General features: G+C 39.1%; 1 pseudogene; it reads left to right on the plus strand.

Annotated features, from left to right (window-relative positions):
- The first annotated feature begins 39,362 nt into the window (after positions 1–39,362).
- Positions 39,363–54,846, plus strand: LOC101551403 (amine sulfotransferase-like; annotated as a pseudogene).
- The last annotated feature ends 6,102 nt before the right edge of the window (positions 54,847–60,948 follow it).

Below are 60,948 nucleotides of genomic sequence, written 5' to 3' on the forward strand. Positions count from 1 at the left end.
AATATCCCTAGTATACCCCCACCTTTCCCACTCTCCCACTGCCTCCATGGAAGGTAATATTCCCCATATTCTCTCTCTACTTTTGGGTATTATGGTTTGCAATGCAGATACTGAGAGGTTATCATGTTTGGTCCTTTATCTACTTTCGGCACACATCTCCCATCCCGACCGATTCTTCCAACCATCATTTTCTTAGTGATACCTTCTCTATTCCAGCTGTTCTCTTCCTTCCCACTAGAGAGGCAGGTCTCCACTATGGAGCAATCTTTGGGACCCTTCTATCTACTGTCCTTGTGTGTTGGTCTTGTGTTATGTTATTTTATACCCCACAAATGAGTGCAGTCCTTCTATATCTGTCCCTCTCTTTTTGACTCATTTCACATAGCATGGTACTCTCCATGTTATCCATTTATAAGCAAATTTCATGACTTCATCTCTCCTAACAGTTGCATAGTATTTCACTGCTAGATGTACCAAAGTTTCTTTAACCAACCGTCTGTTCTCGGGCATTTGAGTTGTTTCCAGATTTTGGCTATTCTGAACAGTGCTGCAATGAATATACAGGTACAGATGTCATTTCGACTGTGCTTTTTTTTGCATCCCAGAAGTGGTATTGCAGGGTCATATGGAAGCTCAATTTCTAGATTTTGAAGGACTGTCCATATTGTTTTCCAAAATGGCTGGACCAGTCGGCATTCCCACCAAAAGTGAAAGAGCGTTCCTTTTCCCCCACATGCATGCCAGCACTGGTTGCTTTCGTTCTTTTGAATGTGTGCCAGTCTCTGTGGTGTGAGATGTTATCTCATTGTTGTCTTGATTTGCATCTTCCTGATAATCAGTGATGTGCAGTATTTTTTTATGTAACTTTTGGCCATTTGTATTTCTTTTTTGAGGAAGCTACAGTTCATTTCTTCTCTCCATTTTTTGATGGGGTGGAGGTGGAGGTTTTGTTTCTTGTATAATTCTACTAGTGTCTTATATATCCTGGATATTAATCTCTTATCAGATGGGTATTGGGCAAATATTCTTTCCCATTCTGTGGGCACTCTCTGTATTTTGGTCACTGTTTCTTTTGAAGTGCAGAAGCTTCTTAGTTTGATGTAGTCCATTTGTTTATGTTTGCTTCCACTTGCTTGGTAGTGATATTTCATGCTTAAAGATGCTTTTAGCTTCAATGTCATGGAGGGTTCTGCCTACATTTTCCTCTATGTATCTTATGGATCCATGTATGTTATTGAGGTCTTTAATCCACTTTGATCTGACTTTTGTGCCTGGCACTAGACAGAGGTCAGAGTTTATTTTTTTGCAAGTAGCTATCCAGTTTTCCCAGCACCATTTGTTGAAGAGGCTTTCCTTGTTCCACTTCACTTTTCTTGCTCCTTTGTCAAAAATTAAGTGGTCAAATCTCCACCCTGCAGGTAAATAGGCAATCCCTTGGAGAGCCTGCCTCAGCGCAGAGAAGCCCCCTCCCCGCCCCCTGCCCTCCTCGGCTTGGGGCCTGTCCTGAAGCTCCCCCTTGGCACCTTTCTGCCGCCGCCCTCGGATCCTGACCAATCCCCACTCCGCTGGTTAGGGGGCGTATCCTCATATTAGGGGGCATGGCCTAAAAGGTGGGCGTGGCCTCTTTCCTGAGCAGCGCCCACTAACGTGGCTGCAGTTATTTTTTTTACCATTCCATGCATTGTCCTTTGGCCACAATTGATAGAATTCATTCCTCCGAAGAACTCTCTGATCATCTTTGTTACTATATGTTAATACTCAACTAACCCAGCCTATCCTAACTTCACGAAAACTGTCAATGAACACATCAACTTGCACACAAAAGTCCTTTGTCAAAGGAGCATAGCCCCAAATCTTCAGTTGAGGTTCCTCCCAAGCTAACGAGAGCTCCAGATAGTAAAGCCCATAACAACATGAAGAAACAGAGAAAATCCCCACCACCAGGAGAGAGCCAAGAAAATATCTCACTAACCACAGCAGCGACTTCCCAGAAATACATCCTCCTCTCAGATAAAGAATTCAGAGAGGAAATTGTGAGGATGGTTCACAAACTCAAAGAAACTATGGAACGAACATCCAATAAATTAAGGGAGGTTATGGATGCAGCATTGGAACGCTCCACCAAGATAACCCAGGAAGAAATGAGAGCAGAAATTTCAAAGCTAAGAACAGAAGTCACACAACTAAAAGAATCAGTAGATGAAATTAAAAACTCCATAGGAGCCCTCAATAGTAGAATGACTACAGCCGAAGACAGAATCAGTGAGCTTGAAGATGAGCTGCACAAAGCATATAGGCAACAACAAATAATGGCAAAAGACCTCAAAATGGCTCTAGAGCAAGTTAGAGTCCTAGGGGATGACCTCAGGAGAAACAATATAAGAATCATGGGAGTGCTGGAACCACACGGAACCAATCCCAATGAAAAAAGCACCATCAAAGACATCATTGCTAAAAAATTCCCAGAGCTAGAGAATGCGGACATCCAGATACAAGGAGTCCGAAGGGTGCCAGCTAAAAGGGACCCAAATAGAAAATCCCCAAGGCATATCATAGTCAGAATGATGGATGCCGTGGATAGAGACACAATACTGCAAGCAGCAAGATCAAAGAAGGAGATCATATACAAAGGCGCACCCCTTAGATTCACAGCAGACCTATCAGAAGAAACCCTCCAAGCCCGAAGACGATGGTGGGATATAGTGAAAAAACTTCATGAAATGAATGCCTCACCAAGAATACTCTACCCGGCTAAACTCTCAGTTAAACTTGAAGGAACCATACACTATTTCATGGACAAGCAACAGCTCAGGAACTTCATAGACTCAAGACCAAATTTAAAAGAAGGACTCAAAGGGCTACTGTAAGACAAGGAAAAAGACCTATAAGAACAACAACCCCTACAGAAAAATGGCACAAAATCCCATGACAATAATTTCTCTTAATGTTAACGGGCTAAATGCACCAATCAAGAGGCACAGAGTGGCAAAATGGATTCAGAAACTAAACTCAACTTTCTGCTGCCTACAAGAAACACATCTGAATAGTCAGAACAAACACAGACTCAAAATCAAAAAATGGAAAACAATCCTGCAAGCAAACAGCACCCTCAAAAAAAAGCGGGGGTGGCCATACTAGTATCAGATAGCATAGATTTCAGGCTGAAGAAGATCAGAAGGGACAGCAAAGGTCATTTTATATTCACCAACGGATATATACAACAGGAAGAAATCACACTCCTAAATGTATACGCACCTAATGAACGACCAGCTAAATACTTAAAAGAACTCCTAACAGAATTTAAGGAGGACATAACTAGCACCACGATAGAAGTTGGAGATTTCAACACTGCCTTATCACCTCTGGATAGATCGACAAGAACAACACTCAGCAAGGAAACGATGGCCCTGAAGGAAGAAATGGAGGAGACAGGGCTAATAGACCTATACAGGGCTATACACCCCAAAAAGAAAGAATACACGTTCTTTTCCAGCGCACATGGAACGTTTTCCAAAATAGACCATGTTATGGGCCACAAATTATACCTTAATAGAATTGGGAAGATAGAAATTGTATCAACTATCTTTTCAGATCATGATGCACTGAAGATGGAAGTTAATCACGCACAGACGCGGAGAACCAAATCAAACACTTGGAAATTAAACAACTCACTATTGAACAATGAGTGGGTCACGGAGGAAATCAAGGAAGAAATTAAGAGATACCTCGAAACAAATGAGAATGAAGACACAAGCTACCAGAACCTATGGGACGCAGCTAAAGCTGTGTTAAGGGAAAAATTTATAGCTCTGCAAGCCTTCCTCAGAAAGGAAGAAAGGGCCTGTATAGATAGCTTGACTTTGCAGCTCAAGATCTTAGAAGAGGACCAGCAAAAGGAACCCAAACCAGATCGAAGGAAAGAAATAATAAAACTTAGAGCAGAAATTAACGATATGGAAACCCGAAAAACAATCCGTAAGATCAATGAAACAAAGAGCTGGTTCTTCGAGAAAATAAATAAGATTGATAAACTGCTAGCAAGACTCACAAAGAAAGAAAGAGAGAAAACCCTAATAAACTGAATCAGAAATGAAAAGGGGGACATCACAACAGAAACCAAGGAGATTCAAAGGATCATCAGAGACTACTTTGAAAGTCTGTATGCCACGAAACAAGAGAACCTAAAAGAAATGGACGAATTCCTTGACTCCTACAATCTCCCAAGACTGAGCCAAGAAGACGTGAAATACCTCAATAGGCCCATAAATATCAAGGAAATCGAAACTGTAATCAAAAGTCTCCCCAAAAACAAAAGCCCATGTCCAGACGGATTCACTGGCAAATTCTTCCAAACATTTAAAGAAGACTTGTTGCCAGTTCTCCTCAAGCTTTTCCAGGAAATTGAAAAGACAGGAACCCTTCTGAACAGTTTCTACGAGTCACATATCTCCCTAATACCAAAAGCAAACAAAGACACCACTAACAAAGAAAACTATAGACCAATATCCTTGATGAACACCGATGCAAAGATCCTCAACAAAATACTAGCAAATAGAATCCAACAACTCATCAAAAAGATCATACACCATGACCAAGTGGGATTCATCCCGGGGATGCAAGGATGGTTTAACATTCGGAAATCAATCAACATAATCCATCACATCAACAAAAGTAAAGATAAAAACCATATGATCATATCAATAGATGCAGAGAAAGCATTTGACAAGATCCAACACCCATTCATGATAAAAAAACTCTCACCAAAATGGGTTTTGGAGGAACTTTTCTGAAGATAGTCAAAGCCATCTACCACGAACCTAGGGCAAGCATTATCATCAATGGAGAAAAACTAAGGGCTTTTCCTCTAAGATCGGGGACAAGACAAGGATGCCCACTCTCACCACTTCTCTTTAATATAGTATTGGAAGTATTAGCAATAGCCATCAGGCAAGAAAAAGATATTAAGGGGATTCAGATCGGAAAGGAAGAAATCAAGCTCTCACTATTCTCAGACGATATGATGCTATACCTAGAGAAACCTAAAAGCTCTAGTAAGAAACTCTTAGAAACAATTGCCCTATACAGTAAAGTTGCAGGCTATAAAATCAATACCCAAAAATCCATGGCCTTCCTATATGCAAACAATGATACAGAGGAAAGGGACATGAAAAAAGCAATCCCGTTCACAATTGTGCCCCAGAAAATCAAATACCTTGGAATCAGCTTAACTAAAGAAGTAAAGGACCTCTACAAAGAAAACTATAAAATGCTACTCCATGAAATAAAAGAGGACATGAGGAAATGGAAACATATCCCCTGCTCATGGATAGGGAGAATAAACATTGTCAAAATGGCAATCCTCCCAAAAGCATTATACAGATTTAATGCGATCTCTATAGGAATATCCATGGTATTATTCAAAGAAACGGAGCAAGCAATCCTGAAATTTATATGGAACAATAAACGCCCACGGATAGCTAAAACAATTCTTGGGGAAAAGATGATGGGAGGCATCACTCTCCCCAACCTTAAACTGTACTACAAAGCGGTAACAATTAAAACAGCATGGTACTGGAACAAAGGCAGAGCTGCAGACCAATGGAACAGGGTGGAATATCCCCACACACAACCTCAAATGTATGATCATCTAATCTTTGATAAAGGAGCAAGAGATGTGAAGTGGAGCAAGGAAAGCCTCTTTAACAAATGGTGCTGGCACAACTGGACAACCACATGCAAAAAAATGGGCTTAGAACTCGACCTGACACCATGCACAAAAGTCAGATCAAAATGGATTAAAGACCTCAACATCAGACCACAAACCATAAGGTACATTGAAGACAAGGTCGGCAAAACCCTCCACGATATTGAAGATAAAGGTATCTTCAAAGATGACACGGAACTAAGCAATCTAGTAAAAACAGAGATCAACAAATGGGACTACATTAAACTAAAAAGCTTCTGCACCACAAAAGATACAGTGACCAGAATACAAAGACTATCTACAGATTGGGAAAGGATATTTACACAATACCCATCAGATAAGGGGTTAATATCAATGGTATATAAAGCACTGGTTGAACTCTACAAGAAGAAAACATCCAACCCCATCAAAAAATGGGGCGAAGAAATGAACAGAAACTTTACCAAGGAAGAGATACGAATGGCCAAAAGGCACATGAAAAAATGCTCTACATCACTAATCGTCAGAGAGATGCAGATCAAAACAACCATGAGATACCACCTCACACCACAGAGACTAGCACACATCCAAAAGAACAAAAGCAACCGCTGTTGGAGAGGATGTGGGGAGAAAGGGACCCTTCTACACTGCTGGTGGGAATGCCGGCTAGTTCAGCCCTTTTGGAAAACAATATGGATGATTCTCAAAAATCTAGAGGTTGAGCTCCCATTTGACCCAGCAATACCACTGCTGGGAATATATCCCAGAAAAGCCAAAAAGTATAGTCGAAGTGACATATGCACTTATATGTTCACCGTAGCACTGTTTACAATAGCCAGAATCTGGAAAAAACCTGAGTGCCCTAGAACAGATGACTGGTTAAAGAAACTCTGGTACATCTATACAATGGAATACTATGCAGCTGTTAGAAAAAATGAGGTCATGACGTTTGCATATAAGTGGATCAACATGGAAAGTATCATGCTAAGTGAAATGAGTCAGAAAGAGAGAGACAGACATAGAAAGATTGCACTCATCTGTGGAATATAGAATAATAGACTATAAGACTAACGCCCAAGAATAGTAGAAATATGTACCAGGAGGTTGTCTCCATGGCTTGGAGGCTGGTCTCTCATTCTGGGTAACTCAGGGAAGGGACCACCAAGTAAAATGTGGTTGGAGGTCATGTGGGGTAAGGGTGATGCGGGCCGAATACAGACTAGAGACTGAACACAATGGCCACTCAACACTTTTATTGCAAACCACAACACCTAATCAGAGAGAGAGAACAAAAGGGAATACCCTGCCATAGTGGCAGGGTGGGGTGGGGGGAGACGGGACTGGGGAGGGGGGGAGAGATGGTAGGTTTACTGGTGGTGGAGAATGGGCATTGGTGAAGGAATGGGTTATCGAACTTTGTATGGGGGAAACATGAGCACAAAGATGTATGGATGTGTAACTGTACCCTCACGATGACTCTCTAATTAAAAATAAACTAATTAAAAAAAATAAAATTAAAAAAATTAAAAAATAAAAAAAGGATGTTAGAAAAAAAAATTAAGTGGTCATATATTTGGGAGTCTAATGACAGAATATTCAACTGCTCCATTGGTCACAGTTTTGTTTCTAGCCCAATAGGATGCTGTTTAATTACTTTGTAGTAGAGTTTGAAGTTGGGGAAGGTGATGCCACCCATCTTCTTTTCCCCAAGGATTACTTTAGCTATTCATGGGGGTTTATTGTTCCATATGAATTTCAGGAGTAGACACTATTTTACTATATTTCTGTTTCTTTGATGTCTATTTCTTCGATGTCTTATTTCTTTGAAAAATGTCATGGGTATCCTGATCGAGACATTAAATTTGTATAGTGCTTTGGGCAGTATTGCCATTTTGATAATGTTAATTCTCCCTACCCATGAACAGGGGATGTGTCTCTATTTCTTAGTGTCCTCTTTTATTCTTTGAAGTAGTGTTTTGTAATTTTCCTTGTATAGGTCCTTCACCTCTTTGGTTATTCCAAGGTACTTGATTTTCTGAGGAACTATTGTGAACGGGATTTTTTTAATGTCTCTTTCTTCTCTTTCTTTGTTTGTATATAAAAAAAAGTCATGGACTTTTGGGTGTTGATTTTGTAGCCTGTCATTTTACTGTACAGAGCTATTGTTTCTAGGAGCTTTTTTGTAGAGTCTTTAGGGTTTTCTAAATATAGTATCATAGTGTCTACATATAGTGATAGCTTAACCTCTTCCATTCCTGTCTGTATATCCTTGATATCTTTTTCTTGCCTAACTGCTATGGTCAGGACTTCCAGTATGATATTGAATAAGAGTGGCTAAAGTGGACGATCTTGTCTTGTGCCCGATCTTAGAGGGAAAGCTTTTAGTTTTTCTCCATTGAGAATGATATTTGCAGTGGGCTTTTGGTAGATGGCTTTGACTATATTGAGGAAAGTTCTTTCGATGCCCATTTTGATGAGATTTTTCATCATAAACAGGTGCTAAAGATCTTGTGAAATGCTTTCTCTATGTCTATTGATATGATCATATGGTTTTTATCTTTTCTTTTGTTGATATGGTGGATTATGTTGATCAATTTCCGAATGTTAAACTATCCTTGCATCCCTGGAATGAATCCCACCTGGTCATGGTATATGATCTTTTTGATGAGTCGTTGAATTCCATTTGCTAATTTTTTGTTGAGGGCCTTTATGTCTGTATTTATTAGAGATATTGGTCTGTAATTCTCTTTCTATGTGGCACCTCTGTCTGTTTTTTGGTATCAGAGTGATATTTGTTTCATAGAAATTGTTTGGAAGTGTTTTTAATACTGCAATTTCCTGGAAAAGCTTAAAGAGGATTGGGAATAAGTCCTCTTTAAAGATTTGGAAGAATTCAGTAGTGAATCCATCTGGGCCAGGACTTTTGTGCTTGGGGAGACTTTTTATTACCGTTTTAATTTCCTTGATGGTGATAGGTCTGTTTAGGTATCCCAGGTCCTCTTGATTCATCCATTTGGGATGCTATAGGAATCCAGGAATTCATCCATTTCCACAAGGTGTTCTTGTTTTGTGGCATAAAGCTTCTCAAAGTAATCTCTGAGGATCCTTTGAATTTCTGTAGTTTCTGTTGTGATGTCTCCCTTCTTATTTCTTATTCGGTTTATTAGGGTTTCTCTCTCTCTCTCTCTCTCTCTCTCTCTCTCTCTCTCTCTCTCTCTCTCTCTCTTACTTTGTGAGTCTTGCTAGAGGTTTATCGATCTTGTTTATTTTCTTGAAGAACCAGCTCTTGGTTTCATTGATCTTTTGTACTGCTATTTGGGTTTCTATCTTGTTAATTTCTGCTCTAAGTTTTACTTTTCCTTCTTCCTGTTCAGATTGGGATCATTTTGTTGCTCATTCTCCAAGCTCTGAAGCTGTGAGGTTAGGTTGCTTATGTTGGCTTGCTCTTCAGTTCAAAAGAATGTGTGCAGAGGTATAAACTTTCCTCTTAACATAGTTTTTGCCATTTCCCATAAATTTTGGTAACTTGTGTCCTCATTTTCATTCGTTTCCAGGAATCTTTTGATTTCCTCTTTGATTTCTTTTCTAAGCCACTCGTTGTTCAATAGTTAGGTGCTTAATTTCCAGGTGTTTTATTTAGTTTTATGTTTGTGTGTGATTTACCTCTAATTTCAGCACATCCATGGTCTGAGAATATTGTTGATACAATCTCTATATTCTTAATTTTATGGAGGTATGTTTTTTGGCTCAGCATGTGTTCTATCTTGGAGAATATTCCATGCACATCTGAGAAAAATGTGTATTCAGCTTTTTGAGGATGAAGTGTCCTGTCTATATCTACTAATCCCCTTTCTTCTATTTCTTCCCTCAGATGAAGTATGTCCTGGCTAAGTTTGAGTCTGATTGATCCATCGAGAGGTGATAAAGCAGTGAAGTCTCCCCTGGTATTGTGTTGTTATTAATGTCTTTCTTCAAGTCTATGAGTAGTTGTTTTAAGTACTTTGCTGATCCCTCATTAGGTGCATATACATTTAGTGTTGCAAGTTCTTCCTGTTGTACAGATCCCTTGATAATAAGAAATGACCTTCACTCTCTCTTGTGACCTTCTTCAGTCTGTAATCAATGTGCTCCGATACTAGGATGGCTACCCCAGCTTTTTTTATGGGAGTTGTTTGACTGTAGGATTATTTTCCAGCCTTTGACTTTTAGTCTGTTTGCTCAGACTGTTGAGATGTGTTTCTTTCAGGCAGCAGAATGATGGGTTCAATTTTTTGATCCATCCTGCCATTCTATGTCTTTTATTTGGTGCATTTAGCCCACTGATGTTGAGAGCGATTATTGTTATGGGGTTTTGTTCCAGCATTCTGCTGAAATTTGGTGTATTTGAGGGGCCTGTCTTGTCTTAAAATAGCCCATTCAGTTGTTCTTATAACCATGGTTTTGTTATAAGACACAAACCATGTTTGTGTCTATAAAGTTCCTGAGCCATTGTTAGTTGAGAAACTGTGATGTTCCTTCTATTATGAATGAGAGTCTAGCTGAGTAAAGTGTTTTTAGTGAGGCATTTATTTCATTGCATTTTTTCACTGTATCCCACCACTGTTTGGGGGCCTTGAGGGTTTTATCTGATAAGTCAGCTGTGAATCGTAAGGATGCTTCTTTACAGCAATTTCTTTCTTTGACCTTGCTGCTTTCAGAATTTTGTCTCTAACTAAGGTTTCAGTTATTTTGATCAGGATGTGTTTTGTAGTATTTTTATTTGGATTTCTTCTAGCTGGTACTCTTCAGGCCATTAGAATGTAGTCACATGTTTTCTTCAGCTCTAGGAATGTCATAGCAATGATCTCTTTGACAGTTTCTTCTTCACCAGGGTTTTCTTCCTGTCCCTCCAATAATTCTTATGTTACCCCTCTTGGCTTGATCCTGATCTTGTCTTGACATCTGTTCCAGGATTGTGAGTCTCTTTTCTATTTTCTTCTGTTGTCTGGAGAGTCCCTGCACTTCATCTTTGAGCTCATTGATTCTGTCCTCAGCAGCTGGTACTCTGCTGCTGAGAGTTTCTACTGAGTTTTTCAATTAGCCAATCAGGTTTTTCAGATCTGACACATCTATTTGTAATTTTGTTTGTATTTTCCACATTTCTACTTTCAAATCCTCTTGTATTTTATTGGCAGTGCTTTCTATTGCTTCTTTTAGCTCCCTATACATCCTCAGTAGCTCCCTTCTAAATTCCTTGTCAGAGAAGTTGTCTAGAACTTCATTACTGTTGGGGTCTTCTGGGATAGCCTCTTCAATAAGTAAGGTTGGTGGACTCCTGGTTGACTTACCATTATGACCTCTGTGGTTTAGCCCTTCATGCTGTTACTATCCTGCTTTTGGTGCAGTATTAATTGAGGTGGGCTGAATGAACTATTGGCTAATGTGTTTCTGATGGTTAAGCTAACCTAGTGAAAGTTCCGCCTAAGAGGATGACTTATGGTTTGTATGGGATATGGAGGAAGAGAATAACTCAAGACCGTGTTAGCAGCCATGGATCTGAGAAAGAGTCCTGGATACGGCATGGGTACCTGGTGGGGATGAGGAGAGAGGGAGTCCGGAACATTGCATTTATTGCATTTTTATATGCAAACAATGGACCAAAAGATATAAAGATCAGAAAATCTATACCTTTTAAAGTCGTAGTAAAACATTAAATATCTATTTATCAATTTAACAATATATATGAAATATCTATACTATGAAAGATATGAAATGAATAGAAAGGACCATTCCTTTAAAAAGGGATAGGAGACACAGGAAGATGGAAAAAAACAATATCTCCAATCAAAAACTGAGGAGGACTGTGGCAATAGTACCAAAAGTAAAGGCTTTGACTTGCACACAGAATATGTATGCATATGAATGTGCCATGAAGAGTTTTCAAGGCGCTCCCATGTGGGCAGGAAACTCTCATTAGCTTGCCAGGCTCTCACAGAGGGAGAACTAGTCCATAATATATGGGAAGCTTGGTTTTAAAGTGTCTAGATATTGGCCATTGGTGAAATTTCACGGCACTGGGGGCACTCCCTGGGTGTGACCTCCTAACTACTGGAGGATGGAAAATATGGGCAGAAGAGGCCCAGTCCCTAACCGAGCAGGCTTGGAGATTCAGCCCCGGTTCCCACACACCTGGGTTCTCTGCCGGTTCCTTCATGAGTAAGGCTCATCCGAACGTGTGGAGAGGGGCCTTGAGCATGGCTTGACAAGGTCTTTGGCCACAGAAGCTCTACTCAGGGTGGGGAGGGAAACAGAAGCCCATCCCCTCCAAGGGGTCCCAGGAAACATAGCTAGGCATGGGAGCAAGAGACTCTCTGAGAATACTCTGCCACCCCAAAACAAGATAATAACAGAAATCCATTATTACAGTTGCTGTTTTCGACTAATATCTCTGAATGAATAGATCCAGTAAGCAGAGCATTGATACGAGGAAAGGTAACTCAAACCACCATGACTCAATTGACCTAAATTTCAAGAATAAACAACATTTTATAATAATAGTTAGATATACATTTCATAAAACTTCCTATGGAACACACACCAAGATCAAACACATTTTGGGCTATTAAAAACGCCTTATTAAAATGAAGTAACTAGAAATCATGCAATACTTTCAAATCACAATTAAAATTCAATTAGAAATCAATACAGAAACAAGACGAAAAATCTCAAAATACTTTGAACAAAACAGAAATCAAAATAAAAGCCTCATTTTTTGTAATACAACTAATTGTAGGAAATTTGTAGTACTGAACAAATTAGAAGAGAAGCAAATTGTAATAGCTTTCTTCCAAAATTCCGACTTAGAAAACTAGAAAAAGAACAAAATAAATTAAACACAAAGAAAGAGAAAGTGAATACTGACAACGTGAGCATAAATCAGTAAAATTCAAAAGAAACCAAACCAACAGAGAAGTTCATAATAGAAAAAGCTATATATGATTTGGGGAGCCATACCTAGTTATACTCATTTACTAATTTGGCACAGTGCTCAAGACTCACTCTCACAGTGCTTCAGGTGCAAGTGGTGTTGAGTATCCAAACCTGAACCTATGATACAGAACATGCATTCTAGCCCTTTGAGCTATATATCCCTGGCCCTTGCCATTATTTTACTATACTTTTCACATTCTTAATTTGCAACATAATCTATAATTATTTTATTTTCAAGTCTGTGTAAAAATTATACTATTTTTAACCATAATCCAGGGATTTAAATTCATTTATTATTTTGTAGAATCTTAAACAAAAGATATTATTTATCCTCCTAAGTCAAAATAAGAACTCTCTAATCCAGGGCATTTGCAATTAGTTCAATAATGTACTGTACTAAATATTAAATCATCATCTCCCTAAGTTATTGGAACCTCAGAGCATGATGTTCCTTGGAAATTAGATTACTGCAGATGCAGTTAACTAATGAGGTTATACTAGAATAGAGTAGACCCTGAATCCACATGCAAGGGTGTTCACTGGGGTGGAGGCTAGTGGTGGCGCACCCTGCAGTGCAGAGGGGCTCGTCCTAGCTCTGTGATTAGAGATAACTCTAGGAAGTTTTCAGGGGACTATATACAGTACCAGAGATCAAACAGCATATAACCCCTAGAGTATCTCTCCAGCACCTAAATGGTGTCCATGTGAAAAGAAACCACACACACATACACACACACATATATACATATACACACACATGAGGGTGTTTGAAGACAAAAAGAATATTATGTAGCAACAGATACATGGATTGGAGTGCTGACTGGCACTCCATGGACTTCTTAGGGAATATCAAAACATGGATTGCACAAGGCAAGGAAGATTTTGAGGAAAGTTTCTAACCCTGCCTATCTACACCCAGATTCTAGAGTGTTGTCTAAAGACATTTACTTCACAGTACTTTGTTATGTCTTTAGAAGAGGTATACACTTAACTGTGAATTTTAACATTCTGTTCTTTTTTTAGTACCTATAATTTTTATCCAGCCTTACTCTAATATCATTCTTATTTGCTCAGAAAATGTCAATGACATAAATATATTGTAGTGTGCTGTATCACTGTATCACTGTCATCCCGTTGCTCATCGATTTGTTTGAGCAGGCACCAGTAACGTCTCCATTGTGAGACTTGTTGTTACTGTTTTTGGCATATTGAATATTCCACGAGTAGCTTGGCAGGCTCAGCCGTGTGGGTGAGATACTCTCGGTAGCTTGCCAGGCTCTCCAATAGGGGCGGAGGAATCGAACCAGGGTCGGCTGTGTGCAAGGCAGACACCCCACCTGCTGTGCTATCAGTGTGTTGTATGTGGTGTAAAAAATTAGTCACTTTTGATCAGCTCCAAATGTGTCCTTTTAATTTATCCTTTCATGTTTGTATTTTACCTCATAGACTGCCAGCTTCAAGCAAGAGATCTAATCTTTCAAGGAACCTGTCGTCCACCTTGTTCTAAACTCATAATCCTACCCTTCTAGATGTCTTGGTATTACATCCTTTGTCCTGCCTTTCAAGTTTATAGTTAATTATCAACCATCTTCTATTATTTCTACCTGTTTGAGGCAGTTTGTTCTTCATATTCTTGCAAACTGAAACTTCTTTATGTGTGAAGATACTGCTTTCTTTATCTCTCAAGTAGTGGCTCTTTTCTTATTTGTAAATGGAGTTTCACCTGATTTTTGTTGTTGCTGTTGTTGTTATTATTTTCATACTTTAGCCCACAATTCTTCCTGAATAAGTCCAGCTTTCAGTCTCATACCATTTACCCATTTCAGGATCTCAAAAGTGCTGTGCAAAAACTCTGCCCCTTTCTTGGGAAAGAACTCAATGAAGATGACTTGGATGCAGTAGTGAGACAAGCTACATTTAAGAACATGAAATCTGATTCACTAACAAATATTAATGATATAATCAAAAATGTAATTGGCGCATACCCAGGACAACCCTCCACCCACCCTCCCCGCCTGCCCGCCCCTACCCCACCCCACAGGTCTCTCTCCTACTATCCCCTCCACGTGAGGCCCACTGTTGGGTGGAGGGGGGGTGTCCCTTCGAATGGGGGGGTAGAGGGTCGGTGGCGTCTGTGACTCTGGAGCAAGACAGGCCCAGTTGTGGCGGGTATCTCGACTGTCCCTGGGGAAACTGACCAGTGCCCAGGCATCCTGGCAGGCCAGGAAAATGGATATGCACACCTACGTTCATTGTATCTTTAATAAAATACCCATATATGGAAGTAAATTAAATGCTCAAAGATATATGAATAAAAATATTAATTGTGATATATATACGATAGAATATTGTGCAACCACAAAAAAGTCATGTAGTTTATGATAAAATGAATGGAGTTAGAGGATATCAAGCTTAGTGAAAGAATCAAAAAAGCAGAACAACTACAAGATGATCTCACTAATGAGTGGTATAGAGAAATGAATCGAGAATGTGAATAATATCACTAGAAAATAACCCTTGGACACTACATTTAAGAACTGAGAGTGTCGTGTTGGAGGGGAGAGGGTAAGGGAACAATAGTAGGTTGATTGAAGTTACATAGGAACATATGTTGAAGATCTGAGGTAGTGGCCAAGGGAGTTAAAAGTATACAAAAGGGTATATTCCCAGAAGTGGTATTGCTGGGTCCAATGGGACATCAATTTCTACTGTTTTTGAGGAATGCCCATATTGTTTTCCAAAAAAGGCTGAACCAGTAGGCATTCCCACCAACAATGAAGGAGAGTCCCGTTCTCCCCACATTCATGCCAGCACTGGTTGTTCTTGTTCTTTTGGATGTGTGCCATCTCTGTGGTGTTCAATGGTATCTCAGTGTTGTTTTATTTGTATCTCCCTCTTAATTAGTGATGAACATCATTCTTTATTGTGCCCTTTGGCAATTCAAATTTCTAATATGAGAAACTTTCTGTTCATTTCATTGCCCCATTTTCTGATGGGGTTGGATGATTTTTTATACAGAGTTCAACCAGTGCACTGTATATCTTTGATATTAACCCCTTATCAGAAGGGTATTGGGCAAATAACCTTTCTTCTTCAGTAGGCTGTCTTTGTATCTTGGTCATTGTTTCTTTTGAGGTGCAAAAGCTTCTTAGTTTAAAATGGTCCCATTTGTTTATCTTTGTTTCCACTTGCTTGATCAGTGGTGTTTTATCTTTGAAGATACCTTTAGCTTCAATAAACCTGGGGAGGAAACCTAGGGACACTGGTGCTAGGAAATGTACACTGGTGGAAGGATGGGTGTTGGCACACAGTATGACTGAAATCTAATCATGAACAGATTTATAAAGGTCTGTCTCTCAGTGATTCTTTTGAAAAAAAAAAGGTATACACCAAAATCATGACTGTCAATCAACAAATAATGGAGAATTGGTTGGAGCGAAGCAAGGTCAAATCAGAGATGACATAGCAACAGGGGTGAAAATCATGGGCACATTGATGGCAGTGGTGTGCAGTAACATTCTATATCAATTTCATAAAATTAAATACAGCTGTAATTCTATTACCTGAACTACAATAAAAATTTTTAAAGGGGAAAATGCAATTAGAAAGAAATATAATAGGAAACATTTATAAAATTGGCTAACATAAGAGTTCAAAGGACCTTGTTCCAAAAAATATCACTGTCATCCCGTTGCTCATTGATTTGCTTGAGCGGGCACCACTAACATCTCCATTGTAAAACTTGTTGCGATTTGTGTTTTGAATATTGAATATGCCACGGGTAGCATTCCAGGATCCGCCATGTGGGCGGGATACTCTTGGTAGCTTGTTGGGTTCTCCTGGAGGGGCGGGGGAATCAAACCCTGCTCTGCCGCATGCAAGGTGAACTCCCTACCAGGGAAAATATCTTAATTTTTAAAAACATTTTTATTGTAGTATAGATAGCAGGGTATAATTGTAAAAAATTACAAAGGCACGCACATGCGTAGGAGGGGTGATGTGATGTGTCCTGTTCTGTTGTTCTCGGGCTCTCGGGGCGGTTATCTCTTGTGTGCGCGCCACTCACATTCGGTGCTCTCTAGGTGCTGTGTATGGACCGGGTTGGGATGGCTCCTCCTCATGCTCTGCTTCTGTGTGTGCCACTGTGATCTCTTCTGTCTTTCTCTGTCTCTGTCTCTGTCTCTGTAGTCTCTCCTCTGGTCTCTTCTGACCTCTCTCTGTCTCTGCTTCTGTGCCTTCTCCTTGCTTCTGTCTTGCCTCTGTCCTCTCCTTGCTGTGTCTTCTTCTATCTGTGTTGTCTCTTCTTCTGGCTCTGCTGTCTCCTTCCTGTCTCTGCTGTCTCTTCTTCTCTTTCTACTGTCTCATTCGCTTCTGTGTCTTCCCTCCAAAAAACATAAATATAAAAATTGGCAATGTTCAGTAACAGAGCACATGCTTTGCATGTGCAAGGTCTTGAGTTTGGTTCCTATCACTTACACAGGGCTGTATGGCCCCTTGAGCATTGCATGACCATTGAGGATCTGATACTTCCAACTTAGTGTTTGGAAGCTGCTTTCTTCCAAATACTAAGGAAGCAACTCTGACAATAATTTAAAATACAAACAAAAAGGCCTTTCTGCCGCCACACGAGCTCAACCCCAGAGGGAACTGAACTACTTTGGACACGAGCAGCTCCCCAAAAATGCCTCCAGACTGTGTGATCGGAGCTACTGGCCCACACACCACCAGCGGGGCAGGGTCTCTTCTCTCTCAACTCTCTCATTGAACGCAGCGAGGTGACTGCTGGTTTTTAGAGAATGCAGGTACCCGCGGGAAGCCCAGGAGAGCCCAGGAGGCGGGGTTTCCGGATCCGCCCTGTGCCAATATTTAAGCATAGGGCCATGTGTGTACGTTCCTTTCTGCAGCCGCACGAGCTCAACCCCGGAAGCAACTGAACTACTTTGGACACGAGCAGCTCCCCAAAAATGTCTCCAGACTGTGTGATCGGAGCTACTGGCCCACAAGCCGCCAGTGGGGCAGGGTTTTTCTCTCCAGGCTTTTCCATCATATGAGCACCACAAAAGGGAAGTAAAAGATCTCAGTGATGCAATTGCCAGCAGAATTTTCCCTGGACTTCATATAGAAATCCAAAACTGCACTGCTGCAGTAAAATCTCTTGATTGTCAGCAACGTGAAAAGGTTCCTTTTTAGCAGGTCTTTCTGTGGGGGGAAACTCCAAACAATAGTACTGAGTTTTTTGTTGAAATGTTGAAGGTAATCAAAGTAGCAGCTATTTCTTTAGACTGTGAACTAAGCCAAAGCACCATGCCGACCGAGGTGAGGAAATATCCTTCTTTCTTGGTTCTTTTCCCTTTTCTGGGAAAAACACGGTGTGGTGTCCACCATATTATGAGGTCTATTAAGCAGGCACAAACTTAGAGGCACAGGAATGGGAGGGGGAAAAAGACATATGTACTTGTAACAGCGGGACGCTTGGGAAGTCTCGGGCCGATACCAGCGCATGCTCCGCCGAGACTTGACCCTGGTTGCCACACTTTTTTGTGGCCGCGATGCTGCTGATCAACCAGAATCCGGAGCCTAACTAGACTACTTCCGGCTCCAGAAACTACTTGCAACCATGTCCCTAGACTGAACTAAGCCATAGCCCCATGCTGGCCAAGGATGGGAAATATCCTTTTTTCTGGTCGGGCGGCGTGGTGTCAGCCATAATATGAGGACTATTCATTAATCAGGCATGAACTTGGTGGTGGGGGAAGGAGGGGGGAAAAATTCTATGTACTTGAAACAATGGGACTTCATATCTCTCCAGTTTCAGCAATGGAAAACTAATTATCAAATGCTGCATTGGCAGTAGAGCTGTCTTTCTTGGGGGAAAACTCCAATAATAGTGAATGTTGTGTTGAAATATGGAATGTAATCAAGGTAAAGTGAAAATGAAGTGAAATTTATCAACTAAGCAGGCGGGGATGGGGGGTGGGGGGCAGGGGGTGGGAGGTATACTGGGGTCTTTGGTGGTGGAATGTGGGCACAGGTGAAGGGATGGGTGTTTGAGTATTGTATAACTGAGACATAAACCTAATAACTTTGTAACTTTCCACATGGTGATTCAATAAAATAAAATTTTTTAAAAAATACAAACAAAAAGAAAGACATTAAATGGGAATTGAACTATGTCCATCCACAAAGAAATAAACAAATGCCAGAAAATATCAGTAATGATGCATGAATTAACAGTTCTGATTATATATGTATATACATAGACATATACATATATAATGAAAGGGTAGATTTTTTACATGATTTATTATATAAGCAATTGACATTCGTCTTAAATTTTAGTTGGGGACTGGTAATTTTGAGGGGGTAGTATCATAAATAAGTAAAAAGTAAATTCATTTGATATCTTCACTGGGTAGTAACACAGAAACAAAGGAATTGAATATTAAAAGAATTTCTGATCAGCAAACTAGGACTGGAAGCTAGGACAAACAAAGATCCTCATGAATGTGGTCAGTTAAGTCTTCAACAATGAGCTAGAATGTGAAATGGAGCAATGTCAGTCTCTTCAACAAATGGTATTAGAAAACTGCTTAGCCACGTATAAAGAATTGACTATTTTATATTTACACAAATGTCATTTTAAAATATAACAATGACCTTAATATCAGATCTCAAAACATAAATTATAAAAGAAATACATACGTAGAAATTTAATTGAATCTAGTATTATCATAAATCAATACCATTTGTCCAATAAAATTGAAGCAAGTCTTTTTTTTTTTACAGGCTACATCAATTTAAGCATCTGCACCAAAAGAGACAAATCAAAATGTTGATTTGTCTAGAATAAAACAATGCCCACAGAATGGAAGAAATATTTATGCCTATCACTCATATGACAAAATGTTAATATCCAAGATATTAAAAAGCACATATAAAACTTAGCAATACACACACACAAACACACACTCACACACACATAACCACATTGCATCAAAATCTGAGGGAAAGAAGAGATGAATAGATACATTTCAAAAGAAGACATACGGATGGGCACTAGGTATATGAAAAAATCCCCCCATTTATGATCAAGAAAATGCAAATAAAACAATACAATAGTATCTCACAACAGTGAGTTTGGGACATATCAAAAAAGAAAGAATTCAAAGCTTGCTGGATGTCACCTCATCAACTGTTGATGGGAATGTTGAATTGTCCAACCTCTTTGAAAAGCATGCATCAAAAAAATTAAGAATTAATATTTTATATTACCCAGCAATCCTAGTATAATGGTGGAGGAAAAAGAAACTATGGATAAAAGTGTGCTACTAATATGTTGTAAGCATGAAACCCTATCACTTATATTACTTGTCAACCTGTTGCTCATCAATTTGTTTGAGTGGGTGCCAGTAATATCTCCATTCGTCCCTGTCTCGTGCTAGTGTAGCCCAATGGCATCTGCTCACTCATGGAATACAAAGAGGCCTCAAAGCATTCTTTCAGGGTCTTGATGAAAAAGTCTGAGCATTTCATAGGTGGGCGGACAGGCATTCTTTTGACATCCCGTGGAATACAGTCGGTAACATTTCTATTCTAGGGGGCGTCTCCAAAAAGCACTATGTGTCCGGCCCTTCTGATTTTCGGCGCCTTGGCAAAGGAGACAGCATCCCTGATTCTTGATCGTCAACGAAGGTAGGAACTCGGATTTCTTCTCTCACTTGAGTGACATGTGATACTCCAAGCATAGCTCTTTAGATTCCTCTTTGGGAAACCCATATAGCATTCTTATCCTGTTTTTGTAGGGCCAAGGTCTCTGAAGCGTATGTTAGTGCAGGAAGAATGGTGGAGTTGAAAAGATGTGCCCGGAGCGCGAGTTTCTTCATCCTCTTAACCACTTCTTAGATTAGATTTTTTTCAAAAACAATTCTAACAGTTGATTCAACTTCTTTTATAAACATGGCCATCACATACGGTGTTGATTTGAGGCCCTCATCAACAAAACTCAACAATTTTGGTAAACTCAAGAGCTTGCCTGGACTTCTGTCCTGTCTGCTGAAACTGTTGGTCCCTGATTTTTGGGGTGCTAGGAAGTAAGGGCAGATAAGGCTTAGGTCCAGAAAACAGATGCCCAGGAGGAAAATATCATATAGATTCAAATGACTCCCAATTTACAAAAGCATAGCATTTGCTACAGTCTTCCTGTGCCCATACAAAAGGACATGGCTCTGAATAAACTATGCAAAGGACTCAAGGAGAAGAAAAAAACAATATTTACAAGTCAACAGAACACAAAAAAAGAAGTTAAAAATAAATACAGAGGAATGGAGCACTTTGATGGAAATAACCCAAAAACCTAAACTACCTAAGGCTATGTTTTCCTACACACACACACACACACATAACCATGTTACATCAAAATATGGGAAAAGAAGATATCAATAGATACATTTCAAAAGAAGACATACAGATGGGCACTAGGTATATGAAAAAGATTGAATTGTCCAACTTCTTTGGAAAACACTCATCACAAAAAGTAAGAATTAAAATTCCATATGAACCAGCAATTCCACCTCTAAGCATATATTACAAGGGTCCCAAAACACTCTCTTAAAGAGACATTTGTGTTCTTATATTCATGACAGCACTATTCCCAATAGCCTTAATCTGGAAATCACCCAAGTGTCTAAGAACAGGTGACTAGGTTAAGAAACTGGTATATATACACAGATTAGAATACTATTTGGCTAGAAGAAGAGATGAAATCATACAACTTTCTGTTACATGGATGGAACCAGATAGTAATTCATTCTAAGTAAAGTTAGCAGAGAGAGGCAGATACAGAATGATAAATATATAACCTCTCTGATATGGGAGACAAATAAACATAGTAAGGTAGTAAAAAATTCAATAGTATTCTGAAATCTCATCCCTAGAACTAAGTTTACAGTGGGAATTGATGCAATGGAATCCTGGTACAGTGATGGAGGAACAGACACTACGTTGAAAGGTGTGCTGCTAGTATGTTGTATGCATGAAACCCTATCATGAGCAGTACATCAAATCCTGATGCCTCAGATAAAAACAAGATAATAACAATAATCTATTATTACAGTTGCTGTTTTCAACTAATATCTCTGAATGAGTAGATCCAGTAAGCAGAGCATTGATATGGACAAAGTTGAATCAAACCAACATGAATCAATTAACCTAAAGTTCATGTACAAACAACTTTTTACAATAACAGTTAGATATACTTTTCATAAAACCTCATATAGAACATATAATAAAATTGAACACATTTTGAGCTATTAAACACACCTTATTAAAGTTAAGTTACTAGAAATCATGCAACACTTGCATATCACAATGGAAATTCTATTAGAAATCAATACAGAAACAAGATGAAAAATATCAAAGCACTTTGAACAAAACTGAAATGAAAATAAAAGTCTCATTTTTTTGGAATGTAGCTAATTGTAGGAAATTTGTACTACTGAGCAAATTAGAAGAGAAGCAAATTTTAATATCTTTCTTCCAAGATTCCAACTTAGAAACCTAGAAAAAGATGAGCAGAACAAATTAAACACAAAGCAAGCAGAAGTAAATAGTGACAAATTGAGCATAAATTAGTAAAATTAAGAAACCAACAGAGAACTTTAAAATAGGAATAGGTATATATAATTTTGGGAAGCCACACCTAGTTATACTCATTTTTTAGTCTTAGCACAGTGTTCAAGGCTCACTCCCTACAGTGCTTGGGGTGCAAGTGGTGTTGAGTATCCAAACCTGGACCTCCTGATAGAAAACATGTGTTCTAGCCCTTTGAGCTATATCCTTGGCCCTTGCCATTATTTGACTTCACTTTTCATTTTTTCTATATTTGCAACATAATCTATAATTATATTATTTTCAAGTTTGTAGAACAATTACACTAATTTTTTTATTTAATTCAGGGACTTAGATTTATTTATTATTCTGTAGAAACTTAAACATAAGATACTGTTTATCCTCCTAAAGTCCAAACAAGAACTCTCTGGTCCAGGGCATTTGTAAATTGTTCAATGATACACTGTGTACTATGTTGGATCGTTAATCTTCCAAAGTTCTTGGAACCTCAGAGCATGATCTTCCTTGGAAATAAGGTTACTGCAGATGCAGTTAGCTAATGAGGTTATACTAGAATAGAGTGGGCCCATAATCGACATGAATGGGTGTCTACGGGTGGAGGCTAGTGGTGGTACACTGTGCAGTGGACAGGGACTAACCCTAGTTCTGTGATTAGAGATAACTCTTGGAAGTTTTCAGGGGGGCATATACAATGCCAGAGATCAAACCAGCATCTTAACCCCTGTAGTACCTCTCGAGCCCCTAAGTGGTGTCCATGTGAAAAGAAACCACACGCACAAACACACACACAAATACACACTCACACACAGACAACGGTATATGAATACATAAAGAATGTTATGTAGCAACAGAGGCGTAGATTGAAGTGATAACATGGCAATCCATGGACTTCCTAAGGTTATCAAAACATGGATTTCACAAGGCAAGGAAGATTTCGAAGGAAGTTTATGACTCTGGATATCTACACCCAGATTCTTGACTCTGTTGTCTAAAGACATCCACTTTGTAATACTTTCTTATGTCTTTAGAAGATGTATATACCTAATTGTGTATTTTAACATTCTGTTCTTTTTAATACCTGTAATTTAATGATGTTAAATACTTACTTTAACATCATTCTTATTTACTCAGAAAATGTCAATGACATAAATTTATTGTAGTGTGTTGTATGTGGTGTAAAACAAGTCACTTTTGAGAAACACACAAATGATCTCGGAACTGAGTTACTCTCGGCAGACAAGCCTCTGAATTTTGCATTAGGCCACCTTCGCCAGCGCCCCAGTTGGAAACAAGTGCTGTTCCTCCACCTGATCTCCGAGAAGCCTGGCGGCCGCCATCTTCCAAAACACATTAGGAATGCCAGGTACAGGACAAAAGTGACGACACACTCAGGCCTCTCAGAAAAGAGGAAGAGCAGGTCCCTCTACTTCCCCCCTAACAAGACCCCAAGACACCACCTGCAGACGGCCTTTCTGGCTACTTATTAAGCTCCTTAATGGCTATGATCTTAGAGACACACAAACGAATCTTGGAACCGAGTGGATCTTGACAGAAATTTTTCCAGACCTCATTATTATCACTTGCATCACTTGTCATCCTATTGCTCATCAGTTTGTTTTAGGGGACGCCAGTAACATCTCCATTCATCCCTGTCAAGTACTAGTATAGTTTAATGGCTTCTGCTCACTCCAGGAACACAAAGAGCCTCAAACCGTTCATTCAGGGTCTTGACGAACAAGTCTGACGTTCTAGTAAGTGGATGGCCAGGCATTCTTTTGACGTCCCATGGAATCCAGTCGGTAACAGCTCTAGTCTAGAAAAATGGACTAGTTCCTAATGTTCCATTTACTCTCAATGAAACAAACATTTCCAAATGCAGCAGTTATGTGTACCTAGGTCGAGAACTCAATATGATGAATGACCTGGCCCCTAGGCTGTGCAGGAGGAAGAAAGCAGCATGTAACGACTTCAAGATCATTTAGGAAGTTGTTAAGAGGACAAACAACCTCCAGCTCCAGCACCTTTTCAGCTCCACCGTTCTTCCTGCACTAAAATATGCCTCAGAGACCTAGGCCCTACGAAAACAGGATAAGAACGCTATTCGGGTCTCCCAAAAAAGAATTGAAAGAGCTATGCTCGTAATATTACATTTCATTCAAGTGAGAGAAGGAATCCAGAGTTCCAACCTCCGTCGACTATCAACTTTATGATGTCAAGACTTTATAATGTCAAGTCAAGACTAGAATTAAAAAAGTACATCGAAGAAAACAGACCTCTCCAGGTCATGAATCTCAATAGGTGTTTCCAGTGATTCGACTCCACAGGCAAAGTAAAGATCAATTTAAAAAATACAATCTGCATCAAATTAAAATTTTTCCCATAGCAAAAGAAGTTTGGGCTAAAATGAAAAAACCTGCCTGTATCTTGTGTCCCCACGCGGTCCCCCTCCTACCACCTCCCTCCGCCGCAAGTATCCAGTGACCACTCTCCAAACGCTCGAGCTGATCCTCACCCACAAGTGAACCTATTCCTGGATCAAGCGGCCACAAATACAACCCTTCATAATACACACCCTACCCTTACTCCAAGAGTACTGCAACAGTTTTGATGGGATTCAAAGTAGGAGGCAACCAACCTTAGAGGTAAATATATTATTTTGGTTCTGCTTTGGGGCAGGGATTAAGGTATTGTTGGAAACACTCAAAATCTGGTGGTGGGAATGTTGTAGGATTGGTGTTTGAATATTAAATGTAATCAAGGATTGTGAACTACTTTATAAAATAAAAAATTTAAAATGAATACATTAAATCAAGTTAAAACACCCTCTAAACAATGCGAGAAAATATTTGTACACAATACATCAGCTAAGGAGTTAATATTAAAGATATAGAAAGTGCTCATAGAGTATAATGAAAAAACCAAAACACACCAGAAAAATGGAGAGAGAGATGAACACTCTTTCCCAAAGAGAAGAAACAAGTGGCCAGCACATTATGAAAAGGTGTTCATAGTCACTATTAAGTAATCATGATTCAAAATGAAAAAATGTCTAATACCAGTGAAATGGCATGTACCAAAAAGACTGGTAACCGGGACTAAAAGGGATGTGGAGATTTTGGCAGAATTTTGCCTGGTTCAGCCTTTATGAAAAACTATCAATTTCTCAAAAAATGGAAGAATAGGGGTTTCATATGACCCAGACACTCCATTTATTGGCACCTGACTCCTCAAAACTAAAACATATGTTTAAAAAACATATGCATACTGTGTTCATTGCAGTCCTTAGTAAAACAGCCATTATATGAAACAAATCCAAATGTTCAATGACAAGTGACTGCATAAAGAAGTTGTAGCATATATTCACAATAGAATATGATACAACCTTAAGAAAAGAACAAATCCTGCACTTTACTGCAACTGGAGTATCATATTAAGGAAATTAATGAGGACAAATACTAGATGATCTTACCCACCTGCAGTGAACAAAGAAATAAAAAGGGAAATAGCCTCAAATGATAACAAATCCTTGGCTTGGATTACTGAACTATGAATGTTAAGCAAGCAGTAAGTGGGGTTAATGTGGTGGACTTGAAGGAACATAAGCCTATTGTTTGATGATTTGGGGCACTTCGGTGGAGATGAGACAAATTAACTACATCAAACCATAAACATGGAAGACGTAGATGGGGTTAGCTGTGTTGGCGGCATCCAAGATACCAACCAAGAATTTCTGAGTCAGTGATGGCAACTGGATTTTTGCTCAGCAAAAACTGTGGTGAATTTTGTCAGAAGAATCAGCTATAATAGATGTGGTCGGGAACAAGCAACTGAAACTAAAATGTTGTAAGCTCAGTGCACTGAAATAGAAAAGACATTTACAGAAAAGAGCCAAGTTCTGTTTATTTTTTAATTTTTAAAAATTTTTTAGAAAGTTGTTCACAGTATTTGAAAACATTTAATAGTTGAACACCAATCCCACAACCATTACACCTTCCCACCACCATATTTCTACCCTGACCCCCAAACTCTGCCTCCAAAGAAGACCGTAGTATAATCAAGTAGTAAAACAAAGTAAAACGAGCCTATCCCAATAGCAGGCCCAGAATAATTTATTTGGTAATGCTTGTTATGACTATCCTCAAAAAAATGACACAAAAATGGTTTCTTTGAGGAAAGCATGTGAGGAGTTTTGTATTTCAGAAGCCATTAAGCCCTTCTGTAAGAGATTAGTAACATGTTGTTAAAGGTTGAGCCTTGTGTGCATATATGTATGTGTGTGTGAGTGTATCTGTATATATATTTCCCCCTAAGATTGGTTGCCTTCCACTTTAAACCCCATCAAATGTGATGTGCTATTCTTGGCTTATCAGTGGTGTAAAGTATGAGGTGTCCAGAAACAGGTTCACTCATGGGTGAGGCTCCTCTGAGTGTGTGGAGAGCAACCGTGATCATGGTGGGGGTTGAGTTCTGGAGGGTTTCAACTGCTGAGGCTGGCTCAGATGGGGTAGGAAAGGGCCTCCTCCATCCCCCCACCTGGGTTGCCCGAAATGAAACAGCATGGTGCAGTGTCTGGTGGCATGGCTATGGCATATCCCCAAGGCCTGTTTACTGCTAATGACTGGTAGTGTAAAACTTGCACGAATGTGAATTGGAGCTGAAGATAAATCACAGAGTAATATGTAAAACTCCAAAGTATGCTAAGTTAGAGGGAATAACAGGATATGGGGTTGGTTTTAATGAAAGAGAAAATGTTGAATATACAGAAAGAGAGGAATCTGGTGGTGAATATGAATTTGCATGGAAGAAGGAAAAATACAGAGAAAAGGATATTCAATCCTACTCCAACCCTCCTGGAAGACAGCGACACAGAGTCTCTTGCCCCCAAACATGGCTGTCTTCTCTGGGGCCCCTCAGAGCAGGGCAGGTTGAGTTTCCCTTCCCGCCCGGAGCAAAGCCCTGGTAGCCAAAGACCTCCGTAACCCAGACACAGCCATGCTCAAGGCCCCTCTCCACACATTCGGACGAGCCTCACCCATGAAGGAACCGGCAGAGGAACCCAAGTGTGTGGGACCCGGGAGTGAGATCTCCAAGCCTGCTCAGATAGGGACTGGGCCACTCCACCAAAACCCCCCATTTTCCAGTAGCTTGGCAGCCACACCCACAAACTGCCCCTGGGCCTTGTAATCCCATCAATGGCCAACATCCAGAGACTATAAAACAAATCCTTTGGCTAGACTTTCAAGGCAACAAAGAGACAACAACAAAAATGGATCAGGATGTAAGGGAAGAAACTGTAACAAATATTTCACAAACTCAAAATGTCATAAATCCTCATGAACTACTGTATGCTAAGCTGAAGTACTTAGAAAAAATGGACAAATTCCCGAAATATAAATAACTTAAGATTGAATCAAGAAGAAGAGGAAAACCTCAAATGATGAATTTAAATAAGGAAGTTGGAATTAAAAATTCTCCCCCAAAAGAGTGAAAATAAACCGTTTAGTTACCACAAAAAAAGTAACTTAAAGTCAATTAAATACTGAATGTAAAATATAAAGCTCTAAAGCTCCTGGGAGAAAACAGAGGCAGCATATACCTTGATATATATCTGGTCCATATGGGTATTCTAATGAACTCTACCTAATCTTTAAAGAAGTACTACCTGTACTTCTCAAGATCTTTCAAAATACTTAAGAAACAGCAGTCATTGAAAAAAATTTCAGGAAGCTAAAATACCTAATGCCAAAATCAAAGATGTTACTTTGAAAAAGGAAATTATACGTGATGTTCCTACGTCCCTGATTATCATTGATGCCAGAGAGAGAGAGAGAGAGAGAGAGAGAGAGAGAGAGAGAGAGAGAGAGAGAGAGGAATCTGGGGCTGGAGTGGCAGTCCAGTACCTAGGTTGATCAGAGCTGGAGCCTCAGCACTGCATATGGTTCTTCGAACCACGACAACCAATCCCTGAGTGTAAGACCAGGAGTACGAGATGAGCACTGCCAGGTGTGGCCCCCAAACAAACGAAAAAGATATTTAGATTTCATGTCAGTGTCAGTGAGTTTCTCATTGTCTACACAAAATTCTCCAGAAGCTATGCTGGTGAGATAGTACCATTGTTAAGATACTTACTTGGCACTGAGTCATGGCCAACCCTGGGTTTGATCTCTGGCACTTCTATGACACTGTCAAGCTTCACTGGGAATGATCCCTCAGCACAGAGCTTAGAGTAAATCCTAAACACAACTGGGTGAGGCCCCAAAACAAAAAAATTAAAAAACAAAACAACAGACACAGTAAAAAATGGAGCAGAATAGAGATCTTAAGTAAACATATGAATATGGGTCCCTTAAGCTATAAATATTCGCTCATTATATGCAAATGAGCAGAAGAGTATCTTTCATAAGTGCTGCTGGAAAACATGGTAGAAAAATGTTAAAGAGTGAAAATGAATCATTATGTTACCACAAACAAACAGTGACTTAAAGTCAATTAAAGACTGAATGTCCACAGAGAATGGCACACAACCAAAAGAACAAAAGCAACCACTGTTGGAGAGGATGTGGGGAGAAAGGGACCCTTCTACACTGCTGGTGGGAATGCCGAATGGTCCAGCCCTTTTGCAAAACAATATGGACACTTCTCAAAAAATTAGAAATTGAGCTTCCATTTGATCAAGCTATACCACTTCTGGGAATATATCCTGGAGAAACAAAAAGTGTAGTCGAAATGACACCTGCACTTAGATGTTCATCACGGCACTGTTTATAATAGCCAGAATCTGAAAAAAAACCGAGTGTCTGAGAACAGACGACCGGTTAAAGAAACTTTGGTACATCTATACAATGGAATACTATGCAGCTGTTAGAAAGGATGAAGTCACGAACTTTGCATATAAGTGGATCAACATGGAAAGTATCATGCTAAGTGAAATGAGCCAGAAAGAGAGGGGCAGACATAGAAAGATTGCACTCATTTGTGGAATATAGAACAACAGACTACGAGACTAATACCTAAGAATGGTAGTATATAATACCAGGAGGTTGGCTCCATAGCTTGGAAGCTGGCCTCACACGCTGGGGGAAAGTCATCCCAGATACAAAGGGGAACACCAAGTAATATGTGATTGGAGATCCTGCGCGAGAAGGGAGATGCATGCTGAAAGTAGACTAGAGACTGAACAGGATGACCACTCAATACCCCTATTTCAAACCACAACACCCAAAAGGAAAGAGAAATATAAAATTGGAATGCCCTGCCACAGAGGCGGGGTGGGGTGGGGGGATGGGACTGGAGGGGTGGAAGGGATACTGGGTTCATTGGTGGTGGAGAATTGTAGGATTACATAGCTTCAGGTAGTTTAGGTTTATTTACATAGTTTCAGGTAGTTTAGGTTTATTGGGTTACTCCCATCACAGTGCTCCCATTCCTCTGTGTTTATTTGTAGCTTCTTTCTTAGTGTTCTGTTGACTTGTAAATAATGTCTTTCTCTTCTCCTTGAGTCCTTTGCATAGCTTATTCAGAGCAAGTCCTTTTTGTATGGACAAAGAAAGACATTTATTAATATGCCTTTGCAATTGGGATTTAATTGGCTTTGAATATTATTAATTCCCGGACATCTGCTTTCTTGACTGTAGCCTTGGTTGCCCTCAGCTCCTAGCCCTCTAAAAGACAGGGTCCCAGTGGGGGACGAGACGGACCCAGGGCAAGGGGTAAGTTATGTGCTACCCTGGCATCGAGATGGGCCTGGCCAAAGTGCCTCATTCTTAACTATAAGAGTCTGATCATGGACAAGTGCTGTCATGATCTTAAAGTAATAATGAGACTAGGACCCTGCTAGGGATAGGAAAGACTAATCTGACCTGGGCACTGTAGTCTGAGATTGAGATGACCCCAGGAGAGCAATTCTAAAAGTTTAATGCATCTCTTGCTATGCCCATACAAAACGATTAATATTAAGAATGCTCATATGTTTGTTGGACAAGGAGAGGAGAAACACAACCATGGGATTTCATCATTGATGGGTCCTGCTGAAAAAGTATCTGTCCTAGAGAATAGGTGTTCTGCTATTGTTATTGAACCTTTTGTGCCTAGCATTCTATTTTCGTAAACACCTGTTTCTTGTTAATTGCACCATGCTTCGAAAACAACTCCTAATAAGGAAACAGGATGTCCTGTCACGCCCACGAGATATAACTAGCCTATCAGCTTCAGACACGTGGGCGTAAACAAGCAGCAAGAGGTATATAAGGGGGGGAAGCCACCTAGCTAGAGGTTCCTCCTCCTCGTTTGTCCCTCGTTCCTCCTCCTTGTTTCTCCTTTTTCCCGTTTTCCCTCCTTCCCAATGTATGAGAAGGTCTCTGAATAAATCGCTGCAAGAATCTCCGGGTTGCGTGTTTTTTACAGAAACTGGTGGAGGGATGGGCTCTTAAGAACAAAAATGTGTGAATCTGTAACTGTAACCTCACTGTGACTCACTAATCAAAAAATAAATAAAATAAAAAATAAATAAATAAATAAAAAGACTGAATGCAAGATGTGAAGCTGTGAAAATCCTGGTAGAAGTACAGGCATCATGCTCCTTGATATGGATCTGGTAAAAATTTTTTTTAATCAGAAAACAAATGCCAAATAAACTGACAAGGTAACATTTGACATCAAATTAAAAAAAACAAACTGCATAGCAAAGAAAGTCATCATTATTTGTCAGTATTTAAGTTCTTCCATATTTGGCTAGATACGGCAAATTCAAGCTGTCACCAACAGCATTTTGACGAATCTCCAGTGTACTTTGAGTATTTTTTCACTTTAGAATATAATAGATTTTTTAAGATCAGTTTTGCTTTCCTCCCTCTTTCCCGAGTCTGTAGTCAGCAATTTATCCTGACTCCACTTCTTCAAGAATGATGTTTAGACAACAAGCTCTTGACTTTACTTATGCTCCTTTCTCTGACTTACTCCTACTAGGTTTTCCCAACAGAAGGAAAGGGGAGAAAATATAATATGGCATGATTTTATGTGGTAAGTGTTCTCAACTACCTTATTATGTCTTGAGGCTCTTAAGAAAAATAAAAACATATAGTGAATTGATATGAAGTGAGAGGAACAGGTAGCTGTTGTAGCATAATTACTAAGGGCTTTCCAAATTCTTTTTTCAATCTCATCTTTAGATATTTTAAACAGATCAGTACAGAGCTGGAGACAGGTCAGGGATTAAGGTGCTTATCTTCCTCATGGCTGACATTGGGTTGATCCCAGATACTTAATATGGTCCCCAGAGCACTGCTTGTTGTGGCTCCAAGTCAGTGATTGGTTGTGGCTTCCAGTAGAGAAGCAGACAACTACAGAAACACAGGACAGCATTTCAAAATTTTTAAAACTGAAATTTTCTAAGCATTGGAAAATTACATGGAAACAAAAAAGTTAGTAACATTCACAGTAACTAGATGAACTCTCTTTGTTTGCTTAAGAAATGAGGAAAGTAATCTACTGTAGGAAACAGATGTATACTGTCCTTTTAACTCTAGTGTTATTACAGAGCTGTCTAGCCAGAGAGCATGGGGAAATTATATGATATGCAAATGGTATTCTTAAGCATTCATTTCCATGAAAATGTATATAAAGATCAGAAAGTGTAAACTAAACTGTTTATTTTAATAATCTACTCTCATGGATTTATTCATTTCAAGTATGTCACTTACCCTAAAAAAGATTTATAATCTTAATACATACTCTCTGAAAATAACATATGGATTGCAAATTTATAAGCTCTAAATAGCCATCTGACTAATTCCTCCTAATACTATTGAAGAACTGTGAATTGAAAGGATTAAGTATATACCCTGGGATAAAATTATGTGCTAAGTAGAAATCTAAGAACTATTATCAAAAAGCAGGTCATGTGGGCAGCAGATGATGAAAAATGAATGCAAAGTCAACTGGACAACCACATGCAAAAAAATGGGTTTAGACCTTGACCTGACACCATGCACAAAAGTCAGATCAAAATGGATTAAAGACCTCAACATTAGACCACAAACCATAAGGTACATTGAAGACAATGTCGGCGAAACCCTCCACGATATTGAAGATAAACGTATCTTCAAAGGTGGCACGGAACTAAGCAATCTAGTAAAAACAGAGATCAACAAATGAGACTACATTAAACTAAAAAGCTTCTGCACCGCAAGAGATACATTGACCAGAATCCAAAGACTATCCACAGAATGGGAAAGGATATTTACACAATACCCATCAGATAAGGGGTTGATATCAATGGTATATAAAGCACTGGTTGAACTCTACAAGAAGAAAACATCCAACCCCATCAAAAAATGGGGCGAAGAAATGAACAGAAACTTTACCAAGGAAGAAATACGAATGGCCAAAAGGCACATGAAAAAGTGCTCTGCATCACTAATCATCAGAGAGATGCAGATCAAAACAACCATGAGATACCACCTCACACCACAGAGACTAGCACACATCCAAAAGAACAAAAGCAACCGCTGTTGGAGAGGATGTGGGGAGAAAGGGACCCTTCTTCACTGCTGGTGGGAATGCCGACTGGTTCAGCCCTTCTGGAAAACAATTTGGACGATTCTCAAAAAATTAGATATTGAATTCCCATTTGACCCAGCAATACCACTGCTGGGAATATATCCCAGAGAGGCAAAAAAGTACAATCGAAACAACATCTGCACATGTATGTTCATCGCAGCACTGTTTACAATAGCCAGAATCTGGAAAAAACCCGAATGCCCCAGAACGGATGACTGGTTGAGGAAACTTTGGTACATCTATACAATGGAATACTATGCAGCTGTTAGAAAAAAGGAGGTCAAGAATTTTGTAGTTAAGTGGATGGGCATGAAAAGTTTCATGCTGAGTGAAATGAGTCAGAAAGAGAGAGACAGACATAGAAAGATTGCACTCATCTATGGTATATAGAATAACAGAGTGGGAGACTATCACCCAAGAACTGTAGAAATAAGTACCAGGAGGTTGACTCCATGGCTTCGAGGCTGGCCTCACGTTCCGGGGAAAGGTCAACTCAGAGAAGCGATCACCAACTACATTGTAGTCGAAGGCCATGTGGGGGAAGGGAGTTGCGGGCTGAATGAGGGCTAGAGACTGAGCACAGCGGCCACTCAACACCTTTATTGCAAACCACAACAGCTAATTAGAGAGAGAGAACAGAAGGGAATGCCCTGCCACAGTGGCAGGGTGGGGTGGGGGGGAGATGGGATTGGGGAGGGTGGGAGGGACGCCGGGTTTACGGGTGGTGGAGAATGGGCACTGGTGAAGGGATGGGTTCCCGAACTTTGTATGAGGGAAATATAAGCACAAAAGTGTGTAAATCTGTAACTGTACCCTCACGGTGATTCTCTAATTAAAAATAAATAAATTAAAAAAAAATGAATGCAAAGTCTAATAGACATTTTAGGATAGGTCTGAGAAATATGCCAATTATGTAGAACTCTTTCAATTGGTTGAAGGCCAGAGAGATAGTACAGTGACAAAGGAGATTGCCTTGTACGCTCTTAGCTCAGTACAATCCCTATTGTCAGTTATGGTAACCTGAGTGACTCCTGAGTGTAGAAACAACCAGCAATCTGAGAAAAGTGAAAAGAGTTACATTTAGTAAAACATTCATTTTAGTAACTAACCCTCATGACAAAGGAAGTTATTGTTTCATTTTTTTGCCATTTTAGGGGGTGGGAGCAGACAAACCTGGTGCTTCACAGGAGTGACTCCTGGCTCTGCCCTCAGGAATTACCCCTGGCAGGGCTCAGGGGACCACATGGAAGGCTGGGAGTCAAACCCGTCTGCCAAGAGGAAGGTAAACGCCCTACCCACTGTGCTGACTCCAACCCCTCAAGCTGTTGTTTTAATTTTCAAGTGCATTTGTTATTCCTTGCAGAGTGGCCAAAGTTAAGGGATATGGCTACTATTGACCCACAGTTCTTTTTCATTATAACCTTTGATTCCATTTTTGTTCCAGAATAGTAAATCAGTAACCTTTAAGACTGTGATAAAGTATTACTCAATGTGTTAATCCAAACTGAGCTACCAGCTGACTACATCAAACACTACTAATTGGCCAAAAAAGTTCTGCATTGAATATTTTTATCTCTGCAACATATCAATTCCAAATATCTTGAAAATTGTAACAAGTGGATTTTGCTTCAACAGATCTGCAAACAGTGAGTAATAAAAGGGTAGACTTACATACTGCCATTAATGTCTTTCTCATCAGAATACAATAAAATGTGTTTTCTTTCAGCTCAATATTCTGTTTTCTGCTCACCTTTGAATTTCAGCATAAGAATAAGAAGAGGGGTGGCAGGTAGTAGTGCGGTTTAGGGCAGATGTCTTAGCATGTCATTGACCTAGTTTGGTTCCTGCACCACATGGTCCCCCTTGCATCATATGGTGCAGCCCTGAGTACTGGTTGGCTGAGAATCACCAGTGGTAACCTCAGGCTTCCTGAGCATCACTTGGAGCTCGCTTCTCCCACCACCCCACTCTCCCCCCACCTGTCCAACTAGCAGGGACAAGGAGACACATGGTATTCATTCTCTCTGTACAACTCTTTCTCATATGGTTATGAGAAATGCATGAAATATGTTACATATCACTACCAAGAACCACATGGATCTGCTTGGATCCATGGATCCACATGGATCTACCCTATCTTTTTTTGGACTTGATTTAAAAGCACTACAATTTTCTCTTGTGAGACAAAACACGACAAAGGAAACATAATATCAAAAGACCCTCATCGGTGATGTTCAGTCTGTGTGGTCTGCCTGGTCTTCTTTACTCTTTGCTTCCAGTATCTAGAACTGATGACTTGGAGGTTCATGTTTAGCACTGTGGAGTATCAGGTGACAGGCGATTATGACTGACTTAGTTCTAAACAGTTCCTTTAACTTCAAGTCATAGTGAGACAATCTTTATAGTAAGTTGGCTCTTAAATAGATCCTTCACTAGACGTGAAATAAAATCTTAAAAGGTCATCTGTAGCTTTCCGGCCCTGCGCGAGATCGACCCCGGAGGCAACTGAACCACTTTGGACATGAGCGGCGCCCCCAAAATGCCTCCAAACTGTGTGCTTGGAGCTTCTGGCCCAGGCGCTGCCGGCGAGGTATGCTCTTTTCTCTCTCAACCCTTTCTTTTTGAATGCAGCGAGGCAATAGCCGGTTTTTAGACTATGCAGGAAGTCCGGGAAAGCCGATGGGGCGGGATTCCCGGATCCGCCCTGTGCCGGCGGACATTTAAGCGCAGAGCCATGTGGGGACGCTCTTTCCGGCCCCACGCGAGATCGACCCCGGAGGCAACTGAACCACTTTGGACACGAGCGGCGCCCCCAAAATGCCTCCAAACTGTGTGCTCGGAGCTTCTGGCCCAGGCGCTGCAATTACCAAAAGAATTTTCCCTGGACTTCATATAGAAATCCAAAACCGCGCGGCTGCAATAGCAGCCGCGCGAGCTAATATCTTTTGATTGTTTGATTGTCAGCAACGTGTAAATGTTCCTTTTTGGCAGGGCTTACCGTGGGGGGAAACTCCAAACAATAGTACTGAGTTTTTTGTTGAAGGGTAAAAGATTGTAACGATAGAATTTTAGGCAGATTTTTCCCTGGACTTTATATAGAAACCCAAAACCGCGCGGCCTCGGCAGCCTAATGTCATCTAATCATCAGCAATATGAAATGGCTCCTTTGTAATGGGTTGGACTTTGGGGGGACCATAATAGGGTTAAAGTTTGTAGCGACGTGTAATTTCTGGCTGTACTTGCCCTGGACTTTATACAGAAATTCAAAGCCGCGAGGCCGCTGCCATGGCCGCACAACCTATTGTCATTTAATCATCACCAATATGAAATGGTTCCTTCTTAACGGGTCGGACTTTGGTGGGAAATCCTAACAAGAATAGTAAGCCTTTTGCTGAAATATTGAAGGCTACCAAAGTGGTAGCCATCTCTATAGACTGAACTAAGCCATATCCCCACGCTGGCTGAGAAGAAATATCCTTCTTTCTCAGGAAGAAACGCGGCGTGGCGTTAACCATAGTATGATGTCCATTAAGCTGACACAGACCTGGTGGCATGGGAATGGGATACAAGGGAATAAATTATTATGTATTTGGAACAGCGGGACGCTGGTGGAATCTCGAGCCGGGGCTGATACCAGCATATTACCTTTGGTTCCAGAAACTGCTTGCAGACATTCTACCAGACTATCAACTAAGCCAGAGCCCCACGCAGGCTGATGACGGGAAATAACCATCTTTTTTGGTTTGTTTTTCCTTTGTCAGGCAGCGTGGTGATTACTAAACAGGCGTGATCTCGGTGGCGCAGGACGAGGGGGGAAAAAAATAGAAAAGTTATGTAACAAACAGCGGGACTTAATATCTCTACATTCTCAGCAATGGAGAGCCATCAAATGCTTCCTTGACAGTGGGACTGTCTTTTCTTTTTTGGGGGAAACCCTAGCAACAATAGTGAGTTATGTGTTGAAACATGGACTGTAACCAAGATAAAGCGTAAACGAAGTGAAACTTATCACTTACAAGGGCGGGGACTGGGGGGGCGGGAGGGGGCAGGAGGTTTAGTGGGGTGGTTGGTGATAGAATATGGGCACGGGTGAAGGGAAGGGTGTTTGAGTATTGTATAACTGACATAATCCTGAGAACTATGTAACCCTCCACATGGTGATTCAATAAAATTTAAATTAAAAAAAAAGGTCATCTGTAAATAAAATATCTATTTAAATCAATTTAACCCACTAAAACCAACAGATATTGTTTTGTGTGAATAGTAGAATTATTAAATGATGTTACTAGGTCATTTTACTTAGAACTTTCATACTGTTTTTCTGTTTATAATTTAGAAAAATAAATGTTTACTTAAAAAACATGTGATTTCAACACTAGTGATTGCTTATGCTGATATTGGCAAAACTCCAAACTTATTTTACTCTTTGATCAAGTGAGTTATGCTTTTTAAAGGCAATTTGATGTTTAAATTTTTAAGGACTTAAACATCTAATGTTCTAACATAACGTTATTCAAAATCCTGAGATTCTCTTACAAATTAACATTAAAAAGCATATTTTTCAGGTATAGCTAATCATTGTTGTTTTTTAAAATATGGTAGTCTTCATAATAAAGTGTCATATTTACACAGGAATTATACCAATCTTAGTGGCAATTCAATTTTAGTACCTGTGTTGCTGAAGCAAGTATTTTTGATAATTTGAACAGATTTATTTTGTGCTCTTTGCTTCCAGTTTTTATTGTATTTTTCTCCATAAAAGTAACTACACGTATGACCAAATAAAGTTGCAATAAAAATATAATAGTTAACGAACAATTCCATGGAACCATATGAAGGTAATATTTCCAGGGTAAAACAATTTTTCTCCTCAAAACTTTGACCCATAATTCATTTGGAACAGTGAAACAGATCCCAAAGCCTAAGATGCGTCTTTCAGAGATAGATTATTTATGAAATGAAGAGGGAGAGAGGAAGGAAGGAAGGAAGGAAGGAAGGAAGGAAGGAAGGAAGGAAGGAAGGAAGGAAGGAAGGAAGGAAGGAAGGAAGGAAGGAAGGAAGGAAGGAAGGAAGGAAGGAAAGCAGGCACTTGCCTTGTACATGGCCAACCCAGATTCTAACCCAGCATCCCATATGACAACCCTCACCCCACTACCACCAACCATGCACCACCAGGAGGGAATAATTTCTCAGGGCAAAGCCAGGAGTAATTCCTGAGCATTGCCAGTTTGATCCTAAATAAAACAAAAAGAAAAAGACAGAAGTAAGAAGGAAGGAATGAAAGAAAGAATGGAAGAAGAACAGAAAGGTGAGTAAAAGAAAGAAAAGGAAGGAAGAAAATCCAGTAAACAATTTCCATTTTTTTCAGGAAGTAGCAAAAAAAAAAGTAGAGTGATAAGGAATGATATGGTCAAGTTTTTATAATCGAGGACACTGACCAAATTGTAAGCAAAATTTGCCATCTATTACCAAGACTGGGATCAATTTTCTGAGACTCTCTCACCTTCATTTTCTCATCAGACTGACAGAAACTAAAACCCCTTCTGTGAAGTTTCAAAGAAAACTGTTTTAGTTTTCCATTATCTTAGTTTCCTTCTCTTTAACATAGTAACGATAGTAACATGTTATCAAACAGAGTTTCTTTGTATATTAATTGACAATGTATGGCAGCCTTTTATTTTTTGTAAATTTAATCACTGTGTGATATGCAGTTACAAAGCTGTTCCTGATCTGCTTTCAGACATACAATGTTCCAGCACACATCCCTCCACCAGTGTGTATTTTCCACCACCAACGTCCCCAGAATCCCTCACACCATGCCCCCTGCCCCAAGTCAGCCTCTATGGCAGGTTCTTTTTTTCTTTCTCTCTCTCCCTCCATTATGGTAATTTAGTTTACAATACAGGTACTGAGAGGTTATCACATCTTCTCCTTTACCAACTTTAAGCATGCAGGCTTATCCAGCATGATCATTTCAACTATCGTTGTCATAGTGGTCCCTTCCTGTCCCAATTGCCTTCTCCCGCAGCATTTGATGCAGGCTTCTACTCTTGGACCACTCCACCTGGCCCTTGTTTCTACTGTCCTTGGGTAATAGTCTCATACTGTGTTTAGGTATTAGTCTTAAGCTATCTTGTTTTTTAATATATATATCCCACAAATGAGTGCAATCATTCTATGTCTTACTCTCTTCTTTTGATTCATTTCGTTGAGCATGATACTCTCCACGTCCATTCATTTATAAGCCAGTATCATGGCTTAATTTTTCCTAACAATTGCATATTATTCCATTTGGTATAAATACCATAATTTCTTCATCCAGTCATTTGTTTTTTGGAACTCGTGTTATTTTCAGATTCTGGCTATTGTGAATAATGGCTGCATTTTATAATGAACAAGTTAAAACACTTCTGGCATTTAAATGGATCTTGACACAGTTTTAATACACAATAAGTGCTAATAGATTAACGTACAATTCTAATAACATGAAATAATTTTCTCTATTTTTACTTGTAGGTGAAAAATTATGGACAGTGATGAGAGTATCCTGCGGTTTAAAGGCTATAATTTTGGACGTAATGTAGTTGATATTGACTTACTAGAGAATCTAGAGGATTTTGAAATTAGACTGATGTCTTCATAATTACATACCCCAAATCTGGTAAGTTTGAGGTATGGGGCCACATGTTATCAATATTACTCCTGGTTTAGTAATAAATATGAACAAATATGCCTTTTTCAGGTATTTTCTGTATGTATTCATGTGTTTAGCTTTGTAGGGAAATAGTTTGCTATGGTATAAGAGAAATTAATATATGAAAGGGGTCTGGAGCTCTCAATTTGCCTACATTTTTGAAATATTAAACTTCAATAAAGGGAAATTAGAAAAAGAAACAGAAATAAGAAACCACATAGAATGAGGCATGCAAAAAGACAGGAAATTCAGAAGTTTTAATATGAATCACTGTAATAAAATATAACAACCATGATTCTCCAGAGAGAAAAAGAAACTAAGAATTCTTGATTTATTCATTTCAAATTCAATGTAAGTTAGTAAAAAAGAGGTAAATTCACAGGGATACTAAGAGCATAAAAGAATTTAAAAGCTCCAAGTGCTTTATAGATGTATGGCATTAAAAGTGACATTTATTATTACAAATTAACTTCAAAGCTTGTTCTTCAAGCCCATATTCTCTCTCGAACACATATTTCTCTTACCTGTCTCTGTTTCCTTACTTGTTTAATTCTGGAGATTCTCAGACACGTACTTCTCGTTCTCTCTCACTTCACATCATTCTTAATAAATTTCAATAAAAGCTTCCTTGCTTCACCAAAAATTAATTAATTAAATAAAAATTAAAATGAACTCAGAGTTGAAAATGATTTCTTATTTTGATAGGTACCATCTGGACTCAGCAGATACTATGTTTGATTTATTTTGAGAAACATCGTAAACAAACTGAAAATATAGAAACACTTGACCGAGTTCCCTTCTTAGAATACAACATACGCAAGGTGGACTTCACCAAGAGACCATCCCCTCGCATTTTCTGTACGCATCTGCCATATTATTTAGTACCAAATGGTCTCAAGAACAAAAGAGCTAAAGTATGTCATAGCTTTTAGCACAAACTAAAATACCTGCAAGTCTCTTTCTCTATCTCCACTCATCCAAATCTTTTAAAAATTATTATTACATGTTGATATTATTGTTTTATTCAGTAGGGGCTAGCAGATGGTACAGGGGTTAGGTGCTTGCCTTAATACCAGTGTCACATGATTCCCCAAGGAACACTGTGCAGTGATCACTCCAGGTCCCTGATTCTGGAGTAATACTGCATGCTCAGGCCCTTTCATTAAACTGGAGGCCTGGTGGACTAATAATCTCTGGAATGGACCTTCTGGATTCTGTAGAATCACTTGGGAGACCCCAAATATAAATAAAAGAAATGTGAAATTTTAGGTAATTAAATTTTGTCACCACACAAAAATTTTTGCTTTGTAATCATAAAACACATAGCAAATTTTCTTTTATGTTAGCCCATAAAATTAGTTTTACTTGCATACTTAAATGTTTTAGTAGGATTTTATATGGTGATATAATATTTAAGGAATATTGCTGGACAACACTTGTGCAAAAATAGTAATAGCAATATTTATACATTTGTTTCCAATGAATTATTTTCCTAAAAGAAGACTTTTCAGTTTAAAGCTTCCAAAGATTTTAATATTATGTTCTTAGGCATTATCTACTGTTTTCATAATCTAATATTCATGCTTTCTCAAATAGCATTTAAGAATATTTGTTTCTTCATATGTTTTCCAATGATTGGCATTAGCAATAATTTGTGTATCTTTTATTTTAATAAATTAGAATGCAATTTTTAAATACTTCTAAACTTTGAAGTATTGTTTCTGCTTTTGTGCCATTTTTCCTTAGCTTGTCTTTCACTTTATGGTTTTTAGAAGCATTTCAGTGATGCATCTTTTTTTTTTTTGTATGTCTTTTGTTTAGAGATTATGTAGACTTCTTATTTCTAAACTGTCTTTACTGTGTTGTTTGGAAGTCCAATCTATTAATCTTATTTTCACCTTTTAGATTTTGTGTCTTGCTGGATAATACTTGCCCAATCATAATAGATACACAATTTCTCCAGCTCTCTCTATGCATGATCATTATATACATAATTTTGTTTTTTACATAAAATTATAATTTGTATAATGCTGCACTTTATCTAAAATATGATTGCTGCATTCTATTATACAAGAGCATCAGCATATAATTTAGGTATTTTTTACTACTGTTTTTGAAATCTACCTTTTTACATAACAAGTTTCCATAGTCTCTCCCTTTGATTGTTCAATAATTACACCAATTTTTCTATTTCTGTCGTTGAAATCTATAGAAAAATATAATAGTGGTGATAAAAAAATATTCTCCAACTAGCCTTTACTCTTGCATTTTTACCATTTTTTCTTAGTTTTTGTTTGCAATTGACTAGGGACACCTATGCTCATAATTTCTCTACTCTTTTTTTATGTGAAGTTTACTTTTGTTTTAGATTTTGGTCGGTTTCCAGAAAAACACTAATGTGAAATTACTTTTTTTTTTTTTGCAACTAGGAAGAAAACTAACATTGCATCCACTGTAATCTTGAATGCAATAAGACTTACTAATAATTTAATGACTTTCTATTTATGGATTTACTCCTAACTGCATGTAATACTTATTGTAATACACTGCTAAAAAACTTTGTAATTTTGCTCATTAATTTATTATAATAATGTATTAAAATTTTAATTGGGTAAATTTATTTATAAAAAAAGTTTTAGAATTGTAATTTTATACCCATTTAGTGTATGATCCAAAAATAAAATTGCAAAGCCACAACATATGCATATTTTTAAAACGAAGAATTTGTGCCAGTGTTTCATGAAACAAAGGTTATATAAAATTTTTCCTAGTCCATTTTTCCTATGACATTTAAATTTTTTCTATTTTAATTTTCAACTATCTATAATTAAATGATTGAGTTTGTATTCCCCCAATGATTAATGAGATTCAGTGTATTTTTGTATGTTTGTTGATCACAATTTTTTTTATTAAATAGTATTTTTGTGCATTTTTATCTAATTTATTATATGTTTGTATTATTGATGTGCTTATTGTGCATAATCTAGAGACCAATCTGTTATAAATCATATGTGTTGTTTATCTCATGTTTAGCTTCTTATCATTAGCACCATCTATTTAAACTTAATGTAGTCATATACAATAATTTGTTATTTAGTACAAATTTTTCCTGATTGGGAAATACTTCCTCAAAAAAAAAGAATAACTTTAATATCAGTTTTACTTGCATACTTAACTTCTTAATCCATTTGTAATTTTTAATAGTATGGTCATTTTATGTATTTCATTTTAGTAAATAATGATTTTTAAACCATACTTTTTTTGTTTCTCCTCTTTTGGGTCCGCATTTGGTGGTACTAAGGGCTTACTCCTGTCTATGAGCTCAGGGATCACTACTGAAGGGGCTCAGGAGACATATTGGGTAACAGAGATTGCACCCAGTTTGGACATATGAAAAGCACTAAAGCTAACCGCTATAGCATCTATATTATCTCTTCAGCCCTTTTGGTATCTTTTAATTAGTTTTTGCTTTAGTCATTATATTTCAATGAAACTTTGCATATTAAATCTCACTTAATTTTCATGGTGGGAAAATTTACCACGTGACTAATTTGCTATGATAATAAAATTCACATAAATAATTTCACTTTTTGAAATTGGTCCTATGTTCTTGTACATATGAAGTGATATGTGAATATCTATTTTATTCTGTCTTTAAAATAGTACAAACTATCGACAATATTAATTACCATGATTAAATAAAATAAGTCATTATGCATTCACATCATGATGTGTTATTTAGGGGGTTAAGAAACTGCGTGTAAGTCCAGAATTGCTAAAATTATTTCATTCTTCCTCCTACAGATTGTTTACATCTACAGAAACCCCAAGGATGTTATTACCTCATATTTTCATTTTTCAAATTTGGTCGTTACAACAAGTGGATGTGAAAATATGGACATTTTCATACAGAATTTTCTAGATGGAAAAGGTAACTGAATTTATTTAGTTTTAGTTAAATTTGTAAATTTGAGCAAAATATTTTGGAAGATGGAGAAAGGTAAATTATAGGATGAATGCATATGTTACTACATCAGGTAATTTAGCCTGCCACCTCATGACTTTTTATCATCACCTGATGATTTTCAATGTTGCAAAGTCATGTGCTGCTGAAGTAGTATTTTGACTGGATCATAAGAGAACTTCCCGGGATCTTACCATCCTAACTAGTTAGAGCCCAAGCGAGAAGTATAAGTTTGTGCATAGCTATGTATAGAATTATTGTACCTTCTGTAGCCTATCATAGTCCTGATCAGGAATCATATGACAGTGTCGTATGTTCACTCTACTACAGAGAGCAGAATGATGCACAAGGCTTGTGGAATGTAGAATTGGGATGTCACTCATTTGAAGATTATATTCAGGTTCTGTTTCAATATTGATAGCTGAAGTTCTTTATCACAGATTTAAAGATAAATGAAGGCAAAAATAATGAGGTGTTTGAATGTGGAAGAAGTAATACAAAGATCCTGCTTAACCTAAAGAAAATGTCAAAGCCTGTTCTTTGGGCTTACTAGTTTTCACTGGTTTTGCGCAGAATGAGTAGCTAGCAAGAGTAGATTTTAGGTAAATCATATTATTCTATCCCCAAACTTCATCTTATTTTAATTATTTATTTTTTTGCTTTTTGGATCACACCTGGTGATGCACAGGGGTTACTCCTGGCTCTGCACTCAGGAATTACTCCTGGCGGACCATATGGGATGCTGGGAATCGAACCCTTGTCGGCCACTTGCAAGGCAAACGCCCTACCTGCTGTGCTATTGCTCCAGCCCCCCAAACTTCATTTTAAGAGGAAGCACAGTTGTCAAGAGGTGAAGCTTTTGTTAGAAAGTCTTCTGCTAAAAAGACAAAAAAAAAGAACACACTTACCTTGCTACTTATTTCCTCACAGTTGCAGGAAGCCTTTGGTTTGATCACGTCAAAGACTGGTATGAACACAGACAAAAATTTAATATTCTGTTTTTGTCATATGAAGAGATGAAGAAGGTAAGAGAAGTATTTTCAATGTGTTTCTAGGGCAGCAGTTTAATAAACTTAAATTAGAGCAAGGGCACTCTGAAGCACAAGGGCAAAAAGTCACTAAAATATGATTGATTAGCCAGAGGAGATTATGTGTACTGTGAATAAAATCTTGGTTTATTTAAAAAAATTATTATTTTATTAAAACTATTAAAATAGTTTTAATAAAAAAACTATTATTAGTTTTATTTAGACTCTGTGATTTACATAGTTATTTGCATGGGTTTTAGGCACACATGTTCCCACCTCCACTCCACCACCCCATTTCCCCATCCCATTAGCACTTACTCCAGATTACATCTCACCCCCATCTCACTCCTTGACAGTAACAAACCTAAATTTCATTGCTGTAGCAAGGTCCCTGACCTTTGTCCCTCCAGACCTCCTCTTCTTGTTTCTCCCCCTACTTGTTTCTCTCCTTGGTAATTTTGGTTTTGGTAATTAATGGTCTAGAACTCCTGTTTCTCTGACCTGTGTACTGTATCATTCCCTAGGCATATTATTCTATAGAGTACAGATAAGTGAGTACATCCAGGGGTTGACCTTTTTCTTTCTGACTTATTTCACTTAATACAAGAACCTACAGTTTCATCTATGTTGCAGAAAATTGCATGATTTCATCACTTCTTGTGGCTAAGTAGTACTCCATGTATATGTATACCACAAAGTTATTATCCTTCTTAAATTACCAGGCACCTGGAGAGCTGTTATGCTAAGTACCACAATGAGTACTGGCATTTCTATGTCTTTTTAAATGAATGTTTTAGCATCTTGTTGGTAATACCATGCATTGGGATCTCTGGGTTTTATGAGAGCACTAGTCTTAAATTTTTGAGAAATCTCCAGAATGTTTTACATAAGAACTGAACTCTTATGTTCAGTTTGATCTTTTCTATTGCTGAGAAATCTATTGTAATTTCTCCCCTTTCATCTGTGATTCCATTTATTCATTTTCCTGTTTATTCCCCCACCCACCCTTGTGACTCTAGCTAAGAGTTGGGTTTGTGTGTCTTCTTTATTCTTCCAAAGAACCAGATCTTTGTTTCGTTGTACCTTTATATTGTTTTGTTGATGTCTATATTACTTATCTTATCTCTTACTTTTATTGTCTCCTATATTTGGCTAATTTTAGGACTCGTCTATGTTCCTTTTCTAGGTCTTTAAGATGAGTATTTGGGACACTGACATTCTTTTTTTTTTCTTTTCTAATATAGGCCTGTATTTCTATAAATGTCTTCTTTAATTCTACCTTTGCTGTGTTTCATAGATCCTGGTAGTTTATTTCTTTTTTTTTTTTTTTTTTTTGCTTTTTTGGGTCACACCTGGCGATGCACAGGGGTTACTCCTGGCTCTGCACTCAGGAATTACCCCTGGCCATGCTCAGGGGACCATATGGGATGCTGGGATTCGAACCCGGGTCGGCCGCGTGCAAGGCCAACGCCCTACCCGCTGTGCTATCGTTCCAGCCCCGATCCTGGTAGTTTATTTCTTAATTCTAAAATGTTTCAAGCAAACTTTTAATTTCTTCTTGGTTTCCTCTATACTCAGTTGCTATTTAGCAGCATTCTGTTCAGTTATAAGTATTGGAGTTTTCCTCTATGTTCTCTGTTGTTTAATTTCAACCAACAGAGTGTTATCTGAGAAGATGCTCTTAAAATTTTTATTTTTGTGACTTTGTATCACTTTTATAGCTTGTCATCCCGTTGATCTTTGATTTGCTCAAGCGGGAGCCAGTAATGTCTCCATTAATCCCTGTTGCGTGCTAGTGTAGCCCAGTGGTATCTGCTCACTCCAGGAACAGGAAGAGCCTCAAACTGTTCGTTCAGGGTTTTGACAAAGAAGCCTAACCATCTCGTAGGTAGGCAGTCATGCGGTCTTTTGATGTCCTGTGGAATCCAGTCAGTAACAGTTCTAGTCCAGCAGTCATCTCTAAATCGAATGAGGTATCCGGCCCATCTGATTTTTGATCCCTTGGCAAACAAGACAGTTTCCCTGATTCTTGACTGTCAACGGAGGTCAGAACTCTGGATTCCTTCCTCACTTGAATGAAATGTGATACTCCAAGCATAACTCTTTAGATTCCTCTTTGGGATACCCGAATAGCATTGTCATCCTGTTTTCATAGGGCCCAGTTCTCTAAGGCATATGTTAGTGCAGGAAGAATGGTGGAGTCAAAAAGATGTGCCCAGAGAAGGAGGTTCTTTGTCCACTTTTTCGAGGCTCTTGAAGGCATTCCACACTGTTCTCTTCCTCTTGCGCGGTTCTGGTGCCAAGTCGTTCTTCATATTGAGTTCTCGACCCAGGTACACACAGCTGCTGCATTCGAAGATGTTCATTCTGTTGAGAGCAAATGGAACATCAGGGACTAGTTCGTTTTCCATGAGTATTGTTTTAGTGAGATTCAGCTCAGTCTGACCTTTCCACACTCTCGGTTGAAGTCGGCCAGCATTTGTGCCACTTGGCTAATGTTTGGTGTTATGAGAACGATGTCATCAGCAAAATGGAGCTGGTATAGTTGCCCACTGTCTCTTCACTCCCACTCCTTCCCATTCCAGTCATCGAATGACATTCTCGAGGTTGGCACTGAAGAGTTTCGGTGAAATGGTATCACCTTGCCAAACCCTCTCTTTATGTCAATGATATTTGTGACTTTATGTATTTTATTTTATGTCCTAGTATGTGAGCTATCCTGAAGAATGCTCTACAGACACTAAGAAAGACTGTGTGTTCAACATTTTGAGGGAATACAACCCTGTTGCTGTCAAAAATGCCAGCTGTTCCAGATGCTCCGTTAGGGCTCTTTATACTTACTGATATGCTATCTGGTGGATTTATCCAAGTGCTTAAGTCTTCCACTATGACTGTGTCTTTATTGATGCTTTTATTACATTCTGTTAATAGTATCTTTATAAACATTGCTACACCATCATTCAATGCATATATGCTGATATATGCACTTTCAGCATCAGGGCCTGGAGTTCTCTACTGGTTGTTTATCAGAATACAGTGATTATTCCCATCTTTTATTATTTTGCAAAAATCTATGTGATCTGAATAGAGCTGCCCCAGTCTTCCTTTGACCACCACCAACACACACCCTTAGCTTGTACATTGTTTCCATCTTTTCACTCTGAGTTTATCTTGGAAATTCAGGTAAATTCCTGCAAGCAGCAGAGTTTGGGTCTTATTTCCTGATCCATCCTGCCACTCTATGCCTTTCAATTGAGGGGAATTCAGTCCAATGACTTCAGAGAAATTATTGATGTGAAGAGCTGTGTTGATTTTTCCAATTGGTTGTATTGTTTTGCCCTTGGCCATTTGCTTTTTCTTGGCATTTTTTCAATAATTTCCATCCCCCTTTATTTAAACACCATGATATACAAAGTTATTCCTGATGACTTGTTACAGGCATTCAGTATTTCAACACTAATCCCACCACCACTGTCACCTTCCTTCTAACGTTGTCTTCATTTTCCCAATAATCCTTCAAGCCTGCCCCTGAGGCAGGTCCAGAATAGTTTATTTTATATGGTTTCTTACCACTAAATGATGCATGGAATGATTTTAAACAATAGTAAAATATAATTTGTGAAACATTTTGTATCTCACTATGGGGACATCCACTACCCAGCCACCGCCACCCTCCAGGTTGCTCTCTGGACTGCGCAACACACAATAAAACACTTAAAACCTATTATTTCGAATCATATTTGATAGGGTTCAAATTTAGTGTGAACCATGGTAACACCGCTAAGGGCAATTGGAGGCCACCCTAAAAAGCCTCCGTCCCTCTCAGAGAGCCCGGCAAGCTACTAAGAGTATCTCGCCCGCATGGCAGAGCCTAGCAAGCTATCCATCGTGTATTCGATATGCCAACAACGGTAACAACAATTGGCCTCATTCTGTCACTGAAAGAGCCCCCAATACAGCCTTGTTAAGAAAGATGAGCAAAGAGAGGCTGAAAAAATCTTGGGGACAAACTAGACTGCCAAAGCGAAGAAAGACTAAAATGATTGTCTGTACTTTCAACGCATGGACACTGGCATCAGAGGCGTCCATCAAGGACCTGATGGTGCAAGCACAGAAGATCAAGTATTACATCATTGGTCTGACCGAAACGAGGAGACATCAATCACATCACGCCATTTTCGACACTGGAGATGAATTGTTCCTCAGAACATGTGACAATGAGATGTTGGTGGCGTTGGTGTCGTGTCAACACGAACTTGGCCATGAGCTTCGATTCATTCGAATGCCTAGCACCCGAATTGGATGATTATGCTTGAATAGATGTGGCTCACTACCTACAGTTTCTATCTTCGTCATCTATGCACCAACTTCCAACTATGATGAGGAAGAAATTGAGAGGTTCTACATGGAACTGGAGAAGTTCTATAAAGAAGACCACACCTTTTACAAGATCATTGTTGGTGATTTTAATGCCAAGATAGGCCCGAGAAGGTCACCGGAAGAACTCCACATTGGGACACATGGCCTAGAATGAAACAATCAGGGCGAGAGACTGTCTGAATTCATCATGTCGACCAAGACGATCCATGGTAACTCACAGTTCCAGAAGACCGAATCTAAGCGCTGGACATGGGAGCCTCCCAGTGGACAATTCCACAATGAAATTGACCACATCATATTCAATCGAAGGTTTTGCCTGACCAATGTCGCTGTTACCCCAAAGTTCCAAACAGGATCAGACCACCGTCTCCTTCGTGCGAAATTCTACTTCACAGAGTGGGGAGAAAAGTCTGCAAAATTTAAGTCTAAGAAGACAACTCCCAGAATGACCACCAACTGGGAGCTCTTTGGCACTATTGCAGCAATGTGGGAAGATGCCGTCCTTGAAAACATCAACAAGGAATACAATCGACTGGTTCAGCACCTCCATGTCTATGCAAAGAATGCCGAGAGTGAGAAAGCCACAAATAGATGCCTGTCTTCAGAAACTCTCAAGCTTATTCGTCAATGTGGTTTAGCACGAGCCTAAGGCAACCACAAGCTAACGTCCAAGCTCACAAAGCTGTGCAGAGATGTGATAAAGGAAGACCTCAAAAAGAGAAGAGCAGCAGTGTTGGCCAGTGCAGCAGAAGCTGGGAAAAGTATTTGCAATGCTTGCCTGTCCTTTGCCAACTACAAGACCAAGATGACTGCCCTCCGACATCCCAATGATCTATCATATCCTCCAGAAAGGCAATGGAGAAAATTATTCACGAATTCTACTCGGATCTCTTTGACAGCCATGTCCACCTGCCCACATACCAAATTCCGCAGGATGGATATGTTGTTCTCAACGTTCTCCCTTCTGAAATCCGACACGCCATTTCTCTGGTAAAGACACAAACAGCACCTGGTCTGGACAAGGTCAGACCCAAAAATCTGAAGAATCTGCCGGCAGTACTCATCAATACACTGGCTCAACTCTTCACATGCTAGCTGTCTGAATGCAAGGTGTCATCCCATTGGAAAACCAGTAGGGCTGTTCTGTTGTACAAGAAGGGAGATATCCAGGACATCGGCAACTATCGCCCAATCTGCCTGCTGTCTGTTGTCTACAAGTTGTTCACTCATGTCATCCTGAATAGAACAGGCAGAACACTAGACTAAGGACAACCATGTGAGCAAGCCGGGTTCTGAAGAGGATTCAGCATGATAGACCATATCCACACAATGACCAAACTCATTGAAGTTTCGCGAGAGTTCAAGATGCCGCTCTGTCTAACATTCATTGTAAATCGACTTAAAGAAGACTTTCAATTCTGTTGAGACTGAGGCGGTCATCGAAGGCACTGCCAAACAAGGCGTTCAAACTCAGTATATCAAATCCTCCACAAGCTGTATTGTGGATTCACCACCAAGATCTCACCATTCTTCAAGGAAGTGATCATTGATGTAAAGAGAGGGGTGTGGCAGGGTGATACCATTTCACTGAAACTCTTTAGTGCTGCCCTTGAGAACATCATGGATGACTGGAATGGGAAGGAATAGGAGTGAAGATAGACGTCGGCAATTACACCACCTCCACTTCACTGATGACATCATTCTCATAACACCAAACATTAGCCAAGCGGCACAAATGCTGACCGACATCGACCACGAGTGTGGAAAGGTCGGATTGCAACGAAGGTCGGAGAAACGAACTGGTTACTGAAGCTCCATTTGCTCTCAATGTCTCAATGGAACAAACATAGAACGAACATATCTGAATGCAGCAGCTATGTGTACCTGGGTCGAGAAATCAACATGAGGAATGGCTTGGTGTCAGAACTGCGCAGGAGGAAGAGAACAGCATGGAATGCATTCAAGAGCGTCAAAGAGGTGGTTCAGACTCCGGGCACATATTTTCAATACCACCATTCTTCCTGCACGAACATATGCCTCAGAGACCTGGGTCCTACACAAACAGGATGAGAATTCTATTAGTGTATCCCAAAGAGGAATTGAAAGCGCTATGCTGGGAATATCATGTCTCAATCAAGTGAGAGAAGGAATCCAGAGTTCTGAACTCCATCAACGGTCAAAAATCAGGGATGCTGTCTCGTTTGCCAAGGCATCAAAACTCAAATGGGCCAGTCATGTAATGCGATTCAGAGACAATCGCTGGACTAGAGCTGTTACCGACTGGATTCCACGGGACATCAGAAGACCTCGTGGCCGCCCACCAACTAGATGGTCAGATTTCTTTGTCAAATCCCTGAATGAACGATTTGAGTCTCTTCCTGTTCCTGGAGCAAGCAGATATTATTGGGCTGCACTAGCTCGCGACAGGGACAAATGGAGACATTACTGGCGCCCGCTCGAGCAAATAGAAGATCAACGGGACAACAAGTGATACAAGTGATACCATGGGGACATTATATCCCTGCCTAAGTGTTTACTAAGTTGTTGTTGCAAGTTAAATATCATTGCATTAATGTTTTTGTTAGGGCTGGAGCGATTGCACAGTGGATAAGGTTTTCGCCTTTCACACGACTGACCCATGTTCGATTCCTCCACCCCTCTCAGAAAGCCCGGCAAGCTACCAAGAGTATCGTGCCTGCACGGCAGAGCCTGGCAAGCTACCTGTGGCATATTTGATATGCCAAAAACAGTAACAATAAGTATCATACTGAGAGATGTTACTGGTGCCCACTCTAACAAATCGATGAGCAATGGGATGACAGTGGCAGTGACAGTAAATTGAGATTAATTGGCGTCTCTGTTACAATCCCATATAATCTGCTGTTTGTTACCATTCTGGGATGTTACTGTTGTAAAGTTAGGAGATGTCTCCAGAAAATCTGGAATATTTAACTGGGTCTTCTGGCCAGAAGGACAGTGGAGTTTGCTGGTGTGATTGCGGCTGTGGGGGCTTTGGTAGAGCAGAAACTCAGCTTTTTGTCACTTGAGATTGTCTCAGAGGTCTCAGTTGGGATCCAATATCCAAGATATTATTGCAACTAGTTTATCTCTTTCAAAAGTTATTGATGAGTCTCTGGAATAAGGAGCTGAAAAAATAACAATGTAGTGTCAGTGAAATGTCTCGGTAATTTTTGAAGAGTTGGTTTAGTTACAGCAAATATCATGAACTCTTGTTTGTCTGAGACTGTTTTTATTCCTCCCCAAATCTAAATTACAGCTTTGCAGGACAGTGAATGATAGATGATAATTTGTGTATTTCAGTATTTTGAATCTGTCATTTCATTCTTTTCTTGCTTTCATGGATTCCTTTGAAAGTGTGTTGCTACTCTTGCTATTTCCCTTGTTTTTGAGGTTTTTCTTTCTTCTTTTGATACTGAAAATAGTCTGTCTCTCTTTTCGGAAATTAACATTTTTATTACATTGGAGAAGTGTTGAGATCTTTATCTCTTCCTCCAGTTATTCTTTCACTCTCTTTTCCTCTCCTTGGATATTACTATGGTTTGGAGATTATTCCTCTTACCCTCTCTACTATTCCTTTACTTCACTTTTCTTTTGAGACTTTATTATTTTTGATGTCTTGTATTTTATCTTCAAGTTCACTGACATGTCTCAGCATTCATTAAGTTCTTTAACACCATTTGTACAAATTCTTTCTGAATCAATGCTTTGAGTTAAGTTAACTTTTATTCTAGTCATAGCCATCACATAAAGTGTTGATTTGAGCCCCTTATCAACCAAACTCAACAATTTTGGTAAACTCAAGGGCTTGCCTGGACTTCTGTCCCTGTCTGCTGAAACTGCTATTATTATCATTGTTATTATTTTTGCCTCAGTGTTCTTGGAGTTTTCTGGGTATAAACATGGAGATTTAGATTCCTGAAGACCTAAGTATTGATTCACATTTTTACAGTAATACATTGCTGTTAATGCCTCTGTTGTTCTATCTCCATTACTGTTAGTCATTTCAACAGGGATTCCGGAGTGGATCTAGTTCCAGTTTCTGTTGCAAGGACTTGTATGAGGTATTCTGACACAAAAGTAAGAACCTGCAGTTTCCTACCAGCCCCTAAGCATACAGTGTCTCTAAATTGGGCATCAAGTTAAAGCTAGGTAATAGAAGTGGAAGTTCTAACAAAGTTGACAACGAAAACACTTGCCTTTCAAAATAAAACTAGGAAACAATACATCGTTTTTTAAATGTCAGGCTTAGAATAAGAACAGTTTTTGTTTTCTAAAATGTGACAGACATGCTAATTTGGAAATCATGCCTTTCTTATCAACTGAATAGGTTTTCAAACTCAAAACTCTTTCAGGATCTCAAAAGTGCTGTGCAGAAACTCTGCCACTTTCTTGGGAAAGAACTCAGTGAAGATGACTTGGATGATGTTGTGAGACAAGCTACATTTAACAATATGAAATCTGATTCACGAGCAAATTATACGAGTATACTCGAAAATGAAGTTGGGACAAAAAGTGATGGCTATTTTCTGCGCAAAGGTAATATTCACTGGTTTAGAGAAGCATAGGTTTTGGCGTTTCCCTGAATCCCAGTTATTAGGTTAAATTATAATTCCTAGATAACCCTCAAAATATAACAAATTGGGCATTTAAAGAAAGTCAAAGATCTCAACTGAAAATGTCTAATAAATATCCTACTCATCTGAACACTTTTTTGTAAAAAGTAACTAAACTTAATACTAAAGCTTAGTTTTAGTTATTTTTCTCTTCTACAGGAGCATATATTTTAAAATATGCTAGCATAATAGTACTTTTAAGTTATATTTCAGTTTTGTTTTAAAATTTAATTTAGAATTTTTATTCTAAATCTCTCATTTAAAAGTTATATTTAAGGTGACATAAGGAGAGTGGAAAAGAGTCTTTTGCATTTTTATGGGGCTGTTATATCCCATACCATAAACATTAACACTGTAACAGTTGTGTTACCTCAAATACAATAAAAATATTAAAAATGCAAATAGATATCAGATTTTGTACAGGAGAGGATATTTGGATTAATATATTTCCTTGTCAACATTTTACATGTTGAAAAAAGTGATGCTCATTAATCCAATTTAATGAGCTCTGGAAGCACCAAATATATAACCAAATCTGCTGTGAATTTCATTAACACCATCTGCTATACACTATATTTTCCAGTAAAATTCCAGAAATGGAAGTTCTGGGAATCATTTTTAAACATGACTTTGTTGCATAAATATCTTTGTTCTGTTTACACAGTTTTAAAAATACTAATTTATTTATAAAAAATTAAGACATTTAATAGTATGTGTGTATTGCAATTATGCTATGTATCAACTATAGCTTAATGAGAAGTATAATGCCTGGAATCCATTAAAATATATTTTAAAATGTTACTCACTTCATATATATTTTTCTCTAAAGTTAGGTTATAATCGGATGATGGTAGTTGATGAAATTTAGGAGATAAATAATTTGACATACTTATATAAGGAAAAATGAATTCTTAAGCCTAATTGACAATGAATAATTATCTTTTCTTAGAATGGATTGTAAAGGGTGTTGGGAAGGTTTTGCCTTGAAAAATCTACTTTCTCAACTAGGAAATAACATGTACTTATCACATTAGGTACCATTGGTGATTGGAAAAACCATTTCACTGTGGCGCAAAGTGAAAGATTTGACATGATATTCCAAAGGAAGATGAAAGACATACCATTGAAGTTCATCTGGGATATAAATGAGGAGTAGAATCAGTGCAAAAGAATCATGTAACAATCTACCGAAGAACACATTTTAGATACGTTTAACATTGTGCTTCCCATAAAAATAAGTTATAAAAGTCGATTAATAAAAATGAACATTCATTTCATGAATGTGCTGCCTGTCTGATGCATAGCAAAACCTTAAAAATGTGAAGTACTTGGAAGATGCTGTGTATTATTATCTTGTACAATAAAGAGGTGTGGGAAATTTTCAACAGGATTTGGAAGTGCCTTGAGTTTTGAGTAGTATGCAGTTTTTTCCTTGTTTACTACTATGCTGCTTTCCCATCTAATTTGGTGTGCTACTATTGGAGTTTCAGTATAGAGGAATCAGGAGGCATCACATGGCATATGCTGCTCTGTGGTCCAGAAATTTTAGAATCCATGGACTGAGCCAATGATTTCACAGGGCAGCAGCTGTGGGAAGTGGGTGTGGCTTCCGGGGCTTCAGAAAATGTGGAGCCAGTGAAAAGAGGTTTCCCATGCCTACTCCAAGAAGACACCAGAGTTCTCAGGCTGGGCCCTGGGATACTTGAAATTATTCGCAGCTTGGAGTCTCTGTGAGAGTATTAGTGAAGTAATAGACTTGAGCCCTGCACGTGGCTGTAGTAGTGAGTTGTGGATGCAGCTACTGGGGCTTCAGCAAGGCAGGTACTATGTCCCCTACCACCCAAGGGTCCCCTAGAGCTGCAGAGACTTGTGTTTCCATAAATTTTAGCTGCTTGACTTGCAACTCTTTGGAGATTTAGTTGGGAATCGTCAGAGCAGGGTCAGTGGGTCAGTTGACTTGGCAGTTAAGGGGAGGTCCCAAAACACACACACACACACACACACACACACACACACACATATATGCATATATATATGTCACTTGTCATCCTGTTGATCTTCGATTCTCCAATTTGCTCTAGTGGGTGCCAGTAATGTCTCCATTAGTCCCTGTCACGTGCTAATGTAGCCCAGTGGTATCTGCTCGCTCCAGGAACACAAAGAGCCTGAAGCCATTCATTCAGGGTCTTGACAAAGAAGTCTGAACATCTCGTTGGTGGGAAGCCACGCTTTTGTCCCCCCGTGGAATCAAGTCAGTAACAGCTCTAGTCCAGTGGTCATCACTGAATCTCATTAGGTGTCTGGCCCATCTGATTTTTGACGCCTTGGCAAACGAGACAGCGTCTCTGATTTCTTGACCTTCGACGGAGGTCAGAACTCCGGATTCCTTTTCTCACTTGAGTGAGATGTGATCCTCCAAGCATAGCTCTTTCCATTCCTCTTTAGGATACCCGAATAGCATTCTCATCCTGTTTGCATAGGGCCAAGGTCTCTGAGGCGTGTGTTACTGCAGGAAGAACGGTGAAGTCAAAAAGATGTGCCCCGAGCCGGAGGTTCTTTGTCCTCTTAACCACTTCTTCAAGGCTCTTGAAGGCATTTCACACTGCTCTCTTCCTCCTGCACGGTTCTGGTGCCAAGTCATTCCTCATGTTGAGTTCTCGACCCAGTTACACATAGCTGCTGCATTTGGAGATGTTTGTTCCATTGAGAGCAAATGGAACATCAGGGACTAGTATGTTTTCATGAGCATTGTTTTGGTGAGATTCAACTGTAGTCCAACCTTTCCAGAATTGCAGTCGAAGTCGGCCAGCCGGGGGGAAAAATATATATATTTATATATATATGCATATGATATATACTATATATATGTGTATACATATTTTATTTTGTTTTCTCTTTTCTTGTGAATCTGCTGCACATTTCTCTCTATATATACATATATATTGCACATATATATGTGTGTACATATATCTATGGAGAGAGAGAGAGATTTGTAGCTAGATTTACAAGAAAAGAGAAAACAAAATGAAATGGATCAGGCATGAAAGGGGAGAAATTACAATGGATATTCCAAACACCAAATGATCATAAGAGACCATTATGATTAACTCTACTCCACCAAGCTGGAGAACCTAGACAAATGGATGAATTTAGAAACAAACAACTTTACAAAACTCAATCAAATGTAAGAGAAAGCTTAAATATACAGATCTCAAGTTAGGAAATTGATATAGTAATTTATAATATCTCCCCAAAAATGAATTTTGCCAGGAAGATAGGTTCACTAGTGAGTCCTACCAAAATTTAAATAAAATGTACCACCTGTACTTGTCAAAATAATTCAAATTCTTGAAGAAAATTAATATCTCTATAAAGACATCACTGTAGTACCTAAATGCAGAGATGCTAGTAAAAAAAGAAAGAAAATTACAGATCTATATTCCTGATAAATAGCACAGAAATCCTCAAAAACTTCTGAATATATGGAATCCAACAACAAATCAGAAGGATGATCACTGACCTTATCACTGTATCACTGCTGTTCTGCTGCTCATCTATTTGCTCGAGTGAGCGCAGTAACATCTCCATTCGTCCCTGTCATGTTCAGGGGAATGAGGTCCATTATTGTTAATGTTTTGGGCATATTAAATACACCACAGGTAGCTTACCACGATCTGCCATGCGAGATTCTGCATTGTATTCTTCTGGGAGCTTTGCTTTATAGTTCTGCATCTTGGCTGTTGTTGAGACTATATGGAGCCAGGGGCAGTTTGTGGGTGTGATTGCCAAGCTACTGGAAAACTGGGGATCTGGGTGGAGGAGACCCAGTCCCTATCCAAGTAGGCTTGGAGATCTCAGCCACGGGTCCCGAATAGCTGGGTTCCTCTGTCAGATCATTTATGTGTGAGGCTTGTCCAAGCATGTGGAGAGTGGTCTTGAGAATGGCTGTGGCTGGGTTCTGAAGGTTTTTGGTTACCAGAGCTCTGCTGGGGCAGGGAGGGAAACTCAACCTGCCCCCTCAAATGAGGCCCCAGTGAAGACAGCCTGGCGTGGGGTCAGGAGATTATGCCAATAAAAGGATGATACATCACAATAAAGATTCAGTCCAGAATTGCAAGGTTTTTTTGAGATATGCAAATCAATTAATATAATACAACAAAAATCAACAAAAATATAAAAATAATATGATATATCTAGTTTTACTGAGAAAAATTTTAACCAAATTTAGCATCAGTTCATGACCAATAAAAGCCCTCAACAAAACTGGTATCAAAGAGACATTCTTCAAGACAGTAATAACTATTTAAAAACACCTACAGCTAAATCATACCCAAAGTGACAAAGAGAAAATCTCCCCTCTAAAGTGAGGTAAAGGCAAGAATATCCAAGAATGTCCACTTTTTCCACTACTTTCAATATTATCTTAGGAGGACTTGCCACAGCCATTAGATAAGGATACTAATGGGTACTAAGTATCTAAGGATACTAAGAATGATACTAGTGGGGAAAAAGTCAAACTATCCTTATTTATGACAAACCAGGATAGCAAAATGACAGGCTACAAAATGGATACACAAAATATGTCGCATTTTTATATGCAAACAATGGAACAAAAGAGATAAAGATCAGATAATCTATTCCTTTTAAAGTCGTGATAAAACATTAAAAATATAGTAATCAATTTAACAATGGACATTAAATATCTAAACTATAAGAAGTATGAAATGAATAGAAGGGACCATTCCTTAAGAAAGGGATAGGAGACACAGGAATATGGAAAAACAATATACCCAATCAAAAACTGAGGAGGGCCGTGGCAATACTATCGAATGTAAGGGGTTTGACTTGCACACAACCAAGCTGAGTTCAATCCCCAGCATTCCATATGGTCCCCCATAGTACCTCCAGGAGTCGTTCCTGAATGTAGAGCCAAGAATAACCCTGACCATGTCGAATATGAACCAAAAGCCAGAAAAATGGGAAGAAGGGATAAATAGGCACTTTTATGAAGAATATATATGAATAAGAAACCTATGATAAAGAAGTCATTTAATCTAATAGAATGATGGAAACACAAATCAAAATGATAGGGAAGGTGGCATATATCAAAAACAAAGAAAACAAGTGTTTACAGGGGTATAGCAAAAAAAAAAGAAACATTTATTCACTGTTGGTAAGAATGTTTTATGATACATCCACTCTGGAAAACAATATAGAGATTTCTTGCAAAAACTAATAATGGGATTTCATTTGGCCCATCTATCCCATCTATCCCACTACCATGAAAATTTAAAAACATTAATTTGAAAATGCAAATGCACACCATGGCATATTCGATATGCCAAAAACAGTAACAATAAATCTCATTCTCCTGACCCTGAAAGTGCCTCCAATTGTTGGGAAAGATGAGCAAGGAGAGACTGCTAAAGTCTCAGGGCTGAGAGGAATAGAGGCGTTACTAGTGCCCGCTCTAGTAAACCGACAAACAAATGGATGACAGTGATACAGTGAGAGTGATAAATGCACATCTATGTTCATTGTATCTCTTTTTTTAATTAATTAATTTTTTTAATTAGTGAGTCACCGTGAAGGTAGTTACAAATTTACCCATCTTCGTGCTTGTGTTTCCCTCATACAATGTTCAAGAACCCATCCCTCCACTAGTGTTCATTCTCCATCACCAATGAACACAGTATCCCTCCCACCCTCCAATCCCATCCCCACCCCACCCCGCTTCTGTGGCAGGGTATTGCATTTTGTTCTTTCTCTCGTTTTGGGTGTTGTGGTTTGCAATAGGTGTATTGAGTGGCCATCATGTTCAGTCTCTAGTCTACTTTCAGCTTGCATCTCCCTTCCGAAGCGGGATGTCCAGCCACATTTTACTTGGTGTTCCCTTCCATATCCGGGATGACTTTCCCCCAGCATGTGAGACTAGCTTCCAAGCCATGGAGCCAACCTCCTTGTATTATATACTACTATTCTTGGGTGTTAATCTCCTACTCTGTTATTTCATATTCCACAGATGAGTGCAATCTTTCTATGTCTGTCCCTCTCTTTCTGACTCATTTCACTTAGCATTATACTTTCCATGTTGTTCCACTTGTATGCAAAGTTCATGACTTCATCCTTTCTAACAGCTGCATAGTATTCCATTGTATAGATGTACCAAAGTTTCTTTAACCAGTCATCTGTTTCTCGGTACTCAGGTTTTTTCCAGATTCTGGCTATTGTAAACAGTGCCTCGATGAACATCTAAGTACAGATGTCATTTCGACTATACTTTTTTGTTTTTCTGGGATATATTCCCAGAAGTGCTATTGCTGGATCAAATGGAAGCTCAATTTCTAATTTTTTGAGAAGCGTCCATATTTTTTGCAAAAGGGCTGAACCAGTTGGCATTCCCACCAGCAGTGTAGAAGGGTCCCTTTCTCCCCACATCCTCTCCAACAGCAGTTGCTTTTGTTCTTTTGGATGTGTGCCATTCTCTGTGGTGTGAGGTGGTATCTCATAGTTGTTTTGATCTGCATCTCCTTGGTGATTAGTGTTGCAAAGCATTTCTTCATGGATCTTTTTGCCATTCATATTTCTTCTTTAGAAAAGCTTCTGTTCATTTCTTCGTCCCATTTTCTTCAAAGATGACACGCAACTGACCAACCAAGTGGAAACACAGATAAACAAATGGGACTATATTAAACTTCTTCTTTTCCTACCTGGATGCCCTTAATATCTTTTTCTTGCCTAACAGCGATTGCAAGTACTTCCAGTACTATATTGAACAGTAGTGGTGAGAGTGGTCATTCTTGTCTTGTCTCTGATCTTAGAGGAGAGGCACTTAGCTTTTCCCCATTGAGGATAATACTTGCCATAGGTTTGTGGTAGATGGTTTCATTGTATCTCTTAATACAATAGCTATGTATGGAAGGAACCCAAATGCTCAAAGACATATGAATAAAAAATAAGTTGTGGCCCATTTCTCCGCGCCCGCACCCCCAGAATGACTGACGAAGAGGATGGAGCTGCTTGGGACACCGGCAGCCCACCAGCAACCTGCAGTATGTGACTTGAGAGTTTCCGCCAGGTCCCCCGAGCGGGGGCCTGGCATTTCTCTTTTTTTTTTTCTTTAATCTATCTCTCTTCCCCTCAACCTCTGGGCACAGCACAGCATCTACCCCACTTCTGAGCACAAAATGGAGAGACGCACCCAAGTGCGCGGCGCGGCTGGCGGGGGATCGAGGGTGGGGAAGTACCGGTCTCCGCCCACATCGGACACTTAAAGAGAGTGCAGCCACGTGGGCTTTCCCATTTCTCCACGCCCGCACCCCCAGAATGACTGACGAAGAGGATGGAGCTGCTTGGGACACCGGCAGCCCACCAGCAACCTGCAGTATGTGACTTGAGAGTTTCCGCCAGGT

Source organism: Sorex araneus, chromosome 4, assembly GCF_027595985.1.
Source record: "Sorex araneus isolate mSorAra2 chromosome 4, mSorAra2.pri, whole genome shotgun sequence".
Taxonomy (NCBI): domain Eukaryota; kingdom Metazoa; phylum Chordata; class Mammalia; order Eulipotyphla; family Soricidae; genus Sorex; species Sorex araneus.